Here is a 71,885-nt window from a genome sequence, read left to right as displayed (position 1 = left end):
GTGCTATTTCATGGAAAAGTAAGAAGCAAACTTGCACAGCTCTTTCAACCATGGAATGTGAATTTGTGGCTTGTGCGTCTGCAGTACAAAAAGCAGTTTGGTTAAAGAGATTCTTTGAGCATTTAAATATTGCAAAGAATTCTAAGGGTCCCATGATTCTAAATTGTGACAGTCAAGCGGCTATCGCGTACACGAAGCATCCTAAGTATCACAGCAAGACCAAACACATTGACATCAAGTATAACTTTGTGAGAGACGTAGTGGCAAATGGAGAAATAACTTTACAATACATTCCTACACGTGAAATGATAGTTGATCCTTTTATGAAGGCTATCTCTAGAGACTTGTTTGAAAAACAAGTTAAGGCTCTAGGTTTACGTAGGATTTTATGATATTTCAGTGTTGTAAAATGACTTGATTGTTATAATATTCTCTTCTATATAAAACTATTGAATTTATGTTCAAATGTAGTATGCATGTGATATTTTATAAAGTAATAAAGAGTGTTGAACAAGTCGCGAGATTGGCTCTCTTACACGAGCAATCACCTCTTACGTCGGGGAACGTGAAGAGATGAGTTTCACCACCATTTTATGACTTGTTTTGTGATCCAGACAAAAGTTTCTTCACGAAAATGAGTTTAAGGATCACCGAAGAGAGAAACTAGGGTTAAACATCTGGAGATGTTTAGACCAAGGTCTGTACGATGTTGAATAATCGAAAGAATGAGACACATACACCAATCGAAGGTGTAAACATCGTAGCACGTGTTTCATACCACGTGTGTCAAGCGATCAATGGGTCAATGAAAGAATATTCTCTGCTTCTTCATTGTGTGAGACCCAGAAAAGTTAAAATGACTTTTTCAATGAAATACCCTTTGACCTTTTGTTGTTTCTTGAAGTTTCAAATCGGTGTTGCTACTTTAGCATGTTACTAATAGCCATGAGTGATTCGGCAATGCAGTATATGTCTAAGAAAGCAGTTGATATGGAACAGATATATTCGAGTAGAAAGGGAAGATGAATAAATGAATAATTCAATTTGTATACATAAGCCGGCTATTACACTCGAGTGTAATTGTGTGTATAAAGCTAAATATGAACTCGATTTAATATCCTTGAGAGGATGAGGGATCAAATAAGTAACTACTGAAGTAGTGAATGAAGTCTGGGGTATTGTGAGTAATAGTGTCCTTAAAATAATAGTGAATTCTTTCCGCATGTGATTGAATTCTTATGTAGGGCTTGTAAAACCTTAAAGGTAAGCTCTTAATGCTCACAAGTCGCACGAACTATTTTTCGTATGAATTGTGTGTCTGATTGATATAATGTTGACTTGGGTCTTGTCCACCATGTGCGAAGTGGGAGATGTAAGTTTTGGGTCGTGTATCGCCCATGTGGACCGTCCTGACCCGACCCAATATGTTTCATGTCTTATCCAAATTAATTAATTAATAATTAATTGGATAAACCTTTTAAAGGATAAGGCAGAACAGTTACAAATTAACTGTTCAACCTCTCTTTTAAAAGACTCCTAATGGGAGTGTTTTAGGGAGAACGTGAAAAGGTGTAAGTAAAGAGAGGAATACGTGTGAAACAGAAAACCAAAAATAAGCGTTTAGTAAGAAACAAAGAATTGAGTTTCTGAGACAAATTAATTAGTACACAGAAGAAGACTTCTAGTTTGTGAATAGATCTTTGTTTTCCAGTGATTCAAAGATGGACTTGAGTGCAATCCTGTCAATGAAGCAAATCAACGACTTCTGCTGTGAATTACAAGGTACATAACTCGTTGTTGAATACCTTAATATTCCTTCAATCACCACGGCAAATCCTCACGATAAATATGATGAGAAAATTAAATACAGTAAAAATTCATCCAACGAACCCTGGCTTTTTCCATGAGCTTTTTTTTATTAGGAAGAAAAGAAATTCTAAAGTGTAGAATCAATCTTTTTAGGGACAAAATGAAAATTTATATAACCAACTAATTAGGTTAGGGTGATGATGTATCCACATTTGAATCTTGGTCAAACTCTTTCTTGAAATAAAATAAAAAAATAAAAAATTGTCGTAATTACGTGCAAAATAATATGAAATCCTTGTATGTGGACATAATATAACCAAATTAGGTATTGCAAATATAAAATTTAACCTATGATCAAACTCGCATATGCACTACAGCTACACATGTTTACATCTTTTCCATTTTCAAGTGTAATTATTATAAGTTTTACAGATTTAAAGAAACTGCAAGTCAACTAATTATAATCATAATAACGCATCAAAAGATCTTGATCTTCCATCATTTTCATATATATTTAATGGACCATATATATATATATTCGATTTTCGTATTAGCACTCATGCCGTAAAAATTTAAAGAAAGAAGCATTCTTTATAAAGATTTTTTCATATTTGAGGCTTTTTATTGAAACTGAAAAAAATCGTGATTTTATCATATTTTTTGTTTTTCATTCGGCAATTATATTAAAACCTAAATAATTTTAATTCGCACAACAAAGCTTGTAAAGGAAAAAAAAAATAAAAATTAGCAGGAATTTTTTTATCCAACATATCTAATTAAAAATAAAAAATTTATACTCATTATAATATCACAATTCTTGAAATGATATATATCATTAGGGGAGCAATTTCAGCCCAGTTTAATGAAATGAGTCCATTTTATCCATATTTAATGACTTGGATCACTCATATTTTAAATGGGTAAAATATGAGTATCCATATAGACCCATAATAGATCACTCCCTTCTCACTTCTACTCAAAATTCTAAATTGTGCTAAAAAAATAAAAATTCTTATATTAATTTTAAATTTTCAAAAATATTAATTTATTTTTCAAAAAAATTGGAGGGTGGGTGGGGCTGAGGAGGAAGGGGGACAGAGGTGGAATTTTTATCTTTTTTTAAAAAAAAAATTAAAAAAAAATTGGGGTAGGTTGGGTGGAGGGTGGGGGTGGCGGAGGGGTAAATTGTTTTTTTTTTAAAAAAAACAAAAAATTTTAGGAGTAGGTTGGGTGGAAGGTGGGGGGGGAGGCGCCCGGGTTGGGGGTAGGGGACTAGGGGTTGCCAATTATTTTTAAAAAAAAAAAATTCAAAAAAAGTCTTTTTAATTTTTTTTCCGGGGGTGGGGAGGTGGGGGAGTAGGGTTGGCAAAAAAAATTAAAAATTTTATTTTTCCGAAAAAAAAGTTTTTTTAAAATTTTTTTTGGGGTAGGGATTGTCAAATTTTTTTTTGTCAAAAAAAATTCAAGAAAAAAGTCTTTTTAATTTTTTTTGGGGGGTGTGGTGGTATGGTAGGGTGGGATGGTAGGGGTTGAGATTAAAACAACTTAGTTTTGATTTAAAATTTTTGTGCTTTAAGAGATTAAAGTGGGTTACAACCATTTTATCCAAATCATATTTGACCAAATTCATATTTATCTATATTTTATATGGATGAATTGTGATCCAATCCATTTTAACTCAATCCATCCAAATCCGATCCAAACCACTCATTTGCCACCCCTATTAATATCATATAATTATGTGGTTCTCCTAAACTTTTCTTTCCAGCTGATACCTATAAATAGTTTAATTCACTTTAATTTCCTCTTCTTCTTTTTAACTTCTCTTTCTCAAAGAATGATATAAGTCCATATTGACCATTAATGAGATGGATGAATTTGATATACGGCTTAGATAATTATTCTTCCTTTAAATTAGCTTTCCAAGAATAAATTAGGCCTAAAATCTAATTTGTCGGTCTTCAATTTGTGTGTCTGTCACTTTATTAATGAACAACTTTCACATATAGAAAACACAAAAATCATATTTATATGTTATAACTATATTTTGCATAATTGTGCTTAATAGCAAATATAAATATGTATATTTCGCTATACATATACAAAAGAAAGCAGTTGTATTCAGAGGCGTATCCAGAGGGGGTGCCGTGGGTTCACGTGAACCCATGCTCCCCTCTCTAGATTATATATAGTAGTGTTATATTTTTTTTTAAATATTTAAATATAAATGTGTGAACTCATATTCAAAGTATCATATAATAATGCGATGATGATTGGGTGCACTTCTCTAAGTGAGAGATAAAAATTTAAATCTTATATCTATCTTGTCTCTTTGAGTAACATTTTTCCAAGTGATTATCGATCAGTTACACTTTTATCGTTTCAACTAATTTTTCTTTTTTTTTTCCTTTATTCTTTCAAAATTTTCAAGTGTGTTACATTGAGAATTCCTAAAAAATTTAGCATTGTAAATTTTTATATAATTAAATCAAATGTGTATATTAAAATTTAAAACTAGTAGTATTATATATTTTGGACCTATAATTTTTAAACTTTAATGGTTCATATTACGAACTAAATGTCAAATCGATCAAATTTTTATTTAAGATACATTTTTTCGTAATCGTGCACCCATCTAGGGGAAATTCTGGATACGCCTCTAGTTGTATAATTTCGCTATACATATACAAAATAAAGCAGTTGTATAATCTGCTTTGGTATGCATATACAAAATATCAATTGTATAATATATGTTTGTATAAAGTGAGAAAGAGAGAAAGACAAAAGAAAACTAGACAAGGGAAGATCGTATTTGTATAATCATAAGTGTATAAGACGAAAATATATGCATTTGTATTTGTATATACAATTTTCTCTCGCTTTATACAAACACAAACACAATGTATACATTTGTGTTTGTATAAAGAGAGAAAGGCGAATGAGCGAGCGAAATCTGGGAGAGTGGCGAGCGAGATCTGGGAATGAAAATATATGTATATAGACAATTTTCTCTCGCTTTATACAAATACAAACACATTTTATACATTTGTGTTTTTGTATAAAGTAAGAAAGGCGAGTGAGCGAGCGAGATATGGGAAAGGGGAGAGAGGGGAACGAAAATATATGTTTATATATAATTTTCTCTCGCTTTATACAAACACAAACGCATTTTATACATTTGTGTTTGTATAAAAAGTGAGAGAGGCGAGGGAGAGAACGAGAGTGGCGAGCGAGATTCACTAGGAGAGAGGCGAAATAGCAACAGTTTGCTATGAGGTACAATTAAATCAAACTATATTTATAGCATTTAATTTAAATTAATAATTTGCTATTATACAATTTTCCCTTTATTAATTGCCACCTAACAATTTTTTCTATACTTGGCAGATAGTGATAAAAACAACACTAAACACTCAGACTTTTAAAAATGGCCGTCTTCTCAAAATAGAAAAATTCCAAGACATCTTTTTGTTCAAGTTGCTTTTGTAATATTAGCAGTTTTCTTTATTTAATTAAAAAAAAATAAAGAGAATACCTCCACCTTCTTAATCAGTTTGATTTTTTTTCTTTTATTTATATATAAAACAATTTTTAATTCAAATGATAAAAATATATAGAATTAGGGGTGTGTTTTGCATGTTCGATTAAATTGAAATATATTTTTTCTGACAAATTAAATTCCTTAAAAATTAGCAAAATTAACTTTCCTGGTACTAAAAGTACTAGAGAAAATAAATTTTACAATTGACAGTATTTCCCAGATTGTGTCAATCCTATCCTTAACACACCTAACTTGGTGTACGTAGTTTTGAACTTTTGTTTTGCCCACCCTACAGTTGCATAGATGATGTAGTCCATTTTCTTTTTATCAAAAAGGGATCAAAATTACTCTTGAATTATATGAAATAAATCACTTATATCATCGGTTATGTTTTTGAATAAAAAAATACTCCCGTTGTTATTTTAAGAGATCAAGAATATCCTCAAGAATTAACAACACAAATTTTAGTTATGTGACTAGTCATGTGGGATTAATACCTCCACTTAAGCATTGCCTGATAGGATTCGTTATAATAAACTGAACCTTTGGCGACGACCACATCATCACAAAATTCCATAATATCGCCACTAAAGATTTTTCACTGATTTTTATGTGGCAACTAGAGGCTGCAATAGCCACTAATATTTAGTGGCGACTAAAAGTCGCCGGTATCGAGGATGACATAAAATAAGCCCTAAAGGGAGCAAACTATAACTACGAGGCAATAAAACACAACCTAAAGAATCTAATGTCCAGCCTAGTCTAAGGCCACCACGAATCAATCCTAACAAGGATAAGCAAGATCATCTACACCACAATTGAGGCCACAACCTAAACTAAGGATTTTAACACCCACAATAAGCCCAAGGCTCCTACTTAATCAAGAAAGAATGGAATAACAAGAGAAAAGCTAAATACCCGACAAATACCATACGAAATTACATGAAATCTATACTAGGCATTATCTAAGAAGCTCAATCAAGAAAGTAGACTGAAGCCTACCTCAAAGTTGAACATGAACGCTCCGAATCCACCACACTTGAGCTATCCGCATCCGAAATGCCTCCAAACACCGCCAAACTATCAAATTATCAATTACAACGTCATTACAGACGTTTTGACACTAAAATTGCAACAATCGAAATTGGACCCAAAATGGAGTCAAAATGGAATGTGAGACCCACAGTGAAAATTCCAAAATTGACTCCGTCAAAAGGTTCTAAATAGCCCAAGGAGCTTGTGCCTCAAAAAGGGGCACAATTTGAGCTCAAAAATAGGTTAAAACAGTCAATGCAAAATCTATTTTAAAAAATAATAATAATTAATTTTCAGTTACAACCTAATTTTCTAAAATCAATATACATCTAATATCAATACTAAAAACATTCAATATTATTACGAAAAGAACCAAAATTACTTTTTAACTCAAATCTCCTACTATACAATGTATTATTGTACATTTTATGCATTTATATATGATATAAAAATAAAAACCTATAGTGTCTTTAAAATTCTCCTTAATTACGTCATTTATGTTTTTTTTAAATAATGTCCCTGTTATAAAAAATAAAAAAAAATTGTTCTTATAATCTAATGTTAAAAAGCAGTGAAAAACCTTCGGTGACAATATTCTTAGATTTTGTGGTGATGTTTTCTTGTAGTGAATTCTAGTTGGCAATGCTTAGGTGGAGAGATCAATCTCACATAACTTGTCTTGTCACGTCACTAAAAATTGAGTTGTCAACTCTCGAGGATATTTGTGATCTCTTCAAATAATAGCGAGGAGATATTTTATCCCAAAGTATAATAAATGGTATAGGTGATCTATTTCGCATAGTTTATGAGAAATTTTGACCCATATCCATTTTTTTGTTAATTCCTCTGTGAAGGTTTGTAACTTTGTATTAACTAGCTACTCAGAATTATCAGCTATATATAATATTACTCATATATATTAATTGATAACAGAAATATTGAGATACTATCTGTGTAAACAATTAAATTAAGAATAATGTAAAAAGAAAAAAAAATATCAGTATATTTAAATTAAAACCAAATTTTAGTTTACATTCTATAAGCTTTTCAGTTCATAGATTTGGTTCAATGGCTACATAAGCAGGCCACAACTTACATTTACATAATTAATTACAAATTAATTTGGGCAATAAATTAAGGGAAACTTTCAAAAATAATCACTATAATAAATTTAATTATGCTCCATAACTATAGTTTGCATATTTACAGGCTGTAACTACAGTTTAAGTTGCATTGTTTGTATAATTCATGAGTTTGTATAAGTCGCGAGTTTGTATAATTCATGGGTGAGTTTGTATAATTATAATTAACAAATTCGTTTGTATAAACTCGAACTAACGAATTTATACAAACACAAACATTTGAACATTAAACAATTATACAAATTATATCATACAAAATTACATTATAAAAAGTTATACAAATTTCGAATTATACAAACGTGCGAATTATACAAAATTAAAAAATTGAATTGTGTAATTATAGCTAAAAGTATATCACGATTTATAATTAAGGCAAATTGTAACTATATTAACTAATCAACTAATCAACTAATATATGTTTGCTTGTCTGGCTAATTTTCCCATAAATTAACTACCCAAAAGAGCCATTGATTTGAACTCAAGACAAGTCCTTTTTTAGTTACGTTACCATCAAAGAGCGGTAATTATTTAATTATTAATTAATCAGAAGGAGCGAGTTCAAGCTAATCTAAATACATAATCACTAAATACCAAACATTGGATGGTTTTTTTTTTAACATCACCCCACATATGCACAATTCCACTTCTAATTGAAAAAAAATAAAAATCCTATGTATCTCGTGCTCAATGAGGACTTCAAGAACGGGTTAGCAAATTAATTAAGACTTAGTATGAATTGGCTTATTTTAAGTATTTTAAAGCTAAAATAACTTTTAAACAATTTTTATAGTAGGTAATTTAAAAGAAAATTTTATAAGCACTTAATTTTAAGCTAACTAACAAAAATAAGAAAAAAAGTCAAAAATTAAAATTTTGAACTTATAACTTTTCGCTTATAAGTCAAATTGAAAAGCCAAATCTAAACACTATAAATTATTTCTACCTATGTATTACATGCATACTCTCTAATATACAACAATATACATATATTCTTGTAGTATCATTGACTAATGAGTAATTTCTGAACAAGAAACCTTAGTGATACCAATATCGTATATATATATATATATATATATTGATTTAGTATCAGTTAAGCAAAATTATCAGCCTTAATGATATCAATACAGTATATAATACTGATTTAATATCAGTTAAGCGAAATTTATCAACCTTAATGAATGAGGGTATGGGCTGTAATTCTTTTTTTGAGAGAATGAGTATTTCTTTAATTACTTTGGATTGGGATATGAACATATAATTATTTTGAGTTTTATGGCTATTCATGTAGTTTACCTAATTCTTTTTTCAACTTAATTTTTAGGGTCCCTAAATTTTAAAAAAGATATGGGCCCCATTAATTTCATTTATTAGAATGGGTCAGAAATTGAAGTGTTCACATCTCAACCTATTAAATATACATTTGTTTGTTTTTCTTTACAAATCATTTATATGCTCGGAATATATTTTGATCCTTCAAAATTTGTATTATATCATTAATTATCATACAATAATTAAGATGCTAAAAGAATACAATAATTAAGACGTAATTTATGTAGAGAGTTCATGTATGTAATATCTTGTCACTACTTTAATTTATCCATTATCATCGTACAATTACCTTCAACACCAAAACTATGCACCTTCACCAGCAATCTCTACCACCATCAACCAATGACGGAGTCACGCACAATTATTTTTAAAAAATTTATTTTTAAAATTGGGGATAAATCATAAAGCGAACAAGAAAAAATGGAGAGAAGATTACAAGGTAGAAAACTAAACTCACACCAATAAGGTGAAAGTCAGAGTGTCAACTAACTGAGAGCTACAGAATGATGGATGGTCCATTGAATACCCTTCAGGCTTCGTCATAAAATTATATTTTATATATTGACGTTATATTGGTTAAAAATTACTTCTATATACATGTATATTGATATCTGAACACCCTTAAAGAAATTTCTAACTTAGCTATTGCCACCAACCACCTTCATCATCAACATCCACCAAACAAATGCCCCCTCCAACCATTACGACACCAATTACCACTATTGTCAATCACTATCACTATTATATCGCAGACACCCTAAGTACTTTTTTCATTTTGCGGGCGAGTCCAATTGAACACTTTGATATAATAATTGTGATAAATATAGAGAGCAAGTACGTGTGCGTCTGAACAAGGACATAATGAAAGGCAGGAAAAACCTTATCTTTTAACACAAAACAGTAAACTTTTATCCAAATTTTGAGAAACAGAGTAACCAAAAGACTGTAATCATATATCCATGGCGGTTTTAAGCTGCCAAACATACTTTATTAATTCTAAAAAAATTATAAAGACAAAGCCATTCATCTGTTGCTCATCATCATCATCTCAAAATAATGTGAAGGTAATCATAAATGGAGCTGCTAAGGAAATTGGCAGAGCTGCCGTTATTGCTGTCACTAAAGCTAGAGGAATGGAATTGGCTGGCGCTGTTGATTCTAATTTTGTTGGACAAGATATTGGACAGGTCAATTCAATTGCTTCATTCATTTCCATTATTCACTTATAAGAAAAAAATTGTGTTTGTGAAATTCATTTTATTAATTTCAGGTTTGTGGCATGGAAGAGCCTCTAGAAATACCAATAATTAACGACCTTACCATGGTCTTGGGTTCAATATCTCAGGTAACCTTTTTGCTTTCCTGGTGACTTGAACCTACAATCTCAGAGTTAGGAGGTGAAGGGTGTTTACCATCCGAGCATGTCAAAAAATTATGTTCTTGAATTGACCCAATATTGCTTTAATTCTGATCCAAATGATGGTTTCTGACATTGTGAAATTCAATTATTGCAGTTAAAAGCAACTGGAGTAGTCATTGATTTCACTGACCCTTCTACAGTTTATGACAATGTCAAACAGGTCTAATCTTCTTAATAGTATCACTTATTTAACAAAAAAAAAAAAAAGGAAAACAGAAGAAGGTGGAAACTTAAAATCATTTCAATTTTGTTTTGCAGGCAACAGCATTTGGGATGAATAGTGTAGTTTACGTGCCCAGAATTAAGCAAGAAACTGTCATGGCTTTATCTATGTTATGCGAGAAGGCCAGCACGGTGAGGGTGCAGGGTGAGATTTACAAATTTACACAACAATTTCATCATATGACCAATTACATTTTCAAACAATGGGTTTAGTACTTTAAGGTCAATTCAAAGGACGTTTATGTATTATGCCAAGAAATAATTCTGGTTCTACTTAATTAAAAAAGGCGCATGTTTTTGGCATTGATGTCAGGGTTGTTTGGTTGCACCAACTCTTTCAATTGGATCCATACTTCTCCAGCAAGCAGCAATTTCAGCTTCTTTTCACTATAACAATGTTGAAATTGTTGAGTCTAGAGCTAATCCTCTGGTAAGTACAACCCCGTGGCTGTTGACTTATTTTTATGCATATACACTAAAATGTTGAATCTTTAAATATTTATTTTGAGTACCATTAATGAAGATTGTGGTTCCGCCACTTGGATGGAAGAAGATATTTTCCCGCACTACACATAACTAATTGAGGGGAATTCTATTAATTTCAACACTAGAAGGGGGCCATGGCCAAGACCTAACACCATTTAATATGTTGTAATGCCATAAAAATCTTCTTTTCGAATAAAATAATAATGATGATAGTAAAGCTTAGTGCATGGGTCCATAACCTAGCTGGATACAGCCAATTAGGTAACTAACCTTTCTGTAGAATTTATTGTCATCTTAATCAAACAGCAAATGCTAACAGTGACCCGGTCGTCCTTTCTACAACTTTACACCCCGAATCTTCTTTATTCTTTTCCAATCGGTAAAATTCATAAACAATTGACTTTTCGATGTAGTCATTGTCATGGAGTTTTTATTTCGCCTGTGAAATTTGAACAATTACAAGGTCGAAAAGTGACCAGTTAGTGTTATTTCTACTTCTCCAACACATCTTTGGAAGAGCCTAAACAACATGAGCAGTCTCTTATAGATCAATAGTGTTCTCACCTACGAACGTGCTCAAGACCTCATTTGTTTCTCGTTTTTTGGTTCTCTAGATCAACAAAAGTTAATCTTCTTAATACAAAGAAAGCGACTAGAGATTGAACTGATGCATTCCAGAGTTAACTGTCAATAGTATAAATATTCTCGTACATCATGTCAGTGATTGTATATAGTAGGCTCTGACCATTTCAATCATACTAGTAGTTATTAGTATAAGAAAAAGAAACCTGTCATTCATTAAATGCTAGTACTTATTGAATTACCAAAATCAGTGGTCAAAAGTAATGAAATTATTGCTGTCTGCAGGATTTTCCAACCCAGGATGCAGTTCAAATTGCTAACAACCTTTCCAATTTGGGTCAGCTGTATAATAGAGATGACATTTCTAGTGATATTCCGGTAAGATGCAACAAATCTTACAGACACGGTGCTACATGCAATTCATAGTTTTCAAGCTTGTAGTTGAACATAAAGAAGAACTATGAACTGGTAAATCCTTCGAAATAAGCCAAATCAAATAACATGATAACATTTATAACCCAGCAGAACTTTGGAGTAATTGGGTCTACGGACAAGGCAATCTCTTGACTTCAGGAACATTCTGATATTTGGCTGCTTTTTCTTCTGTTCTTCAAGGCAAGGGGTCAAGTTCTTGGGGAAGACGGGGTGCGTGTTCACAGCTTGGTTCTACCAGGGCTCCCATCTAGTACATCAGTTTACTTCTCGAGGCCAGGAGAGGTATGTTTCTGAACCATACTCTCGGTTCACTACGGTAGACAGTGGCCATAGATTGTTGTAAATCTTATGGAAAATACCTTATTCACAAACACTCGTAGGAATTCTCCATAGCTTGAGGTGTGTCAATAGACGTTGTCCAATATTTCACCCGGTATAGGTGTGTCCCCCAAGATTCAACAAGCTCTTCTAGTATCAAACTAGGAGCCAAAATCTAATAAAGATTTAATAGAGAAGAAGAAGAAAACCCAGCAATAGAATCATAATCAGGATTATACTTTTGCCCATTTCATGAAAGTAAACGCAAAGAATCCTATATAGGCAACAAAAGAGACAAAAGGGCTCTAACGTTCTGAAACAACGTCCAAATATTAGAGCCCTTCTGTCTCTTTTGTTGCCTATATAAGATTTTTTGGGTTTACTTTCATGAAATGAGCAAAGTATAATCCTTCCTGATTATGGTTATATTGTTGGGTTTTCTTCTCTATTAAATCTTTGTTAGATTTTGGCTCCTAGTTTGATACTAGAAGAGCTTGTTGAATCCTGGGGATGCACCTATACTAGGTGAAATATCCTTAAGAACGGTGTCTTTCGACACACCTCAAGCTAAGGAGAATTCCTACAAGTGTTCGTGAAGAAGGTAGTAAGATTTACAACATAGATCCCCCTTGTATTTATGAGAATCTCATTTGTAACTGTTGTTGATCAGGTTTACACACTAAAGCATGATATCACAGATGTGCAATGTCTCATGCCAGGCCTGATTCTGGCCATTAGAAAAGTTGTTCGCCTCAAGGTACCATCGATTAACCATTTCTTAACATATTTCAGCATCGATTTTACAGACTACACAACACTCTTTGTTTTCCCTTGGCAGAACCTGGTCTATGGCTTGGAGAAGTTTTTATAAGAACAGATACTAAGAGGCTAAAGGGACCATAGGCAACACTGAGATATCTTGTAAAGAGTACATGAATGGAGAGATATGAAAGACAGATGCAGCCAAGAGAGAAATTCCCGATATACTGCTGTTAAAGGAATGTTACAAAAATGTCGGATCACAATAAGCAACTTATTAAACAGCTGATAAAATCTGAGAATATTTTTTTTCCATGTCAGCTAAAAGCCAGAATATAGAAATTGTACTCTCTAAAAGATGTCAAACTTAAACTGAATAATATCCCACCACCCCCACACCCCCAACACCCCAACACCCCACCTTTTTTTTCGAGACTCATACTTCCAATCTAAATTTGAGGCAGCTCTTCATTCTTATTGCAATTCTTCTTTCCACCCCCACCTCACACTTGGTTGACAGGTAGTAATTAGTAAATAGCATTTGTTTTACTTAAGGTTACACCGAGGGAAGCTCAAGTTGCATTTTGGTATCAAATCCACATCCATGCTTTAAACCTAGATTCCAGCCAATGGAGCCGCTAAATCATTGTTGTTATTTTTTTATTTTTTTTACCCTTTCCTCTTTAGATTCTTGCTCCTTGCATACTCTATAAAGATTCATCATTAGTTGTATATTCTTACACATTAAAGAACCAAATTCCAGCCATGGCATTTCGAAGACTTAAAAAGTAGTTGTAGTTCTAATCGCACAATTGAAAGAACTCCCTCAAATACAGATTCAATAGGGTACAAGGAGATTTCAAATTTTGCCTATAAAGGAACAAAGCAAATTGTCACAGAATGCTGTACACTTTAAATTGACATTTCACAAGATCAAGATAAATAGCCAAAGACTAGAAAAATAAGACACTATTCAATCCAAGTTTACATACGAACCAATGACTAACCTTAAAGCTAATAATTAAGACAGTTGGCTTCTAACTGTTTAAAGAAAATATATATATATATTGCACTAGGCCTAAAGAACAGAGGAATATTTTTATCTCTGAACTTCATAGAATGGATAGCAATTTCTCCTATTGCACAAACCATCCTTGTGATGGATCATTTGCAATATCCTGACATGCTCAAACAGAACCGAGTATAGTACTTTGCAGAAAATTAATAGAGAAAGGACAACTAAAGCCAATAAAAGCAGTAAAGAAAATATAATCAGATGGGGAGGTCCTAGAGACTAAAGGAAGCCATACCCTGGGTCATTAATTTGCTGAGCACCATTAAAAAATGTTTTGCTAGCTCCCATTAAAATCTGGGATATGGAATTAAAACTCTCACAAATTTTCATTAACCTCTTTTGGTAATTAAAGCATTTAATATTCTCCAACCATATGCTATCCAGATTTGCTGTTCTAAGAAAATCTTTAGTGTTGAGATGTACATATGGAGTATTATTTTTTGGGGACAAGCTAAAGTAAATAATTTACACAGCAAGACAGAAGAAATTTAATGGTTCGTCATAGTTTATGGTTTCGTTCAAGATTTTTGGAGCTATTACTCAATATTGCTTGAACCTACTGATGGTCAAAGGTCAATAACTGTGTCACCTACATGAATGCAACTATGCCAACACTTATGCACTGGGTCTCACTGGAACTCCGTAGTGAAGCACTTATTAGAAAGAGTGTTGCCACCTACATAACATGTCAAACAGAAGTTATTGTCACCTACATTACCCCCAGTTTGGTCTACCACAACATCATGACCCACCATTATCAATAAATAAGCACTCTTTTTTCTATTAGATCCTTATGCATGAAGATAACCAATTCGGTCATTATGGCCAGACTCTCTTATAGATTTCTACCCACATTCTAAATAGGGTCCTCTTATCTCTTTGTTGTTTTTTTTTACACCTATCTAGATTTAGCAACCTTCGGATTGAAGCAGACAGTAAATGTGGTTTAAGTCTTTAAGAAATGATTCTTTGTCCCAGAAACAGTTTTATCCCTAGAACATTTCAAACATTATTCAAATCAGAAACCAAACTAAGCTACTCGGTGCAAGCTCCGCTTAGAGAATTCAGACGTGAAAGATCCTAATCTTATTCAGCATCTTGATATCAAAAATCAGGAGGACCAATTGTCCTTGCAGGCCGTAACACTTTCACAAAATTGTGTTAATGTCCTTGCGTGGAATTTGTGGGCATGATTAGGTTCAGTATTGACCATTTTTCTTGAAACTTATGAGGGCCAATGATGTTTATTACAGGGGAAGTTCAGGTGCCATGCATTTCTTGACCATATTATTGCATCCCTACTTTATATGATGCTACATGCCCTAACGAGCTAGCAGAATGTAGCCTGATTTATGGAGAGAAATGAAATAATGAATAAGCTTATATTCAGGTGGGTTGAACCAAAAGAGGATCTACTACATACAAAAAATTGTGTCTATAGCCTTCTGGAGGGGAAAGACTTCAATTAATTTACAAATACCACGGCGTCTTGAATGATACTTGTAAGATCATAAGTTCTGGATACCAGCTGCTAATCTTGCTATGGTCAGAAACTAAGCTTTCACTTATTCTCTTTCCATTGTGGGCGAGGAAGGAAAGGGTGAACTAACACATAAAAGTTTAAATCAAAAAGACTAGCTATTAGATTTCAACAGCAGAAAACTGAAATATTAAATACATTCAGAATAAAATGTCATGGATAATCTCCATCGCAAGCTTATTAAGTACCATCTACCAAAATATAACTCTTCTTCACTATCTTTTTCACAATAGCGTGTCAAGCTGCAATTATACACCATGGGTGAAGCTTTTTCCAAAATAAACATTGAACACTTCCCTGATTTAAGTATATGGTAAAGAAATAAGACATCTAGCAGCAAAAAGGTTAACTTAAATATTTGCCTAGGGCAGCGAGTTGAACCAAGAGATGTCAACATAAAACGGAAACTCAACTAGTACACACCGTAGCATATCTGCAACCAAGTTTGCACCTAATCGCAGCTTTGAAGCTTTATGGATGTCATTAAATTAGCTCAATGAGCAAATTTTGAACAATTTTTTTAATATATGCAAGTTATTTTCAGCAGCATTTGTTTATAGCATACTTTGAAGAAATATTAGAGGCTCTATAGATCTGCATGGACACACTTACCTCCAAACTTCTTTGCGACAGCTCCAACCCACGATCTATCTCTATTGTTGTATGCGTAACTATTGCTGGAAGCCACAAGCACAAAACCATTATTCTTCCACTTCTGGCTGGAATCTGAGGTTTCAGATTGTATTAGAGGTTGCACGAGGAGAGAACGGGTTCCTTTTGGAAGCATCTCCCACACTTCAGAATCTAGATTATCACAAAAATGTGGAGAACCACATACCGTAACTTCGTTATAATACAACAGTGTAGTTTTCACCTTCATTCAAACTAGACAATGCGTAATTTACTATTTGAATGGACATCTCCTTCATAGAAACGCCATTAATAAATGAATACCTGAGACCTGTGGAAAATAAAGTGTCTCCTTCAAATCATGAAGACCACTTTGCTGGATCTGTTTCTCAAACCAGTCACATAAGTGAGCTTTCAATACATCTTTTGGTGTTCTCCAGTAGCCACGAGCACAAATTGTATCTTGAAGTGAGAAAAGCTACAAAATCAACGTAACCTTCACAGTTGTAAGTTTTGAAACTTAAAAATTGTATCCGTACTATCTTCTTGAATGATCCTCTGACTACTCCAAGTTGATATAATCTTGTCTATGGATACATACCACTGATATGCTGCTTGTGTTGCGCAACAAAACATAGGTTCCCCATGCCAAATCCTCCTTCAGAATATCTGATATGTTCTCTGAGATGACAAAGGCTTGCTCAGCATCTTCAGGAAGATTTCTTTCTTCTACTAGAACTGAACCCTGAATCCAATTTAGTCATTAACATATCTTTAGATTTATTTTTCAATAGCATATCTTCCAGTTTAAGAAGGATGATATAGACCTCGTCTCTTAAATATCTACATAAAATATGAATACAACAGGTTAAAGGAAATTAACCGTTGAAATGAATATCATATAAGCATGTTGCGAACCTCTCTGGTGCTAAAGATAGAACAATGAATGCAACATGAGTGACCAGATGTAGTTTCAAACTTATGTTAATATCATATAAGCATATCTTCTTCTTCTTTTTTTCTAAAACCTGGTTGATGCTTGGTCCATTCAATTGCTGACAAAAGCTAAACTGCTTTAACTGAACCGATAATAACGGCATTTGAGGGGCCGTACATTAAAAGTATTAAAGAAACCAATTGCTCGTAATGTAATACTTAACAAACCATAAAAATCTCTGTTGGGTGGAATTACATCTTGGACTACAAGATAGCTGTCCTATGCAGGCAGAGTCCATTTGATTAACAATGTATTGTTTTCTATATAAAGATTCTGGTCCCAAATATTTGTTCTGCCAAAGAGAATTATTCAATTGACTGAGGCCACCAGTAGAAGATTCTTATGGACAGGAGGAACTGATATATCGGAAAGAGCTTTGTTAGCTTGGAGAAGGTTTGCTATCCAAAATCATCTGGAGGGCTACATATCCTAGATATTTTCACATGAAATAGAGCTGCAGGAAAATTACTATGGAACCTATGCAAGAAGAAAGATACTCTACGGGTACAGTGTGTACATGTATACTATGGAATGGGTAGCGTAGGGGAGGCTGTACCTAGACAAACAACTTGAATGGTACAAAAGGTTTTCAAGGCAAAGAATATGACGAAGATGCTCGAGTCATGGTGTCTGAAATGCAGCAGAAGAAAACCTTTTCCATAAAAAGAATGTATCAAAAGATGAGGGGAATATTTCAAAAGGTTACATGGAGGAGGCTGGTATGTAATAACCATGGATTCCCCAAGTGGATCTTCATCCCAAATTTAGCAGCATGTGGTAATCATAGCACTAGACACAGATTGGCTCAATGGGGTATAACAAAAAACTAGGTTTGGATGTGGTTGTCGTAGCTAGAATTTGGATGAATTAGCTTCAGCAGAATCACATGGGAAAGGGAAGAATGCAGCTGCTGAGATCTGCCGAATGTCCTTTGCTGGCTGCATTTATTACGTATGCACATGAGCTAAGATTAGAGAAGCTAAATTTCTAACCTTAGAATAGTAGCTTGGATACATAGTTGCAGACACATGCAACTTCAGTTACTTGTTTGTTTCTGTACATATTTCCACTTGGTAATAAAATATATCCTGATTTTTGGTTTGATAATTTTATAAACTGATCAGCCTCAAGTAAATTGCTTGATTTGTTTTAGCAGCCGAGGATGTACTAGAACAAAATGGTGCAATTATCTCAACAGAAAATACATAGACAGAGAAATTACCTTAAGAAACTTCCCAAGGTAAGGAACTATAACAGAGAACACAGCCAGAAGAAGACCTAAAACTTCCGTTCTCTGTAGAAAACAGAATACACTGAATTAAAATTACATTTGCAGACAACAAATATGAATAGAGTTGAATACAATTGTTGACTCACTAGCTGCGCTGCGGTGATGGCGGATGAGTCTGAGCCGAGAAAGTGATTCAATACCAAAAGAAAACCAAATGCGTAGCCGATGTATCTCGGCAAATAAGATTCGTCCAATCCAGGTATTCCTTTGAAGGAATAGCCAACACAGGCACAAATTTTAGAGACTAGACAATACATGCGTATATACTGATTGAAATCGAGAGACAAATAGAAGATTTTTGGGTCTACCGAGAGTGAAACGAAGCACGGAAAGGTTAAGCTGTTGCTGTTGAGCATTGCTTTCGGTAGAATTCTCGAGACGACTATAGACTATCAATGATGATGCCTTTCTGGTTTTCCGGCACCGGAATTCTGACGGCCATATGGATTTGCCGTATCTTTTCACGGGAAACACTGACGGCGTTAATGAGTTCAACAATAGACAGGTATAGCTCATTTTCGGTAGCTTCTGTCTCCCTCCGTCAAATGGATAATGTTAGTGAAAACCTCGCCGTCGGCTATGAGTCGCCGGAATGTTGTTGTACCACGCTCCAGTAACGAGCGTGTTCTATTGAACTCTCAAAAGAAAATTAAAAGAAATTGGGAGTTTTCCTTTTTCTTTTTCCTTCTCTTTTTTACTGGATAAAAAGAATGCACGGAGTGAGGACGCATCCAATTATGGAGAAATTTTATTTTGCATGTCACACAAACAATTATATTACCCAAAGTTATGTCAGTGGAATTTGCAACCTAAATAGCTTGTTTGGAGTTGGTTTAAATACAATATCTATTTTGATAACTATTATTAAAACTTTGTTGCGTAGTAAAATTTATTATATTTTGTAATTGACAAAAGATTTTATTTTTATATAACGATCAAATTGATGAAAATTGATATTGTGTTGTAAAGTTTATTATATTTTGTAATGATAAAAGGTTATATTTTTATATAATGATCAAATTAATGTGATCATGTTGTTATCATTTATTTTTCTCATTTTACATTTATTTATTAATAATTATATTTAATTCTCTATCCTTTTTATATATTTAGTAGCGCTATTCCATATTATATATATATATATATATATAGGTTTATTCTTCAAATTGTTGATCTGTAGCGTTATGTAATTATGCTTTGATTGTATTAATACAATATATTATGAAATAATAGTTATTAATGTGTTATAATTTGTTAAATTAGTTAATGACAATTTGTTAGATTAGTCATCATCAATGTAATTAAATACTTAATTAGTTAAAAATTATTAATTAATTAACTAGTATGTGCCTTGATGTACACCAGAATCTATAGTAATAGATCAAAAAGTCTTGTATATACCAGGTTTAAAACTAATAGTTTATGTTCAATATTCATTTTGTTCGTGTTTTAGGTCTTTACGTTACAAGACCTAAATCGTAATTTCTTAGATGTTATATTTTTTTCAAGACCTAAACTCTAGTTTTATTAGTACGTATATTTTTTCAAGTTTATTTTATTTGTGTTTTAGATCTTGAAGATACAAGATCAAACCCTAATTCTTTTAAAGTTATATTTTTTTCAAAAATCTAAACTCTAGATTTTTTAGTATGTACATTGTTTTAAAGTTTATCTTGTTGGTATTTTAGATCTTAAAGACTTAAACCCTAATTCTATTTTTCATGTTTATCTTGTTTGTATTCATTTATCAAACATTTTTTTGCCAACTATTTCTTATTAGTATGATTTATACCTCTTTTTGGTAAGTTTGAAGTCTGTCGTCCGTTATCATATGATTTATAATATTTTTGGTAAGTTTGAAGTTTAATATTCGTGAATAATCTAATCAAACACTTAATTTGCGGAATCATTGAATATTGTTTCACCAGTTAGAAAGTGCAATCACATGTATATAAACACGAACTATATCATATAAAACCATAGTCTAAAATCGTACTTGTTACAATCGTTCGTTCCAACACTTTTTGGAGAAGAAACCTTCAAAGAATCTTTACACAAACTTTCTGGAATTGGAGAAGAAGAAGGAGAAGAAGCAGAAGAAGTGTATGTTCTTTTTGGAACAGTAGAGAATGAAAAGATTCTCTTCTTTCTTTCTTTTTCTCTTGTGAGAACCCTTAGTTCTAAAGGGACACATCTATTCAAATAGGTGTGCCTCTTCGGAAGGGATAAAAACTATTCAAATAGTTGTGTCTTTTCATTATATTAATTAATAATATAATACATAATTTTATATATATATATATATATATATATATATATATATATATGTTTTCTCACATGGATCCGGATTGACCCACATGATGATTGGCTCGAGTACCGCATCGATATAGGATACTAATGTTTGGCTCCAATACCACGCCTAATATGAAATATTAACACTGATTGGCTCGGTACTGCACCAGTATACTAACAGTTTGTGTGTGAGTTCTATGACAACACTGAATATGTGCATTTTGTGATCATATGGGATATGTTTCATGTAGGGGTGTAAAAAATGTGCTCAACCATAGATAACCTGCCCAGAATTTTAAGGGTTAGACTCAAGATAATTTGAATTGGGTTCAATCTCAACTTATTCAAGTCTTAACCCATTATAAGAGAATCATTAATTGAGCCCAATTTAACCTCCAATTTCAAACCGTTTTAAGACTCTTTATTTGCATTGATGTAATGTATGTTCCTATATTGAAGGTATGATTTACTATCAATTTTATATCTTTTAGGATTTATCTATCCAATTGTAACTTCTTTTTAAAAAAAATCTTGAGTTGAAACTCAAATTGTGGTTATAAAACATAAATAAAAATATATATAAAATTATTGAAATTAAAGGTTAAATTGGGTTGGTCAAGACTCAACCCGTTTTAAGCCCATTTGAGCCCAAAGTAAACTTGGGCAGGTCAGAACCCAACTCAATTTCTATTTCAACCTACTTTAATATCTCCAGTTTCAACACAGTCCGCTCATTTGACACCCCTAATTTCATGCATTGGTTAAGTTAAGGTGGTGATTGGGAATCTGCATTATGTTGTGACTGTTGGTGTGTGTGTTGGCCTATATTACTGCCATGTAGTTATTTGTTTACATACATGTTTTGGAACTTGCCTTATGATCCTACCGGTACATGATATTTGTGTATTAATATTGTACTTGCTCTTTCTTTGTGGAGTACATGGCATATTCAGGCGGTTGCTTCGAGACCTCAATTGTGAGAAACAAGACATCTAAACTCAAGGGTAAGCTACTTCTTTCGGGATGCCATGGATTCTTCTTTTTCTCGTTATCCATCTTTTTCAGATATAGACATTTTAGATTTTAGACTTAATGTTTTTTTTTGTGTTGGGTTTGCATCTTCTTATTCTAGATATTCTGAAGTTTTTCTACTATGACTTTCAGATTTTATGGAGTTATTTTCCGCAATGATTTTTGATACTAGGTTGAGTTTATGGAAACCCGCTTCATTATTGTTTTAAAACTGCGTTTATCATTCTATATTATGATTTTGATTCTTTTAAATGGTTGAGAGGTTAGTAAATGGTTCTCTCCCACTGGAGAGTTAATGTTGGTGTCTCTCACGACAATCTAAATCGTGATAAAAGGCTTAAACAATAGTGTTTAGGTAAATCTTGTTTTGTAATTATTGTCTATTTTATATGTAATTATTTGATTTATATATATATATATATATATATATATATATATATATATATATGTTTATGGTCATGCGCATGTTCCATTAGATAGATGGTTGTGTCTTACTAATTATATTACATCCAACGTGTTTATTCTTCTAGTTTCCTATCATTTATTAAAATGTTGTACTCTTTCAAAAAAATATGTCTATACGTTACACTACAAAATGTTAAAATTTCATTGGTGTATATACATTTTCTTTTTTTTTTAAAAAACATAGTGGTTAATAACGAAGCACCAAAACAAAATCAATTAATTATAATTTTTATAGAATTCGTAAAACAATGGTAATCACTAATTAAACTAGAAAATCAAGTCTATTGATCATTGTATTGCTTAATATTCAGTTCATTTCTATAAAATGTTTTAAAAATTGTTTGTTCTATTTATCAGGCTTTTAATTAGTACCTAATCATCGAGCCCAAATGAATAGGTATTTTTAATAAACAAACACAACTCAAATTATATTTTGTTTAAAAGTTGATTGTATTTTAAGTCTGCTTGTAGATTTGTTGTTTTTTTCTGAAATTGTATTTAAGAAGGCATGTTGATTATTTATTTAGTGACTTGCAAGCTTAAATATATTGACTAGTTTGATTTGCTTGCCAACAACGTTACTATCAATTTAAATGGGTGATGTGACAGTAAAAATCATTGAAATCTAAACTAACTGAAAATATTCTAAAATATTCTTATGATTTTTCTATGTGAAAATTATAAAAGTATACTATTTAAAACTTTAATTAACAATATATACACATATTTATATTTAATTACAAATGAAGTTTCTAAATTACAGACATAGCATATTTAATTAATTTTCGTTTTTAATTATTATTTATTTTCGATTTTAGTATATCATTTTTTGGGGATTCTGTGCATATTTTTGGGGAATGATTATTATGTATTAAATTTATCTCACCAATTAATGGTTATTACTAAGTTTTTTAAATATTTTTTTTTATCTTTCCACCTCTTCAGTTTTCCAAGAAATTATTACTTCCTACGCTGTTTTATTTTTTTGGAAAATAAAAAACTCCTCTCTTCCTTTTCTTCTTCATTCTTCTTTGTTCTTATTCTCTCTTTGAATTATGTTCATCTGGATTTCACAATTGTTATCTTTTACCTTTAATATTTTCAAACGTGAAAGCTGCTCAATAGATGCTGGAACAGTGCCAGAGATCACATAGACTAAGAATCAAAAGGTTTATGTAAAAAAGATTAAGATACTTCAAAGAATACAAATCGTAAACCAATTAAAATCTTTGATCCAATTTCTTTCAACAGTATCGTACTCTAAATCCAACCCACCTTTGGGCAGCTGATCGTTCCTTCCTTTTCTATTAGAGAGCAGTTCCTACCGTATTTTGACCTGTAAAAGATGATACAATCGACTTTCATCTCTCAAAAAGGACTCAACAAGCAAATGACACAAAGCAAGTTAACAATATTGTATTGACCAACTAATGATTTGTACTAACATCCATATGGAAGGTAGCAAGGGTAATGCAGTATGCATTAGATTCCGCAATTTTGATAGTATGTAACGTAAGGATAGGATTACGTACACACCAACCTTACAACGATAATTACACCAATATCATATTATAGATAATAACTCTTGAATACTACACCAATATTATAGAAATTAAATCATAGTTTTCTATTATTAAAATTTACAATTATTTCATAACCATTTACGTAAATAGATTTGTGCATAAAAAGATAAGTTAATATCAAAAACTCGCAAACATGAATGTTTATATCATTCCATACACCATTAATACGATTCATCCTACCAACATAAAACTAAAAGTTTCAACTACATAATGTTTCAAGTAAAAATAAAATAAAAACAACACACTACTGTTAAGCTTGATCTGTAAATTTGAGGCAAGTCTTCTTGTTATGCTTGGGTGTACCACATTTACTACAAGTGACTTTACTTCTCTTTGCATCTTCCTTCTTTGAATCCCTTCTTACGATCATTATTTGGTGCTCTGCCTGGTTGCTTTCTTGCAATTGGTGGTTACATTACCGCTTCCAAAACATGTGATGGAATATCCCAGTTTGGTACTCAATGGCTTCCATAGCGCTATCCACACATGTTACACATAAGAGATACAAAGAAATCAGAATTTCATCTCTTTTGATCTAAATAAACTTGGACACCCATATCTTTATGAATCTTCATTGGTGGAGATGGACCACTCACGACATATTTGAGTTCTAAATAAAAAATGGTTGTGTACACACCCAATTGAGAAGATATAGTATTAATTAAGTCTTCGTATTTGGTGTTTGCATCATTCATCACTTCTTCAATATTGTAATCCATGTAATTTCCTGTAAAATTGCAAATTATTAATCAATTTTCAAAATTAGCAGAATGGTGCTCCTAAAGTACGTAATTAATTACCATCACAACAATAAGTTTTATAACCAATTTAATAATTCTTCAATTTTGTTAGCTATACCAAATCAGGCAACTTATGACACCAATAAATGTACCAAAATATTTACTAATAATCATGCTGGTATTCAAAACGGCTGAAGAGACAAAAATTAGTGGTCTAGATAAACATTTTCACCAAATTAGTTATCAAAATATATATCATATTTGTTATCTATACCAAGTCAGACAATAAAATATACCAATAGATGTACCAAAATAATAACTTGCAGTTGGTGTTTCTACAAGGTCTACAAGATACTAATTATACCAAATCACATACCATAAGTAATTTGAGAATTATGAAATAAAATTTGTTATCTATACCAACTCAGACAACTAAATACGCCAATAGATGTACCATAATACTAACTTGAAGTTGTTCTTCGTATAAGGTCTAAAAAAATACCAATATCAACATATCCAAAATAAATTATTGATTTATGGTGTTTATATAAGGAATGCAACATATCAATTACATTTTCACCAAATCAGTTACCAAAAAACATACCATAATTTCGTTGTATTTAAACAACACAAAACAAATTTCGTAATACAGTTTGTTATAACCTATGGTGTTTATAAAATCACAATAAATAATATCTATTACACCAAACTATCTACACTATCAATATCACATAATAATCTACCATCACTTGCACACAAAAAAACGATGAATAATGGTGTTTCTAAAAACATACTACAAAATACCAATAAACCACATCATATCCATCATGTTCACTATCAATTAAACCTAATAACATACTAAAAACGATTAATAATTTTTATTGTTTATTAAAGAAATAAATCCAGCCAATCGTTGCACCAGACTATTATCAAAGCATATCAATTTTATACTAAACCACAATAACATAGAATTTAAACCAACGACTAAATACATATTGTGAGAAAAAACACCAAATCAATCGTAAGTTGTTCAAATACCTGATGCGTCCCATCGTCCGTTGTGTTGTATTAGAATTTGAAAAATTATTGGTATCCATCTTTGAACGGTAAATCAGAGTAGAAATAGAGTTTTATTTTTGTTAAAGACCTTTCTTCATGGGAGAGATTATATAACAAATCTGAGTAAATAAGGGATGATGAAATAATTGGAGAAAATCAAGGAGATAAGCGTGGCTGACTATTTCTATGTTTTTAAAAAAAAATATAAATTCTAGTTTTGAAATAAAACTATTGCTATATAAGTGGGAAAAAAAAGTATTGCTATATAGGAGTAATTAAGGTACTTAAATTGTATACTTAAGTTTTTTACCCTTTTTCCATCACAAATAAATTATATATGTCCTACTTCTATTTTCCTTGATAGATAGATCGTAGTAAATATTGTATAATGTTTTTTTACTAGTATTTGTTATGTCTTTTCTTTTGTACTTTTTAAAAAAAAAATGCTCTGATATGTGTTATTTAAATTTTTTGAAAATAATATCTCTACATTAGTGTGATAAACATAAGTTGTCCGTATATTTTATCATTTTCATACTTTATCTATAGAATTTTACTATTATAATAATATTATAATTTTATTCATTATTAGATGAATTACAATAAATAATTAATTAATTGAGCTATAGAGATTATTATTTTTAATTAGGTAGGTGTAATGGGGGTGGGGTATTTTTTTTTAAAAATATACGAGGAAGAAGAAGGAGAAATATAAAGTGAAAAAATAAGAAGGATAGTGAGTGGAGAATCTTTGACCAGTTTGCATTCTAAAGTTAAATAAATTAAAGCAAAGACTATATTTTATGCTTTGATTTTCTGTTGGAACTCATTGATAGAATTGAATATATATAAATATTGTAATATAACATGTTTAATGTGCATCGCCGGTGGAATTCGTTGTTGTTATTATTTCTTTTCTCCCTTTTCCCCTTCTCATTATCATTAGTATATTCACGGGATGCAAAGATGAGGCCAGCATATAAATTGTTTACAAATAAAATAATTGTACGTAACAATAAACACTTTTCATTTTGTTTTCTGATGTTATCCAAACTCTAGTACGACAAAAAACTTACATATTGGGTGCGTACATCAAAATCATATATATGTTAGGTATGAGTTTGGAATCTAAATGATGGATGAACGAAAAATAAAAAGTGATAAAAATAATGTGATTAAATAATATTGATGAAATTTACTTATATCATATTTATTTAATGTGCTACATAAATTTCAGATCCGGCTCCCCTCCATTATCCTTTCCCTCCATTTCGTCAAGTGCACGTCTAGATGAGAGACATGTGTCTTATTTAAAGTTTAAAGGTCAAGATTTTATTATATTAACAAATGTCACAACCATAGTTAAGTCAACTAATTTTAGAAAACTATTTTCCAAATATGATAAGAATTACAATATATTCCATACAAAATTTGATGATTATTAATATCATTAGTTTCATCTTATATTTTTATATTTAAATGTAAAAATATAAAAATCTTCTAATCATATTAATTAATAGCTTTTGAAAATCAGTTTTTGCTATTCCCGTATTTATTTTCCTCTCAGGATATAAATTACAAAGAAGAATTTTAATTACTCGGACACATTTGTAGTTTTTCTTTACCTTCTCTTTTCTATTTTTTCTTCTTTTAATTTGTTGGGCAGATTCTAGTAAGAATTGGATTTTACCTATGGGTGGGAAATGATATGACCAACGTTACCGTGCTTTATCATATATTCCATACAAAATTTGATATTTATTAATATCATTAATTTCATCTTATATTTTTATATTCAAATGTAAAAATATAAGATGAAATTAATGATATTAATAAATATCAAATTGTAAAAATATAAGATGAAATTAATGATATTAATAAATATCAAATTGTAAAAATATAAGATGAAATTAATGATATTAATAAATATCAAATTTTGTTTGGAATATATTATAATTCTTATTAAATTTAGAGAGATATTTTCTAAAATTAGTTGATTTAATCATGGTTATGATATTTAATTTGTTAATATAATATAATTTTAACCTTTAAATTTTAAATAAGACACATGTCTCTTATCTAAACGTGCACTTGACGAAATAGAGGAAAGGAGTAATGGAGGGGAGCTGGATCCATAAATTTCATCAACATATCAAATTTAGCGAATGTTATGATTAATAGAACGTACCTTTTAATACACTTTTTTTTTGTTGGTAGTTTGAACTTTGAATTTATATCTATCTTGTTTTCTTAAATATTAATTATTTATTGTCTGTTAATTGTATTATTTATATTTTTGTTTAATAATTATTTTCAAAACATGCATCATGCATGCTAGTTAAGCTAATTTCTTTGTTAATGTGGTAATTAGTTAGTTGGTTTAATTATCGATGTGTTATTTAGCTATTTAATATTTATATTACTTTGTTAGGTTAGTTATTATCAATATAGTTAAATATTTAATTAGTTTTAAAAGACTATTAATTAGTTAATTAATTTAGGGTGGAAATTATTATTTAATTGTTTTGCATATGATACGTATACTTGTGATTTTTTTTAAAAAATTAATTAGTTAATCGTTAACTAGTTTAATTGAAATTGGCAATTAATGAATTGAAGGAAATTGGATCGGATCACCCACAAACATCATGCGCAACCACAATTACAATGAACAACCAACTTGAAATCACAAGTAAATAATTAGGTTCATTCTATGAGATTATCACATGAAGTCACTCCACATTAACCTTCTTGTTTCCTCCACATGCATTGAACAAATAATACTACAACACAGTTTACATGCACATATTACATATTTTGAAAAACAAACAAACCTTCGTCTACCTCGAATCAAGCGTTGGAAACTCTAAGAGCCTGAACTTTCCATTTTTGTAATGCCTCAACGTTTTTTTGTCAAAACAACTATAAATCAAATAATAATCAATCAATAATAACCTAAGGATACCCGGATTATGATCAAATTCTAAACCCCATGTCATTCTCATGATCATTCTATCTAACAAGCTAAGGGTTCTTTCCACCATTAATGCAAATTAAAACTCTTTCTCAAGATTATCAACCTCAATTCTAAGGCTCGAGAATCAAAATACAAGTTGGGGAAGTAATTAACTTACCTTTATGGAAGAGATTGTGGAAAAATTGAAAAATTGTCCTTTCCAATTTCAAGAACAAAGTTGCAGAAAATAAGAGGTTTTGGGAACTTTTCTGCACAAAATCCCGACTGACCCTGCTTGAGGTGCCCTACTCGCTATAGCGGCCCAATCAACTATAGCGGGAATTTATTCATCCCGCAATAGCGGTGGACCCCCGCTATAGCGATGTGACACCTGCTATAGCAACTTGCACGGAATAGAAACTCGGAATTCTCTCCAAAAGTGCCCCATTTGAAACGCACCTTCGAACCCTGATATTTTAAACCAACATCTTTACGCCAATTCGATATCGAGAGTTTTACTAATCCGAATTCGATTCTGAATGGCCCTATGAATTCTGTAATGTCTTAGTACTAGAAAACGTGACCCAACCCTTTCCCGAATTATCCTAGACCTCAGGTGACTCAAATTTCATTTGAAACTTACTTAGCCTAAGATTTTTCAAGTCACTATCTAATTTTTTTTTACCCAAATCTTTCACCAATAATCTACCCATAACTATCATAAAGGATTGTTACACTTTTGCACAATTCGTCAATGCCGTAATCATCTAATTTGTGATCCTTTGCTATGTATTCTAATTAACATCAGATCAGAGAACCATATTTTAGGATATAAAATCATAGTCCAAAATAAGTAGGGTTTTTTTTCTTAAAGACAACACACATTTTTTTGTGTGTAGATAAACTCAATCCAAAGCGTATACAATTTTGCCTTTTAGAAAATTAATTATTTATTTATTCCAAGTTCATAAATTAATTAGGCATATCATAGGCTATATATTTAATTAGCGAGGTTATCAATTGCATTAATTCGTAATATGAATAAATTAACCCTCCAAAGAAAATTATAAAATATTTACCTGGAAAAGAATATAATTCCACTCCTCAATTATCTTCTCGTGTTAAATTTACTGATATCAATTAGTAAATTAAATTTCTGGTAATTTAATTCATTTATTAATTTAATCATTTACACTCATGCTTAACTCGTTTTATGCGATGGAGTAATATTTATGCTTAACTCATTTCATGTGATAGAGTGATATTTAGTCATTTTTATAAAATAAGGTAGTTAGTTTGTTTCATATAGGGTATACATGACCGGATTGGTTTGTATTTTTCAAATATCAAATCAAATTATTTGTGTAAAAATTATAAATTTATAAACCAAATCAAACTAATAAAATTCAGATTTTTTTTGAGTTTTTCAACCTTGGGTTGGTTCGGGTTTTTCAAATACCAAACCAAATCATTGTGTCGAATTTTTAAATTTATAAATCAAACCAAAATAATAAACCTCGGATTTTTTTTCCAGATTTTTGGATTTTTTCGGTAAAGTTTGCATACAAACATATAATTAACTTGTGCTCCAAAATATTTCTTTCGTCCAACCAAAATACAATTATCTAAGATGTTTCTTAAAAAAATAACACAAAATATGAGATGAGTACTGATGACACAAAAATATTCAATAAAAAATAATAATGAAATCATTATATAAAATAAATATTGCAAAGTCATAATGAAAATGATCATAATTTATAAGTACTAAATCATGCTAAAATTATAAGTTTAATAAGTATTAGTTACATCACTAAATATTTAAGGAAAATTAAAATTAGATTATGTATTTTAATTGTCTAAACCAACGTAAAACTAAAGAACAAATATTCATTATTATTGTCATTCTTAGTGTTGAATTGATTTTCTTTTTGCATTAGTATTAATTTGATTTTGATTTAAGTTTTATTATAATTATCAACATTTATGAACTATAATCCTTATTGGACCATTCCGAATTCTAAGTTTTAAACTTGAAATAATATATTAAAAGATAAAAACTATGAAATAGTATAAAAAATATTTTAAAATTATATCAAAGTAAATATTTTTATGTATAAAATAAAATTTTAAAATTACATATATAATGTCGGATTGGTTTGGTCTCGGGTTGTTTTTTTTAGTTAAAACCAACCCATCACAACCCAAATATAGTCAGTTTTTTTTTTTTCAATACCAAACCAAGTCAAACCAAATAACTAGTCGAGTTTTTTTTTCCGGTTTGACTCAATTTGCGGTTTGATTCGATTTTCGATTCGATTTTGTACACCCCTAGTTTCATAGGTAATAGTCGATTTGGTTTAACCCTTATGCTGTTTTTAGTATTCACAACTTCTCCCAGACAATAACGACTTTCTTAGAGGTTTTACAACTTCCAATTCAAAGAACGTGCAATAAATATTAGTAAATAATTTAGTGATTTTCCTTGGTAGCAAAAAAACCTCAGACCAATATGTGTCCATTCGAATATGTACCATATATTAACTCCTTAATTAATTTTAAATATTATTAAGATAATTAAATAATAATTTAAGAAGTATAGTAAATGACAATTTTGTCTATTATGAAGTTTTTAATAAAAGGTAAAAACTCTAATCAACATCTCTAAGGACCTTCATGCTTTTAAAGTAACTAATAATGTGTTTTAATTATAAAATAAAAACTAAAAATAAAATTGTGATTATATATATCTGGATCAATAAAAAAAATCATGTCATACAAAACTCCTCAAACACATAATGCTAATACGGATGAGATGAAAATCCAAAGTAAAATATTGAAGCACTTTCTAGTCTTCAAAAAGATAAAATTCACTCTAAATTATAATTAAAATTATTTGTGTACGATTTGAGATTGAGCTCGCTTGAAAATCACATGCAGCAAACCTACTCTTCCAAAATAACATAAAACCAAACATCATAAATGTTTGATATTGATTATATTAAACCACAACTTCTTTCTCTAGGTCTTACCAGAATGATATGTATAATTTATTTAAATACCAACATACATATATCCATCCATCGATGATTGATCAAAAATTTAAGTTGGCCTCCTCAAAACTTAACTAGGCAAGTTATTATCCTCCTTCATTTTTTTTCTAAAACTAAAATAAAATCTGAAATAGTAAAATTATAAAAATTATCTTACTATAGTTCTACAATAAAAATAAAGACTCCTAAACCTTAAAAAAGTATGCATGTTATGCAGCATGTGTTACACGAATAACAAACTTTGCTTATAAAATAGCAAAATTGGTATAGATCTTGGATCGTTTTAAATTTAATGATACAATAATCTTAAACCTAAAAGGTGTACAAAGTGTAACAATGAATAATCTCATTTTGTGTAAAGATTAGTTTAAGATGATCAGGTCGCTATTTTTATACATTTCTTTAAAAAAATGTATAAACATTATATATATGCACTTCTAATTTAAACCTTCATAGAATTTTATTTCCCATCAAAATTTAAAGAAAAAAAGGTAAAAATAATAATTTTATTTCTTAAAACAATTAACTATATAAGGAAATTTCTATATACATGTACCAAATTTTAATATTTCTAAGAATCATCAAAAATATTACGATCAAACGGTGGGGATGGTTCCACCTTTAGCTGGCATGACCGTAGAGAATCACTGCCTTAAACGAGACCTACATTGTTAAATCCTCCGTTATAAGATCAACCAACAAAATGACGCCACGCGTCTAATCAACCCTACGGTCTCGTATCACCCACCGTACGATCTAAGCACCGCCTACGTGATCTTATTACAATTGCAACGTGTCCATTATCAACCGGCTACAACCGGTTTTGTAGGGTTAAGTACTGGTCAAGCCGGTCATTTACCTGGACAATTCCCGCTAGGTATAAAATTCGTCATCGAAGTTTTTTCCGATTAATTAGTCCCTAAAATCTATCGCTCTCTCTTTTCTCTCTCTGGTTTTTGCTCTTTCAAGGTTCGTAGCTCTTCCCTTACACTCTAGTTTTTTTTTTGTTTCTTCTCTTTTTTCATTTTAATTTATGTTGCTTTAAACTTTTATTTTTATTTTTTATGTTGGTTGTAATTGTTATTAGCATGATTTTGATGAGCTGCAGAATGAGAAATTCTGTGTTGTTTGTTGTGTTGTTTATCTTATGATGTTAATTTCCAGTGGGGTGAATCTGATGCTGCTAATCAGAAGATGAATTAATGTTATAGCGATGTTTCTTGTGTTGAATTTGTACAAGATGCGAATAATTTTTACTGTTGTACCAAATTTTGGGGGTTGGGTTGATGCTAAAAATGTTTGATTTTTGAGTGTCTGTTTGATTTCACATTTTCCACTGGAGTTTCTAATTAAAGAGTATCTGTGTTTAAGCCAGGAAAAAAAAGAATCTGATTTTTCCTATTTATTTTTAGTTGTTTGTAAGATTAGGGTTTTGATGGATTTTTCTTCCTTTTTTGTCTGTATGACTACAATGACGATGTAGGGTTTCGATTTTGGCTCTCTTATACATGCACTTAAACACTTTTTATGTCGTGTTCTTCACCTGGTTGATACATGGTCTTTGTAGTGGCTCTAGGATTTTCACTTGGGAGGTCCAAAAATTAAAATGTAGTACCATTTCAAGTTTTGAACATGGAATCTCAAGGTAAATTTTGAACCCTCTAAACCAATTAGCCTACCTCTTGTCTTGTGTTCAGGGATTCAAAATCTATATATATATATATATATACCCAAAAAAAGTAAAAAATTACTTTTATATATACAATGTAATTTTTTGCAAAGGGGGTTTGGGTGAAACCCTCCGGACCCCTTAATCTGCCCCTGGTAGCTGCTAGGATAGGAAGTTTTTACTTTTATTCAATGCTTGGTATGTCAAATTGGGTTCTTCATATGTATTATTGTTGTTACTTTTTTCTAAAAAAATGATATGTATGTAGATTTTGTCACTACACAGAACAAAAAGATCTCGTGCTTCATTTGGTTGGCAAGGATAGTAATAAAATTGGATGATTTGATGTTTCCAGATTGCTTGATGAAATTTTGAAGGTTATATACAAAGGCTTAAATTTAGTTCTGCACTCTAGAGCCTGAAATAACATAAGGGCTAAGCACTGGAGAGGTACTTGGATTCCAGCCACCAGGGGATTGTGCCTCCAATGGCGCCTTCTCGTGTGGCTGGAGGGATGGCACATTCTTCTTCAAGTTCTGGTATCTTTTTCCAAGGAGATGGTCAGTCTCAAGTTGCGGGAAATTCTCACTTGACTTCATCTTTTGGGAATTCATCAAATTCACTACCTGGAAATGCACGGTCAAGCTTGGGTCCTCTTTCTGGGGATGTCAGTAATACAGTTTTGAATAGTGTAGCAAGCTCAGGTCCTAGTGTTGGGGCAAGTTCATTGGTTACGGATGCCAATTCAGGACTTTCAGGGGGTCCCAATCTTCAGAGAAGTGCCAGCATTAATACGGAGTCCTACATGCGGCTGCCTGCATCACCGTTGTCATTTTCTTCTAATAACATAAGTGTGTCTGGTTCATCAGTCATGGATGGATCCTCAGTGGCTCAGCAAAGCTCTAACCAAGATCCCAACTCTCAACAACCTCAACATAATCAGCAGCGTCACGGAACTTCTAGTGCCACCTCTTTGCCAACATCTCGAGTTGGGCAGGTTCAGCTGGGTAGCGGTCAAGGTCTTAGGGTTCCAGGATCATTCATCCAGGATCCAGCTGCTTTGTCACAGATGCAAAAGAAACCGCGGCTAGACATCAAGCAAGATGATGTTATGCAGCAGCAAGTTCTGCAACAGTTGTTGCAAAGACAAGATCCCGTGAACATGCAGAACCCCAGTCCTCAGTTACAAGCCTTGGTTCAGCAGCAGAGGCTGAGGCAACAGCAGCAACAACAGCATCAGTTGTTGCAGTATCTTCCACCATTGCAGAGAGCGCAGTTACTGCAGCAACAGCAGCAACTGCAGCTAAGGCAACAAATGCAACAACAAAGCGTGCAGCCTGTATCAGGAATGAAGCGTCCCTCTGATGGTGTCTTGTGTTCTAGACGGTTAATGCAATACTTATATCATCAGCGGCAACGACCTTCTGTGAGTGACTTTGTTTCTCGTTGTGAAGACCCATACAGAACACGTTCATGCATCTCATTTCTGTTTGATTTATCATGTCTTTTAGGATAACTCCATTGCTTACTGGAGAAAGTTTGTCTCTGAGTATTATTCCCCACGGGCAAAGAAGAGATGGTGCTTGTCATTATACGAGAATGTTGGGCATCATTCACTTGGCGTGTTTCCACAGTCAACTATGGTAATGTTTACCATCATGGATATTTTCTTTGATTTAGTTCTTCGTTTCTAGAAGTTAGAAATTGGTCTATCACCACTGCTATTGGTTTGTGCTCTTTTTGTTCAATGTTATGTGCTATGCTGAATGCTTGGTTGAGAGAGAGTAATGTATTATCATATGGTTGGGGTTATAACTTATATCTGTTTATGATTTTGTTCTTGTGATATTGTCCTGCTTGCTTGATATAATATGATGTCTGGTTTTCCATTACTTTAATTCATTTTTTCCTTAAACTTATTCCATAAGCAACATATTCTAATTATTTTTCTTACTCTTCCTTTTTTTTGCGGGGCACCAGGATGCATGGCATTGTGATATTTGTGGCTCAAAATCAGGCAGAGGATTTGGTAAGTGGAAACAGTTGTCAATTAATAGTCTATGATTTGAAGCTGACACATCACTAGGTTATGTCATGTTATAGATACCATCAATTCTATTGCTTGTGTTCTATCAGCTAGTAGCCATTCTTGACATAAGAGTTAAATCACTGTTTATGTAGGAAATACAATTGCTTTACTTTGAACTTGAGAACATTTCCTTAGGGCTGGAGGATGTATGGGGTAGGATTGGTGAATATAACTTGGTCTGCATGGAAGTTAAATTTCAATTTGTATCAGACACTCTATCTACATAATTACACTATATATTGTCTAGTTTCACCTCAGTGGGGGGGCCATAATGATAGTTGATGTGGTCTTTCTTGGATCAAAAGGAACTGTTATGAAACAAAGCTTCACTTTACCCTTTGAAGAAGAAGGGTAGAATTCTTGGAGGAATTGACACTTGGAAACTGCATTAGATGGAACTGTGTAAATATGGCATTAAAGAATGCATATCCCTTGCTAAACCTGAATGTTGCTAGTAGAATATGTAACAGTGCATGTCCCAATTAGAATTTCAATAAATTCCTAACATGGAACTTTAGTGTCAATGTCTCTTGAGCACCAAAAGAAGAAAAAAAAAGGAAGAAAGGTGTAAACCTATATTTGAAATCTTAAGATGCTCATTTATACAGTATGGTCTTGGTGGATTAGTATAAGTGCTAGAAATGTTGGTGGATAGTGCTCTTGAAGTGTTGCTTTAGAATTGTAAATATCGAATATACGAGACGTAATATCTTATATACATTTAAAAATAAAATAAAAGGTCACGGGTGGGTCTCAGTGACTATTTTATTCAAATTGAAAAGGTCTTGAAATAAAGCTAAAACACTAAAATTGAAAAGCAGATTGGTAAAGTGACTTTGCCGACTCTTATCTTATATAATACATTGATCCTTGGCCCATGGGATTGTCCTGTGAATATGCATTGTTGGTCTCTCATCCTTCCTTTGTACCTTTAGTTGTCAGAATATGTGGAAACCGATAATTGTAAAGCCTCTTAAGGCATCTGACTCGGCAACCATGGGACTATGCGGTGAAGAGGAGGAACTAAACAATGAACATAGATGGAAAAACTGATTTATAATTGATAGAAACATTACAGGGGAATTGTGTTACTGATCAGGAGAAGAGAATTAGATATTAGTACACGGTGAAATCAGCGACTAAATCTGATTCTGCAACTTAATTGACATGGTTTCTTACTTCATTTTTGAAAAAAAAAAAAAGACATGTTTTTTACTTGATATATTTCTCTTAATTGCATTTTTTCATCGCTTCTTCATTTAGCTGTTATTTGTGTTTATAGTTACCTTTTCTTGCATTACTTGAGTGTTATCTTTCTTTATCAGCTTTTTTCAATTGCTTTAGTTGCTTGGTGCTTAAAGTCCCCGCAGACATTGATTTTTTTATGCTATCTATTCTTTTTGCTTTGGCTGCTGCCTGTAAACATTATTGGAAGATAGAAGTATGAGCTTCTTAAAGTTTGTGAGAACAACATAGTTATTGTTTATTTAGCTACAGGTGGCAGAACTTTAAAAGAGTGGCAAGCTTGTGTTTGGACATGCATATGAAGGCATGATTTCAAATGATGATTCCAACTGCGATTTGGAATCATGATTTCAAATCCCAAAATTTTCCCAAAAAAAAACATGATTTGAGGTATGATTGCATAGTTATTAAAAACTGATATCTGACTTGCTTCTTTTTTGGTGGTCTTTAACAGAGGCAACTTTCGAAGTTCTTCCCAGGCTGAATGAAATCAAATTTAGCAGTGGTGTCATCGATGAACTCTTGTTTTTGGATTTTCCGCGCGAATGCAGATTTCCCTCAGGGTTAATGATGCTGGAATATGCAAAAGCAGTTCAGGAAAGTGTATATGAACAACTTCGTGTGGTTCGGGAAGGTCGACTCCGAATCATTTTTACCTCTGATTTGAAGGTACCGTAAAAAGTGTCCAGCTGTGACCCATGAGTGCCTAGTTTACTTAATTCATTTATAGCTTTGCTTTTCTGCTTTTCCTCAGATATTGTCGTGGGAATTTTGTGCTCGGCGTCATGAAGAGCTTCTTCCGAGGAGATTAGTTGCACCACAGGTAATGAACTGAATTAAATTTCACTGGTTCTAGCTCTTCTAAGCTTTTTTTTGGTTCTTTCAGTGAACTTTTTGGATCATCCTCAATATGAAGTTGCATTTTAGGGTTTTTAACATTTAATACGTTCACTCATTAAGATAGCCAAGGGTCTATATCTTTTTTTTTCTTTGCCCAGTGTATCCCACGTGCAGGTGTTTGTTTCTCATGTTGAATGTGTATGCGGTTTTGTGGCTTTTTGGAGTAATCAATGTTTAGAGGATTTCTAAATTTTGTTTATATGGCCACCTCCGATTGTTTCTTGAATGGAATCATGCAACTAATATATTGGATATGTGTAATCTGTTCTACTGTTCTGTATCCTGGTGATTTGATTTGACTGGGACAAGCCTGAGTAAAACCCTCTTTGCTGTGGAGGTCCTGGAGATTTTCACTTTGGAATAGAATGAGATGATTCTAATTGACCCGATCCACCAGATGTGCAACGATCCCTTTCAACTTAGTCTTTATGACTCAGCTGACAGCGAATGAAAAGCAATTTCAGTGTTTAGAACTTGCTCTCATAACTTTGTTCTTTGTAGGTAAATCAATTGCTGCAGGTTGCTCAGAAATGCCAAAGTACATTAACAGAAACTGGACCTGATGGAGTTTCTCAGGAGGATTTACAAGCAAACAGCAACATGTGAGTGAAAAGCTACCCATCCCTTCCCCCCTCCTCCCAAACACCCACCCACACCCACAAAAAAGGCTACTTGTCTGATTTTGTTTCACTTTCTCAGTATGTAATTCATTTTGTTTCTCCTATTGTTTTAGCTTGATATCTAGTTCCTGTCTGTCTACTAATTTGTGTATATGATTCCAATTTCTACTGTGAGTGGTGTCTGTTACTGTATTTTGGGCTGTCTCACTTAGATGTACCTCATCCTAAATGATGAACCCATATTAGTATATGCTTTCCAGTGTACGCTTGTAAGGACTTTCTGTTACTGCTAACAACTAAGATAGGCCCCTAAAAAGGAGTTTGTTTGATTTTCAAGTTATAGAGAACCACCTGATGAGGACTTCTTTTGAACTACAAGCTTCCATTATGTCTGTTTTTGTAATACCAGGTGTTCATAGTGGTAAACACATTTCAAACCAGAGAGAATAAACTTCTCGTTAATTTCAGGAGATGTATTGTCTCTTATATCTGACAATTGGTTTGAACTATAATCTCATGTCACATTTTTTATGTTGTGCGTTAGGGTCGTCACGACTGGACGTCAACTTGCCAAGAGTTTGGAGTTACAGTCACTTAATGATTTGGGATTTTCCAAAAGATATGTGAGATGCTTACAGGTATGTTTGGATGAGTATGGGATGGAAAGATAGACTTTTTGGGGAAGAAAACATGAGGACTATAATTTTTCTCGGTCCATGTATAATTAAGTGTTAAGTCTTCGCTTATCTGGCTTTCTAATGTTTTAGTACTTGATTCTTTGACATATGATGTTCAGATCGCTGAGGTCGTGAATAGCATGAAGGATTTGATGGATTTTTGCAGTGAGCATAAAGCTGGTTCCATTGGTAAATAGATTTGTTCCTTTTTATAATTTCGATTGTAGATAAAACTAAAAATATCCGTCCTTCCCCATTATTATCTGTACCATGATAGTGTTTAACTTTTAGCATGTTGAATTCTAAATAAAGGATTACTGTTCTGCTTGTTTTGCAGAGGGCTTAAAGAGTTTCCCGCGACATGATAACACAGCCAAATTTCAGATGCAGAATATCCAGGAAACAGAGCAGCAGGTGGGTAATATTCAGGGTCTGCCAACCGATCGCAGTGCGTTGAACAAGCTTATGGCACTGCACCCTGGGCTTAATAACCAAATCAGCAATAACCAGCACATGGGTGGTCGGGGAGCTTTAAGTGGCTCTGGACAAGCTGCTCTTTCGCTGTCAAACTTCCAAAATTCGCTTATGCGGCAGAATTCAATGAATTCAAATACAAATCCAACCCAACAAGATGCGTCTTCTTCTTTCAATAATTCAAACCACTCTCAATCTTCACTGTTGCAAGGGCCCAATGGTATGCTGCCAGGGACAGTGCAGAACTTACCTGTCAGTGGGTTGTCAAGTACCAATCTGCAGCAACAACAGCAGCAATTACTGAGTAGCGGTTTGCTCTCGCAAAATCAATCTCAATCCTCGCAAGGAAGCCAGGCCCTGCAGCAGCAAATGATCCAGCAGCTCCTCCAGGATATGAACACCAACAACGGTGGGTCTGGAGTTCAACAGCAGTGCCTTTCTGGACAGAGTGGAGGTGGTAGTGCTTCGAGGGAAGGGCTTGCATTTGGCAACAATGGGTCTGGAGTTCAACAGCAGTGCCTTTCAGGACAGAGTGGTAGTGCTTCGAGGGAAGGGCTTGCATTTGGCAACAATGGTTCTATAGCTGCTGCAACATCTTCACATGGGCCGGGGAGCAGTTTAGGACCCACACCGGGTAGAATCTACAGTTTTAAATCAGCATCCAACTGTGAACCCTCTGCATTGGCTGGCAACAGTGTTTTCAGTCAAAAAGCTCCAGATTTGCCCCGAAGTTACAGTTTCAAATCAGCATCCAACTGTGAACCCTCTTCATCGGCTGGCAACAGTGGTTTCAGTCGAAAAGGTCCAGATTTGCCCCCAAGTATGCATGTATCAGATGATGATATTCTTACCCCTGAGATGGTACAAGAATTTGCTGAAAATGGTTTTCTTAGCAGTGATCTTGACAACAATATGAGTTATCCTGGATGGAAGGGTTGACTTGCTTGCTCCTTGGGGGGGTTGGGGGGAGGGGGTTGATGAGAGATAAAAGTACTGCTAATATACCTTTGTACAGGTTGCTTGTGTTAGATTTTTGTTTCCTTATGATTCTCCCCTATTTTCTAGTTTTGAGGCTGTTGTGGTGTTAATCACTTGCACTCTTTAGGTATTCAGCCCTTGTTTCTTTGCTTGTTTACACCTTGAAAGTCATACACAAGTGTAATCTATGGAAAATGTACTGGACAACAACATTATCAACTGCTTACTGATCTTCTGTTCAGTTCATTGTTTGCTCTTTGGTCTGTTGATGTGGGTGTGAACTTCGTAGGGATACCTAAAAACTTCCTTTCAGGCAAATTGATGGAGCGCATGGAAATTGAAAGATTTCTTCAGGAGCCTTGTCTTTTGGCTCTCTCTCTTTCCATTTGCTGTCGCGATTCGCGTGGTATATACCTTTTAACTTAACTGTCTCTACCATCACACATATAAGGATCGATCCAACTCAACTTATGTAAAAATGAAACTATTCGTCATATGAATGTTTCTACTAGATGACCCAAACTATTTTATGCTCATAGGATACTCCTAAACTTCAAAGAAAGAGCTCGTATATAAATTTGATGCACGCATATATCAAAAGTTTTTGTAAAGCTATAGTAATAATGGTATACATGGTCGAGGGGGAGAAGCATGGGTTCACCTGAGTTCACACTCCTCCATCTAAATACGCGCTGATAAGGACAAAATGGCAGGACTTGAGTACATATAGATGAACTCAATAATTTTTTTAATAGATTCAAGTATCTTGGGCCTACAATTTAGGAGAGTAGGGATATCGATGGTGATATCACACATTTATTAATGCGGCGTGGATAAAGTGGATGTGTGACCATACTAAGAGTGATAAGATTAGGAATGAGGATATTCGGGATAAGGTAGAAATGTCCTTTGTGGTGGATAAAATGAGAATAACGCAATTGAGATGGTTTGAACATGTGAATAGGAGATGCGTAGATGCATTAGTAAGGAGGTGGGAGAGGTTGGTTATAGAATGTACGAGGAGAGCTAGATGTAGGCCAAAGAAGTAAGGGGAGAGGTGATAAGACAAGATATGACACAACTTCAAGTTACCGATGACATGACCTTAGATAGAATTGTGTGGAGGACACGTATTAGGATAATAAGTTAGTAGGTAGTGTAGGGTTGTCTTGCTTAGGGTGGTTGGTGGTTACCATTGTACTAGTTGTTTTAGTGTAGTTCTAGTTTTTGATATATAGTATTGTTTGTTCTTGCTTTCAATAATCTGTCTAATATGTTGTTTCTTAATTATCTCACTATTCTATTTTTGTCTTTGCTCCCTTATGGTAGACGTTTCACCTTTTCCTTGTTGCTTACTATCATTTTCTCACTAACTCCTTTTTCACTTGAGACGAGTGTCTTTCGGAAACTATCTCTATATCTCCACGAGGTAATGATAAGGTCATCGTACATTTTACGGCCTCACCAAATCCCACTTGTACATTTTACTAGCCACTAGGTATATTGTTGTTGACAAATTTATTAAATATATTTATAAATTCAAATTATCATTACTATAGCAAAGGAACATAGGAATAGGGCCAAATATCCACAAAAAATAAAATGCAGGCAGTCCAAGTGATGAGAAATACCTGTCTCTATTAACCGTCACACAATGCTTCGAAGAATCCAATTTCTTGATGAGTACGGCAGGAGCGCAGGATGAACTCACGCTCGAGAAATCAGGTATCTTGCATACGTGGACGAGTTGCTCGATATCCGATCGACTGCACATTAAACACAAACACCACCATAAAACATACCAATATGGACAACAACTTACACGGATATGGTTATTATCTGTTGTTTCATAATGTACATATTGTACCGTATTGAGTTATATTATCATAGAGAGTCAAATTCGTATTGAGGAGACTGAAAAGTATCACAACAATCGTATGGTGGATTTGTTCTCGATCTTGAATCATTATGAACTTGTTTTTGATTTGTATTTCAATTCAAGATCCTTTGAGATTGATGTTGAATCTTCGTCTTGATCCCTAGAACTTGTAGGGAAATGCTTGAGTATTTGAGTGCTTCTAGAGAAATCTGCGAGGTTTGATCCATGAGCACTTTGTGGATTCTTGTTAGAATTTCGGTGAGTTTTATGAGTTATGTACACCTCTATTTATAGTTGTAGAATTGAAAAGTTGTGATAAAGACAAACTTCTTTAATGTAATCAGATTCTAGTGATATGGAGATATTTGATTGGTTGAAACATGTGACATATTTTTATTATCCTTTGATTTGGGTACACATGCTATGTCATTTTGACATGTGGCATGATTTTATTGCTTCTTCATTTGACTTAAATATGTCATGTCATTTGACAGGTGACCTCAAATTAGGGCATCTAGAATGAGATGACATACTGAGCTTAGCAATATCAACTCATTATTTGTAGCCCAATTTGACAAACTAACCTAATAAAATTGAGCTTCAATTAAATTCATATTTATTAAACTTAAATAATCAATTTAATTATATTAATCTAAAATATTTATTTGAATTAATATATTCGCATTATTTTTGACATTTCTATCCAATAAATTTTAAATAATTACAAATTATGTATCTTACCTACCGTAAAGAAAATAAGAAGTAATGAGTTACCTTAAAAATTGAGTAACAATATACAAATATTGTATTAGATGTAAAAAGTGTTTACGCCATTATATTGTTCCTTACTGAGATGAACAATTGAGAGAACTGAGCATATCTCTTACATGGGATGTAGTTAACTCTAATCATGAAAAAAAAGGCTTATACTAATCATGGAACAATTTATAATAAAATAGTGAGATCCAACTTATTTACTCTCTGAGTTCAAAATAATTGATATTTTAGGTTTGAGCACTTAAGAAATTCAACTGCTCTTAAAAAAATTAAGTTGTATTTTAACTATAATGCTCTTGATTATGACTTTTTTTTTCCTTTTATGGTTGACATAATTATCATGGGAATATAAGAATGTGTGAAGGACAAATTTGAGAAAAATAATAATCAAATATTTTCTTAATTTTGTAAAGTATCAATTAATTTGAATAAAGCAAAGTAGATCTTTTAAAGGCTAAAATATCAATTATTTTGAATAAAGCAAAGTAGATCTTTTGGTAGCGATTGTTGCAAATGCTACACTCCCCCCCCCCCCTTTTGGGGGGTGGGGGACATGATAACGACATTGATACTTTAGTTCAATAATTTCAATTTTTAAACATATTATACTATAATATTATCATATCAAATCAATTTGGTATATTTCAATAATTTTAGGTTTGATTTCGATAGGTTATGATACAACAAGATGATAATCATAATTTATTCGATTTGATTTATACATATTTTATATAATAAACAATTATGATTTCAACTTTTCAAAAAATGTCGATTAATGGTATCAAACTTAACACTTTACAACAAGTAGAAATATTCAAAAAAAAAAAAACGTAAGCAATTCTCCTGGTTAATCAATTATAAAAAAAAAACATTTCAATTAAAACAGAATAATTAAAATTCCAAAGTCTTTAACGATATTAACGAATCCTCAATTAGATACAAAATGACATTAAATGAGATGTGATATATAATATTGTACTAATGTTATTTTAAATATCTACTAGTAAAAATATAATATATATGAATCATATATATAACTAAATATTTCAATATTTCATATCCTATCTTTCTTTCAATATGTAATTCGATTATTGAAATTCGATCCCTACCGAAACATGTCCTCCCCTACTCCCTATTACTGAGGCACTTCAGGAATAGGAGAGTATTACAAGAATTTATCATTGGCACGAGGCATAGCACTATTATGTTTGTAAGCAACTAAATTACTGTAACTAATTTCTTGAGAGACGTGCAAAGTTCAAAGTGGACGAGTAAAAATGAACGGAGAGAATAGTAATAAAGAAGACAGTAGTTTAGCATTTGGAATGGCAATAGAAAACGAAACTATAGATTATTGAACATGTTTATGACGATATGTGCCTTCCATATGAAACTACAACAGTGATGCCCAAAAGCAAGTCTAGTGATATTATATTTTAACACAGAAACAACTGTTACGGCCTTGAAAGGGACGAAAGCTAGACGTCGTTGTCATCTGAATCATCATCACCCACGCCAGCTCCGGGTCCAAGTAGTGTACTCAGGATCATTTGCTCCCATCCCCTTAAGCTTGCCCTGAACCTATGAAACCGAGGAGGACTACTCGACCCTCCTTCAGTAGATTTGTTACTTGACTCGCACAACAACCTTTCTTTTGGGCAGTACTTCAGACTGCACTTCCCAGATTCATCGAGTATCTCAACATCAAATGCTGACAAGAGTGGTCTTCCAACAACTTGGACGTGCGACACACTATAAAAAGGCAAATTAATAAAAAGTTATCTTACAAACCTCTCAAGTCCTGAGCACCAATAATGGTAGCCGTTTCAGTATCTTAAGGATACATATGTATTCACGATTGAAAATTAATTGATAGTACTATATACCCTGTCTCGTATAGAGTATCTGAAAGTAAACAAATGCAAACATGCCTTGACTCATGATCTTTAAAACCAATGTGACTCATATAGATATACAACAACCTTACGGTAGACTATGGCTGTTGTACTTGATAGCAGGAATTAGAAGTCAATTAGAATTTTGAGGCCGACAAATCATAAGAAGGGGAACTGACCATATATAGTATAGACTATCCAGTTGTTGTTTTTGAACTCTGCCTAAGAGCTCGACTTGTAGGATTCCGCCAATGCAAAGAACAGGTTCTGGCAGCTTAAACTTCTGCAAGATGTTCTCCTGTACCCATAAGAAGCCAAACTTGGCTATTACAAAGTCGAGACACATAAAAGTAGAAATTTTAACCAAAACTTAGCTGCAGCTGAAGTCAGTTTTAAATTGGTTGCTTTCGTCAGCAAATGAAGAAGATTAGTTCATTCATGAGTTGAACACCTACTAGTTTTTTAAAATGGGTGATATACTTCCGACAAAGACATGCTCCGACACAAGTAAGACCAGGAATAATCTTAGTTAGGGAAAATCGTGCAGTACTATGACTTGGGAACTGATTATTATCCCAAAGACAGATGTCAGCCTAGAGTATCCTTTGACCATTTCAGGGGTAAGAACTAATCAGAATAAAGGAAACTGAAATACCGCTACTGTTTATTACCTGAACCAAGGGAAATTCTGGTGAGGTATATGTCCATACAATCTTGTCACAGAAAGATTGGGCTTGAGCAGCTACAGATTCATGTCCGTTGTCACTTTCTACATCTATTTTAACATTAGGATGTCCCACCCGGAATCTCACAGCTTTTGCTGAATAAATGGGAAAGCCAAACTGGAAATACGCTGTCACAAAATCATAATGTTTCTGGTTAATGAAACCATAAACAAATAAGCAGAAGGAACAAATCCAAATCATCATAGAAGATTAGAGTTTTGAGGTGCAACCTTGAAATGGTTGTACATGAATTTCTGAAATCAGGCACAGCTTTGAGATTAATTTATATGTTAGTGTCTCGGGAACTGTAGGATCACTTTGTCCTCCACTTGACCAGTACGAAGCTCTGCGCTCAACACGATCACCTGGTTTTAATGTATTCAGAATGCTTTCTTCAGGATAGTTGTCAGTGCTTGATGCATGAATTGCACCTATTAAGCAGTCTTCCGTCATACAATTGGAAAGGCCGCGTGACAAAAATGCATAAACTCTATGATTCCTCTCCAAGCATAACCACTCTGTAGACTTTTCAGGCAGAGATACCACTGGTACAACCGTGTTTTCAACTTCAATCATATTTCCAACACTTGATATTTCAGGAAATCTCTTTAAACAGAGATGCTTACACAAGTCATTTCCAATCACTGCAAAAGAATTGAATATTTGATATAAAAGGCAGTCAATAAGAAAACACAGAGTCGCATACTATTCCTAAATGAATGATTTAAGAGATCAAAGTAAAAGCAACCCGAATACAAGAATGTCTTGGTCTGAGTAAACATGAGGAACTCTAAGTTCTGACAAAATCCAAAAGAACCAGACAGGTGGAAAATGCACTTAAGAAAAAGAACACAGCCTGGTGCACTAAAGCTCCCGCTATGCACAGGGTCCGGTGAAGGGCCCGACCACAAGGGCCTATTGAAGGCAGCCTCACCTAGTATTTCTGCCAGAGGCTGTTTCCAAGGCTTGAACCCGTGACCTCCTGGTCACATGGCAGCAACTTTACCGGTTACTCCAAGGATTTTAAAAGGGGTTAGAGACTGTTCATATTCCATTGTGATTTCAACATTGTGTACTCTGAACTAATGTGACATTGGAAAGAGAGAAAAAGGAGATAAGGATAGGGAAACCTCGATTTTCTCATTCCATCAAAGAAACTCTTGCATCATATTCTGATCCAAATCTTTTAACAGCACAAGACTAGCAATAAAAATTGACAATGCCACTAAATAAATACCAAAAGAATTAAAATCTCATCAATAGAAATAAGGACATCTCCATCAGGCTATCCATATAGAATAGAAGTAATGGAATGTGAAGAGATGGAAGGAATGGTACTGCGTTTCATATTATAGACAACAACATACCCAATGTAGTCCTACAAAGTAGGTTTTGGGGAGGGTAGAGTGTTACACAAACCTAACCCCTATCTCAGAGGTAGAGGGCTCAAGAAGAAAACAGTCCAAAAAAAGAATAATGGAAGTACAAGAAACAACAGATAGAAACAAAACAGTACTACAACAAATTAATACGATAGTCGAAGTACAAGAAACAACCAATAGTAATAATCAAAGAACAAGAGACTGCATTTCATATTATCATAGCCATTTTCAAGAAGCCCTCTCATGGTCATGTCGTATGTAATATCAAGTGATCGACAGATATAGGAGGATCCAGCGTCCAACAAGTAAAATTAAAGAGAATCGGGAAATCACCAATCCTTCAAATTTATTCAATTTGATCCAAGCTGAAACTAATAAAACTACAGCTAGCACAAATAAGCTAATGAAACAGCAAAGTAGTAGTAAAATGAAGAGCATAAATAGAATAGTTTACCGAATTGACGCCAAGAACTAGACACAGCAGAAACCCGGATAAGATCAGCCGGGTCATCCAAACAACTTAGGATCTTTATAGACATATCAGGTAAAAGGCATTGCACAAAATCCCCACAACCCTCCATTTCTTTTGTTACAAACTTTTTACTTTATTCCCCTAAAACGAAACCTTGTAAAGCTTCAATCTTTATCACTTTCAACGATCAACACGTTCAGTCACCTATCAAAAACCCAACAAGACAAACTTCAAAACCAAATAATTTGAATTAAGAAAAAACACAAATAAGCAAATTTAAGTGTAGAATATAAATCAGTCAAAACATAGTACTCCAGAACATCTTTAAAGTTGAATTCACAATTCCAAACCAAATACGAAAATACAGAAATTTCATCCCTCCTTTTTGTCTAAACTCAGGGTTGATTTAATCTATTTAATTAATTTACCCCTAATGTGGTATCTAAAAGACAGAAATTTCATGTTCTTAAGACAATTGGGTTCAAACAAATACTTCAGACAGCAACAAAAAAGATACTAATAAAGACCCATAATTAAATTAGATGGCATAATCAAAAAAATAAAATGGAATCTGGTGAAACCCAAGTACAATAAAAAGGGTAGTGAAGAAAGGAATAAAAAAACAAACCCCAGGTGAGAGAAAACTTCAATGAGAAAGAGAAAGGAGTTTTTATACAAATTCAAGAATCAAATGTGGTTATTGGATACACAGAACAGCAATTTCAAGATTATTTATATCATACTTTTTTATTTTAAATTTTATTTTTAGGTACAAAAAGAAGGATAAGTAGTAGTTACCTGCTAAATTTGGAGTTTTTCTGAAGCAAAGTGCAGAGTGAGGGAGAAAGAGAGGGCCTAAGAAGATAAACATATGAGGAAAAGGACAAAGATGGGTTTTTATGACATTTCACTCTCACATTTTGTCCTGCACGTGTACACTCAACGCCTTCAACATTACTCCCTCCGTTTCTATTTATATATCATCATTTTTAATTTCACGTACATTAATTAATGCAGTAAGTTTGTTATTCTATCATTATTTAATTTTTTCAAAGTCAACTTTTTAATTAATGAATATAAATTAATTTATTTTGATTAATTACTTTGACCAATTAACATGAAGTATTCATTTAATTTTTCTATATTAATCAAATGTATATTTTCAAGGCTAATAACTCAAAAAAGTAAAATATGAAGAATATTGTAATTTATGCATTGTTTTATGAAATGATAAATATTACTGTATGAACTAACTATTTATAATAAAGATAACATATAAAAAGGAACGGAGGAGGAAGTAATTTACTTTTACTTTATATATACTAATATATACTTACACTACGATATATTATTACTACTATGCATAATATTAGAGTTTACCAGCAGGCTTCTGTTAGTCAACATGTCTACATGTATGACAATGATATTTTTGTTACTTTCGTATTTTTTGCTGCTGAAGTCTTTTGTATTTTGTTGTTGTATAAGAGCCCGTTTGGATTGACTTATTTTAGGTGTTTTTAAGTCAAAATAACTTTTAAGCAGTTTTGAAGTGTTTGGATAAAATTAAAAATGCTTATAAGCATTTATTTAAAAATCAAAATAACAAAAATAAGCCAAAAATCATAAGTTAGAAATCCTAACTTATGACTTTTGGCTTATAAGTCATAAGCCAAAAGCCAAAAGCCAAGGGCCTAAATGTACCTTTTCTAATTAGACAAAAAAGGCAACTACTATAACATTTAAATAATTACCCATATGTCCTATAAAAAAATTGCTTTAATTTAAGGAAAAACTACAGAAAACATATATTGACCCATATCGGCTGAGAATTAATTACTACATATATTGTTTAGGAAAACATGATCCCATTTACTGACCATTACTATTATATACTATTTTGTATTATTTCTATTTCAATTTATGTCTCATTTTTGTTTTAGTTGATTATATATTTAAGAATTTAGATAAGCAATAGTACAATATAAAAATAATTAACTTTTAAAATAAATTATATTTATAAATTATATAAAAAATATTATATATCATGATCATTAACAATTGTTTGACTCTTCAAATTCTATGAATATCACATAAATTAGAACAGAAAAAATAACATACGAATATTATTTAAAAATATATGCACAAAGTATGATAAATAACATTAATTAATAACTTGAAAATATTTTTAGGATTGTTGTACCAAATGAATAATAATATTATACCTTTTCATTGCTAGACTAAAACAACAGCTAACATTTGTTTAATTGTTGATGTATCCTTAAAAAAGATACTACTATATACTATCCCAGACTTGGTGGCCCCATTTGCAGCTTTTCTATGCAATTGCATTTGCATCTTTTCTAATTACATGTGAATATGTTTTGATATAGTGTATTTGGAATAAATTATACCTAATTTAATTATATGTGTCTGAGATGTATATATTCAAGTGTGTCAGATACATGTATCTAGCGAAGTAAATATGGTACGAAATATAATTTCAAAAAATTAAAATGAATATAAGTAATTAAACTCTAAACTAGTGAAATTTGTATTGTTCGATCAATATTGTATTTATGATAGTTATATAATTGTAATAAATACTAGAAGTAATTATTATTGTAGTCCTATTTTGATAGAAAAGCCAAATCTAGACTATAAAATGTAGAAGAAAGAAAGAAATTTCTCTCAAAAGTGTTTGTTTTTGTTCATCGTTTCTAATATTTGTTATTTTAGCATGAAATGTAAAATTATAATGAAATGAGATAATAGAAAATTAAATCACCAGAGATAATGAAAAAATGGTTTGTTGCCGAAGAGGATAAGTATCAAAGGGAGATTTTTTGACCATATTATCTCACAACAAACAACAACCCAAGGATTGTGTTAAAATTATGAGGAATTATTTTAAATTGTAGTTGGATTGAGTAATTATAGTAGGTATATTTGTTTAATTATAAATTGATTTGCTCAAATTTAGTCATACTCACCCATTTGACATTCTTATTATAGTTTGCCGTATTCAATTTGTTTATATAAGGTTTACTAATTGTCTACAATCATCTTGACTTTAGGAGTGAACAAAATTTAATATATTTTGTCAAATTACCACTTCAATTATATCTATATTTTTTAACAAGTAGTATTTCACAAATTATTAATTTCGTATTTTATTACAACTTTTTGTTTGTTTTTCTACTTATTTTTGGAATTCAGATCATGATCATCAAAGATAAGTATAATCTCACACAATGAATCAAAAAAGCCTTATATTGGTTCGTTGAATTTGACTTACAAAAAGTATTTATAATAACTAACAACTCACAACCGTTTGTATATAGTAATACAAGAATTCTTATTTAGCGTCCACATGACTACACGGCATATTGCTACAACACCATGACCTAATCTAATTTATGGATTACAAAGTCATTCTAGATAGTAAGACAACTAATTATCTCCATTTGGAACATGGTGGTAGTTGTCTAGTAGGATAGTAAGCAAGCCATATAATTACTTTTTTGTTTTATATTGCGGTTAGCATACACATATCTTAAATAAATATTAATTACATATCAAAGACGGATATAGACTTTTGATTACAAATTCATTTGAATCCATAATATTCGACATGAAAATGTAAATATATGATCAGAGGCATATCCGGGGCTCACCGGATTCACGTGAACTCATGCTCCCCTCCCGAGATCATGTATATTAGTGTTATATTTTTTAAAAATATTGAAATATAGATGTGTCAATCCACACTAGGAGTATCATATAATGTGATAATGATTGGGTGCATCTCTCTACGTGAGGTTAGAGATTTAAATTTTATATTTATCTTGTTTTATTTTTCCTTCTAAAATTAGATAACACTTCTCTAAGTGGTAATTGTAGCACTTTTTGCAGTTTAATTAATATTATTATTATATATATAAGCATTAATTTTGGACCTATAGGATTAAAATTTTAACGGTTTTCAGTAGTAAAAACCTAAATGTCGAATCGATTAAATTTATATCTTAGATCAACCTTTTTTTAATATTGCACCCATCATCTCAAAATTATAACTAATATTTACTATTTTAGTGGGGATGGCAAATTCTTGGTCTCCAAGATCGGCTTGTCCATTTATTTCCTTTTTTGGGCTATCTGGCATTTTGCTAGATTGGGCTGATAGACTTATTGGATCTCAGCCTATTTTGTGTATGATGATTTTTATGAGAAATAAACGGACCAATGGTCCAATAAAGCAATTTAAGAAAACAAAAAAAAACTAAGATTTACTAAAATATTAATAAATATTTGATCTGAACACATAATTTTTTGCATTATAGAAAATTCAGTTTAATGTTGAACGGAACTCATAAAAATTCAATAGACTAAATTAAATTCAGAATTTAACTTTGCTTGCTACAATTACTAATAAATATGTCCACTAAAGTTTAACCATTAGGAAGAAATTACCAAGCAATTTTCAATAATGTTGTGGAAAAAGTAATGCATCATGATCTAGTTGAAAAATGATGTATATGATACAATAATGTTGTGAAAAAAGTAATATATAAAATGAAATAAAGTGTAGATTCGAGATGATGAAAACTTCAAAAAAAATAATCGAAGAACAATAGAACGGAGAAGATGAAAACTGCCTATTCAGTTATTTGAAATTGATTGACTAGAAAATTCAAATTGGGATGAAGGATGTAACTGATTAGATTATGAGACTAAAATAAGGGAGAGATTGAAGGAGTGAAAATAGGAGTGTGAAACGTGGGTTTGTTATGTTTGAGTAATGTATCCGCTGACTTGAAAATTTAGGAAAAATAAGGAATTTTGAAAATATTTTAAAATTGTAGGGAATAATGGAAATTATGAAAAATTTAGGTGTGTATATAGGTAATTTTTCCTTTAAAAAAACAAAAAAGACTAAGATTTACTAAAATATAAATATTTGATCTGAACACATAATTTTTTAACATTATAGAGAATTCAGTTTAATGTTGAACGAAACTCATAAAATTCAACAGATTAATTTAAATTCATAATTTATCTTTGCTTGCTACAATTAGGAAGAAATTACCAAGCAATTTTCAACATTATAGATTCAATGTTGAAAATAATAAAAATTGAACACATTAGTTTATATTCTGAATCTATCTTTACTAATAGGTATGTCCACTAAAGTTTAACCAACAATCTTTGCCCTACTTAAACTTAAATCCTTATGTACATTTCATTAATCACTTATAAGTCAAACTCCGCTATGTACAATTTTAAAAGTTAACATACTTTGGTCCAATGTGAGCAGGGATAATGAGCACAGAGTCTAAGCAAAGACCACCTTTAGTATGAGTGCAATCAATTTGAGTCATTGAGAACTTTAACTTTGTTGGCATGCTGTCCACAACAAAATCTCCAACATAATAGTTTATCCACTTTCCTGCCTCATTCAAGTAATATTGTGCACTTGCCTGCTGGCCGTTTGATGTTGATAGTTGAAATTGGACGGGTTTGATATTCCACCCGTGCACTTGATCAACCGTGCAGATTCGTCGCCCTAGTCTTCTCGACGTTTTTCCCAGCTGAAGACGAAAGAACACGCTGTAGTTCCCTGCTGGGAATTCGAATTCTAAGTTCCCTTCCACTTCCACCCACCATATTTGTTTGAGAAATGCGAATGTGTTGAACCTGTTAAAGATATTTGTGACACAATATTAGCTACGTTAACAAGATTTTTCTAAATAATTAACGGAGAAGAGTGAAAAAATACCCTTATCGTTATCTTTTGTCTAAAATATACTCTTGAGCAGTTAAAAGGTTCAAATATGCCCTTATGTGACTTTCACCGTTAGTAATGGTTCAAAAGTATTTTTGAGAAAAATGATAATATGAAACCAATCACAAACGTTAAAAAGACATTTTTTTCACTCTCATCATAAAATATGGCTACAAAAGTAAGGTGCTAGCTGGAACACTCATAATACATAAAGTCAGTCCAACATTGTGTTTGGTTGGTGGCAGAAAAACCTACTTAATTGAGAATTATATATATACCACGTTTTTTACGTTGGATGAGACTATAGTCTATAATCTTGAAAGTGCTTATCAAAAGAATATCTGGAAATTGATTATTTTTTTTCTCAACCATATGATTAGTGACTTCTTTACAGCATCGTCGTTAAATGTGGGATTAATTGCCAGCTACATATATTTGCTAGATCTAATATAGAAAGGTATCTTATATATAGTACATATATATTCACATGTAAAAGATTTTCACTCATTCAATCATGCCTATTAACCTGTTGTTTCATGTAAGATATCTTATTATAAATTATATTTATAATGATATGAACGTACTAATAATCGGATTTGGCTCCCTTCCATTACACTTTCCCTCCATTTCATCAAGTACACTTCTAGATGAGAGACACGTGTCCTATTTAATTTTTAAAGGTCAAGATTATAGTATATTAATAAGCGTTATAACCATAGTTAAGTTAACAAATTTTGATAAACTATTCTCCAAATTTAGTAAGAACAAAATATTCCACATAAATTTTAATATCCATTAATATCATTATTTTCATCTTATATTTTTTTTATTTAAATATTAAACTATGCGATATTTAAGATGAGAATCGACCAAAAAAAATTGTGTGCCAATAAAATTTATTTTTGAAATATTATGTTGAGAAACAAAAAAAAGGTGAAAAATTATCAATGTTGACAAAAATTATAAAATAAAAGAACGGGAAATAAAAATAATAATAAAAAAGTTGAGATGTTATCAAGATTACAAATGTGAAATATCAAAATTCTAAAGTTTAGGAGAAAGTGTTGCTGCTGTGTTTGAAGAAAGAAAAAAAAAGAAATATATATGTTTTTAGAAAATATTCTTTTATCTTCTTCGTTATTTTTTGTGAATTTTGAAAACACATTTTATCACGCTAAATAAAAATATTGTTAGATTCATGTTCTACTTTTTAATTTTTGAATATAAAAATATAAGATGAAACTAATGATATTAATAAATATTAAATTTGTGGGCAATATTTTATTTTTGTCAAATTTGGAAAATAGTTTTTCAAAAGAATTGTTGACTTAACTATGGTTATAATACTTATTAATATACTGTAATCTTAACCTTTAAAAATTAAATCGGACACATATCTCTCATCTAGAAGTGTACTTGACGAAGAAGGAAAAGTGTAATAAAGGGGAGCCAAATCCCTAATAATCGGTTGACAACCGACACTTAAATCATTTATATAAAAAATTAACTATAGTAACTCACTGGAACAAGAAACATTTTTTTCCTCTCTCGAAATTTTCCCAATCTTTTAAGTAAAAGCAATCCCACTATGCAATTCATTTAATTTGTTCAAATGTCAAATTTCGACCTCCCACGTTTTCTCCAATATCAAAGAAACCAGTAGAGTGTATTTAGTGTTAAAATATACACTAAAGTCAAAACAAGCCATTAAATTAAATATAAGAAGTTAAAAAAAAAAATACTACTTTCTCCGTTCCAATTTATGTGACACATTTCTATTTTCGAGATTTAAACTAGTTTATTTTTTACCGTAAATTTTTCATACATCTTTTAAATATTTTGAATTGTCAATTATTGTTACTTATAATACTTTTTAAGTAGTTTATAAATATATAAATTTCATTTCAAAAAATTTAAAAATTGCATCATAAATTCCAATCTAACTTAAACGTTTGACACTCAAAAAATAAAAAATGTCACGTAAATTGAAACAGAGGTACGTAGCTAGAATGGTAGCCGTGGAATATAATGTTTATGTGGTAGGACTTAATTTTTTCTGACAGCTAGATATGCATCATTTTTTTAAAGAAAAATTGTCTCTAAGTTTTTTAAAATCCGCACCGTGTAAAGCCGATTATTTCAAAGATTTTGTGATTAAAAATGAATGGATCCTTCTTTCATAATTTGGTTACATTTATTTCTTTTCTTTTAAATGACTCCAACTCCCTATTCATATTCTAAAAGTAATTAAAAATCTTTTAATAAGTTTATTGATCAAAACAATCTCTTTCTTGATACACCCAACACGCCAAAGTATTTTCTTTATTGGCACAACAAACATCTTTTACATTGTTCAACATTCATGTCCCATAATCAAAGACATTTCTAATTTCTCCATTTACTATGTATAACGAAAATGTAATGCATGATTACTACGTTAAAATGAAACGTACTACTCTTTCGGTGTCCCGTTTAAATAGAGATAATAAACTATAGTAAAATAAAAAGTTAAAGCGACAATTAAAATGATACGAAAGAAACCTTGATTCATCAGATGAAACATGAGTCCAATATCTGCGGTCTTCTATGCCTGTTATCTTCATTTCCTTCCACGATATACAAACACATATTCCTCTATTTTTTTCCATCCAAAATGCCTGCCATAACAAGATAACACCCAAACATTAATATCTCCATCAAATAAATAAATAAATAAATATATTTATATAAAAATATAAATAAAATAAAAAATTTTAAAAAAGGAAAAAATGCAGTCTGGAGAACCATTGTAAATTTTGTTCTCTTGTTCTTTATTTTCCCTTGACCAAATACTGAAGGATTTTGAAAAGAAAATTATACTTGTAAAACGATAATAACATATTCAGTATAATATCACACAACGTGAGAGACGAAAAAAAGGTCATATGCGCACACCTTGTAATTGCTACTCCCAAAGTGATTCGGACGACGCAATCTGACAAATATCTCTTTCTTTGTCAAACTACCCGAGTCTACGCTAACGTTTGACCATAGATTTTTGTAATTTTTGAGAAGAATTTGATAATTTTGAGGCAATTTTGACTCCCAGACTAGGTCAGTCAATGAAGCTTGATGGAATGTTCTACTGACTCGACTAATTTTACAGATCTCAATTGGGTCGAGATGTGTAAGGACCAAAGCTATGCAGCTTTCTGGCAAGTCTCCAAGTCCAGTCTCTAAAGGACCAATATTACTACTTGTTAATTTTTCATGATCCACCAAGCCAGAAATAGTAGCCCCCATATATGAAAATAAAAACTCCTAGCTAGAATAATATGTGATCATAACAAAGGAAAATAATGATAATTGTGGAATGGTATAAATGAATGAATGTTGAGTAAAGAGGAAGGGAGGACTTTCTCCAAAAGAGAGGAAAAATAATTGAATTAAGGAAGAAGAAAGAAACAAAGTATGGTTTTGGAATTGAAGACTTTTTCAACTTTATAGAATAGAGAGATGCTACCCAAAAAAATAAAAAATACCCCACTCCGCGAGCAAATTTCAAGATTCAAATAAATTTATTTTTAATTATATATTTTTTATATAATTTTAAATTATAAATTATTGTGACTTACAATACTTTTACGTAATAATTTATAAATATATAAATTTTATTTAAAATGAAATATGTATGATAAATTAGGACAGAGAAGTAATAACTAAAACAAAGTTGTAATATGAGCATTTGTCACGGTAATAAGTATGCAGGTCATCGTGGGAACATCTGTCAAAGGGTCTTGTGTCCCTTTGTCTAGCAATTTTTGTGATTTAGCGGCAGAACTTGATCGACTGCCTTCTTCTCAACCATGGTTAAGTTACAAGTAATATAGCTCATCAGAATCGGTATAATGAATGAGGTTGCTTCTTGTTTAATCAAATATATTGAGTTTGTGTTCTAGATATAAAAAAAAATTGATAGTGAGAGTGCTTTCCTCCGATCCGAAATAGTCAGATTCTAATGCATGTACCAGACACAGAGGGAGAAATTGAAAAGGAATCATCAGTGTTTACTAAGTTTATAAAGTGATCAAATTAGTTTGTAAGTATTTTTTGACTTATCTACTCTCTTCTTCTTTTTGCAAGAGTCAAACAATATGAACACTAATTAATATTTTAAGATATATTCTTTATTATATAAATAAGAAAAAAATTAAAATTTATAGTATTTTTCGCATTGATTTTAAAATTTTAAATTTTTATTATAAAATGTCAAATTAATGTAATCTAATTTAGCTTTAAAAGTTAATTAAACTGACTTTAAAAAAAGTACAACATGACAACTAAAAAACGATGAGAGTATTTGATGAATAATACAATGCTTATAAGTCGAAATCAACCAAAAGTAATAATTATTTAGGCGTGTAAGTACTTTTAATTTGACTAAATTATTTACTACTTACCTTCTTAATTTTTTTTAGTTCTCACAATACCTTTCTCAAAATAAAATTTAGAACTTCCTCTTCACCCTAGATTATAATTCCTTCTTTTCTTTAGAAGATCTTTAAAATTTATATTTTTAATGAAAATTTTAAGGATATGCTAGTCTATCTTAACATAAAACAATTTATGATTTTTTTTTATCAAATACATAAACTGTTTATTGTCAGTTTCAACATTTTTATTTAAATTCATAACTGTTTGTTTATAAAAATTGATTTTAACACTTACAATTTATCGACTATTTATCATAAGCTAATCCAAATAGGCTTTTAATAGTTTATTTGATGACACACTCTTCAGTTTTTTTTTATTGATTGATTTGTTCAAAAAATAATGACTCGTTCATATTTTAAAAAACTATTTAATTTTAAAATTTGTATTTTTTTTAATGATATAATTTATTATAACTTCATCGCTACTTATTTAAAATAAGAAAAACTTATAAAACTCTTACGACATTACTTCAAAAGTGTCGATACATTTTTTTTTCTTCAAAAAGATTCATCTAACTGATGAAGAAGTTTAAGGCAAAATTCCTAACCTGTATATTTATCAAATAATAATTACATGGACGAAGACATAGATCTTAAATTCATTAACAATGTGTGGTTGGTAAAATCAAAGAACATTGAGCTTGATAATGCAAAAATCATATCTACTGAAAAATTCAACTTTCGTTGGGTAATACTTTACTTTATTCTTATAATAATATATAGTCTAATAAATAAATATAAGAGGTTAGATTTTGCTTTCCTTTCGTAAATGGGTGGTTAAATTTAACAATTTTTTTTTTTACTTACATTGTTACCTTTAAGGTTTAAGACGAAAATAAGAACAATTTTTTTCATGAACTAAGTCTATTTCGATTATATGATATATGGTATATATAAACGACCAAAATGATTATTTTTTATACATCAAAAACTATTTCGACTATGTGGTATATATGAAAAACAATTCCCACTCCCGTACATTCAAGGATCATTATAATTTGATCACATCCTCACCAACAGACACGAAAATATTATCTCAATAGTAACACAGTTTTGTTTTCCACATTAGTTTTGACAGATTCCATTGGATTTTATAATCTTGAATCTTGATGATCAGTTTCATTTGTTAAGTCATCTTTGGATAAATTAAACATGTAGTATAAACTAGTCCTTCCGTCTATTTTTAATTGTCATGGTTTCTTCTTTAGAGTCAAACTATCAGAATTTATTTGACTAAAATTTTACGATGTATTTTTTTATCATATTGATATGCAAAAATTGTAATCTATAGTACTTTTTGTATAGTTTTTGAATATCTAATTTATTTTGTTTAAAATATCGAATTAATGAGATCTAATTTAACTTTAAAAATTAATCAAATAAATTTTTAAAAAGCGTAACATGACAATTAAAAATGTGGACGGGAGAGTAACAACTCTATGTATTTCATACCATGTATTCTAGAAGAGAAAAATGTCCCACTTTCATAATTAGATAATGGCTTTGTGGAGATAAGCAACGACATACGATTTTTTTTAAATAATTATTAGTATAAATTATAGGAACCACATATTATAAGTACTAAATAACATCCTATCCCTTTTAGTTTTCTATTTATCAAAAATTCCTTAAAAATGATGTTTGCGGGATATATAGCGTTGTGCACGGGATACATTAGGTTTGATACATTCCACATAGCGAGATGCATAGCGTTGTGTACGGGATACATTAGGTTTGATACATTTCACATAGCGGGATACATAGCATTGTGCACAGGATACATGCAGGATACATAGCATTCTGCACGAGATACATAGCGTTTGATACATTCCGCATAGCGGGATACATAGCGTTATGCACGGAATACATGCGAGATACATGGGTAAATTAGGAATTTTTGAAATAAATAGAGATAAATGAATATTAAAATAAGTAAAGGAGTGTAGTTAATTACATATTATTATCCAACAACTTGTGTCAAATCAACTAAATATTTTTGAGCCCACATTCATGAGAGCTATTTGCATCGTGTCTAAATTTGGTTCACTCTGCTATATTGATTACCGTCCATTTGATTTTGTTTTAGTTGCATTTTTATAGAAATTGCTCTTTTCATTTCACTTTACCTAACGATACTTATTGAATTTTTTATTTATGCGACTAACTAAAAATGTAATAAAGAGTACGACTCCATTCGATTGATTTATGAGATGATCATTTAATTAATAATTATTATTTGAGAAATCAATTCCACTCTTTATTATCTTATAAATTGAGTGGAATATAATCTTATAAATTATCAAACCAAATCCACTCTTCATTATCTGTCAAAAAAGATAGTTTACTTGTATTATCATCTATTAATCTTGGTTGTCATGAGGAATAGCATTCAACTTTGTCTTCACATTTAGGGTCCTATCCTATTATGTAACCTTTTAAGCTACTCTTATAGCAGTCTATTTGTACTATATGTTGCTTGTGTAAATGAGACAAGCTGGCCATGTTACCACTATTAATAACTATAATTGCAACTTTGAAATTAAAATTACTATTCATAACACGTGAGTCACGACTCACGTCGTTTACCTAGCTTTCTCCTATTTGCCTTCATCATTTGAAAAGACTTTGGATATTATATTAAATAGACAAAACTAATATATTGGCCATGTTATAATTATAAATATAATATAAGAATTACAACTTAGAAACGAAAATTATTAATATATAACACGTGAACCACTTCGTTCACGGTCTTCTTAATTCTGCCCTTTTTAATTTCTCCGTCCATTGGAAGAAAAAAATGAATGTATCTTATTAAAATAAATTAGACAACTTCCCCAATCATATGAATATAAATCATATTTACTTCCAACACGTAATTGAAATTAGGGATAATGTTCTAGATATGCTAACATACGGTCCTAGTTATTATAACCAATACGTAGTAATTATATTGCGCTATTTCATTTTCAAAACATATAGAAATAGTTTTCTTTATAAAATATTACACTTCAACGAAATCTTATAAAATTGGAGATTATATATGTTTTCTTTTTGGGCTAGTTTCAAATATATATAGCAAGAGAACTTTTACATATTGCCACTCAAAAATAGCTTAATTACGCTCCATAGCTATAGTTTGCTAATTATGATTCGTAGCTACATATTATAGGGAGGAGAGTGGCGAGCGAGATTGGGAGAGGGATGAGAGAGGCGAGCCAGAGAGGGCAGAGAGTGGGAGAGAGATGAATTGGTTATGTATATCGTTTAGATAATTGTATATATGCAACTGGTAAACATATGCATTTGTATATCTGGCGAGCGAGATTGGGAGAGGGAGGAGAGAGGCGAGCGAGAGAGGTCAATAATTTGTATAATTCGCGGCTACGTTTGTATACTTCGCGTGTTTTTGTATAATTGAGTAATATAAAGTCTAGAATTATACAAATATGATAAAAACTCGAAATAACAAATTGATACAAACATAAGGAGTTAGACAAATTATATTATACAAATTACATTATATAAATTATATTATACAAAATCCGAAAACTACACGTTTATACAAACTTTAAAAAGTTATAAACAAAAAGATTGAATGTATATGGTGATAAAACTGAAAAACCAAAGGAAATCATCGTCATATACAAATATAAACCATCGTATACAAATACAATTCAAACGAATAATTGTTAGTTTCAAATTATACAAATGTGGCGAATTATACAAACGTGGCTAATCATACAAACTCGAAGTCAGCCCACACAATTAATGGTTAATGTTAGTCACGAGTGGTAATTATAGCAAACTATAGCTATGATGACTAATTAAGTAGTATAAGTTTGCTTAACCACGTAATTTTCTCTAAATAAAGATAAAGTGATCAATTTACGACAAATATAACCATGTTTTATTTACATAAAAAAATAGGTAAAAGTCGTTGAAAATATACATTGACTATACACTATAGCTTGCCAAAAGTCATACAAAGTATACACTGACTATACATAGCGTATATGTACATGAGCTATACACTGATTATATATATATTATGATACACTCAAAAAAACTATATATAGTTTAACTATACATGAAATATACATTAACTATTCAATTTCGGTCAACTCAAAATCACCTCTAAACAATCCCAAAATTTAGATATGAAATTTTCTTGACTCTTTTGATATATAATTCGCCCAAAACAATTCACGTTTACAGTATGCAACTTTTTTTAAAAAGCAGAAGAAAAAACAACGAATAAGAAGACGACGACCCATAAGAGAAAAAATGATGCAGAAGAATAAGGAGGAGGGAGGAAGAAGGAAAAGAAGCCATTGTATATTAATGGCGAAATGAGAAGGAAGAGGAAGAACATTAGAAGCCATTAATAACAAACTGAGAACACAGGGTCGACTCGACAACATTAGGGGCCTAAAGTAAAATTTAAGAGAGGACCCTAATATTTTTTTTTATCATATATATTTTTATTTAAAATCTACTTTTCTAGCTATTTTAAATGTGAAGTCATCAAATACTATTTTATAATCAATTTATTTTAACAATTTCTTTTCAAATGATAATATAGTTAATTCATTCAATCTCTCTTGAGACATTGTTGATCTTAAAGAAGATTTAATCAATTATAATTTAAGAAAAAAACTTCTTTTAGCTGAGGCAACGGTTGTAGGAACTGTTAATATTATTCTATAAGTAATATGTGTATTTGGAAAAGAATCAACTCTTTTTATTTGATTGAGTATTTTCATTAGATCACTATCTTCTACATGTATTATTTCTCTTAACACTTTTAATTCAAAAAATAAATCTAAATCATCAATATCAAAATCACTATTACGTGTTAAAGAAAGTTCAAGGTTAAGCCAGTTTTTTTTTAAAATTTTCATTATCTAGTGACTTCAAATATTTTACCACTAAATAAGAAATCAAAAATATTTTTATATGCTTCAATTGGTTCAAATCTATTTTGAAGTGAAAAAATAGTTTGATCTACTCTACATATATAAAGTAATCAACTCCAAAAGATTCTTCAAGGAACTTTGTGATTTCGTTATTCATATTTTCATCAAATTGTTTCTTACGAAATTCAAGTTTATATTCATCTCATATGCAATTTCCTTAGTAGAAATCATAGCACTCATAGTAAAAATAATTTTCTTTTAAAAATAACATATATAAGTAATTTTTTTTTTAAAATGAGGGTCCCAAGCGATGATTTTAGTGACCTAGAGATTAAGACAACCGTGTGAGTAGGAAGAAGAAGAAATTTTGGCTAATTTTGAAAACTTGGCTAAAATTTTGGTAATTGAAATCGCCGAATGGCTATTTCTTATAATTTGCCTTTTTTTTTTTCACACGAACCTTAATAGTCGTTGCAACGCACCAAACACTGCTTAGTTAATTGTGTGTATTTTTGGATAGGATGATCATACATTTTAATTATTGATCAGAAGCTACAATAACTCAAGAATGATTAACCAAACACCCTTCACAAAAAAATTACATTAAGTTTTATTATTAGCGCACGCGCGCACACACATAAAATGTTAGACACCCATGACACAAGCAAATCCTAGGTGCAACGGTAAACAACGTTCAAATTATCAAACACCCTTAACCAGAAAATTACACTACATATATAAATCATAATTTGTTATTAACACATATATATCTAAGATATTGATTGAACATCTACGACACAAGCAAATCCTGCGTCGCAACTGTAAAGGATGTTCGAATTCACCCGTAACATTATTTTGACAGATTTGAAAGTCATACACACTATACTCCCTCGTCCCTAATTACTTGTCCATTTTGACAAATCAAGAAAAAACAATTTTTTTAACCTATTATATCCTCAATTAATTACTTTGAAAAAGGTAGAACTTGAAAATCTTAAATTTTTAATTCATCCAATTCATAATTAATAGAAGTAAAATGGTAAACTCACTATGTCAATCATTGTTTTCTTAATATGTGTGTCAATTCAAAAGTATACAAGTAATTAAGGACATAGGGAGTATTAAGCACGTTAAAGTGAATTAATGATGATTCAAATGGACACCAAATGATTTTTGTTTAAGGTGTATCTAGCTTTGCTAAACTAATACAGTAAGTAGTTTATTTCATCCTATTAGGCTGATCAACTTCAAATAATTTTTTATGTAATTTTATTGCTTCCTGCCATTAGGGAGAATCAATCCATCTTCTTCCTCTTTTTTTTAGAAGCAGGGGAAGGGGAAATGCGGGATAGGATTACAAAATGAGAATCGAACCCTCAACAACAACGTGAAAGTTCAGGAAGCCAACCAACGAAGCTACTAAGATTCTCAAGATGAATTCATTCATTTTCTTTATGTAATAAAAGCAAGAGCTTCATATGTGCTGGTTGCAGTCCGGACATTTGCAAATATACATACATTGTTAAAGAAGGGCATATCTACTCAATTTCACATACTTTAAGGAGATATTGGACCCCTTCTCACTTATTAATTAGGCTAATTTGACTAGTGCGTTTAAAATAAGGGCAAATTTGAACTAAGTATTACCACTACGGACATATCCACTTAAATTCACATAGTTTAGGGGCATAATGTTGTGCTTGCAAATAATTGGCATATCGAAGTCAATGTCTAGCAAGATATGCTGATACCAAGAGCAGGACTAGACAGTTTAGTTTGCTTAACGGTCTCATTCATATGTCCAGATAGTGAAATATGGGGAATCAAACCAGAAGGCTATTTACAAACCAAATATAAGTCTTTAAAGGAGGCTGATACTCTATTACATGAACGAAAAGTGATATTTGAAGGCAGATCAGTTGAGCAACAAGGCATTGGATCTGCAAAGTCATTCATCTTTCACCTCTTCAGAACAGAGGGGGCAGTTCTGTGACAGCAACACATGCACAAAAAAGAAAACAAACACAGATGGTGGTCAGTTTTGCTGCAGTGGGAAAAAAAGCAGTGTTTCTCCTGTAAAAGTGTACTATTGAACAACAACAATCAACATATCCAGTGTAATCCCACAAGTGGGGTCTGGGGAGGATAGGATGTATGCAGACCATACCCCTACCTTTTGGGGGTAGAGAGCCTGTAAAAGTGGAGTATTGAGTTCAAATGAATAACAAGTTGAAACTTCCAAGTGGTATTGTTTAGCACCGAGATGTGTTAATTGTCCATGAGCTGACTTTTGCACATTTATCCGATTCAATTCAATCCCAAACTAGTCATCCTTTTCCTATTTAGAGAGGTTATTCTAGAACTTCTTGCGTGATTAAAAGATGAAAATACTATTTGTTTGTGAAGCTCTGCAAGTGTGCTTTAGAAGGAAAGCCTAAACGGGAGATTAAGAACTACTATAAGTAGATGAGAATTTGACCGGTCTTAGAGACGAGAAAGAACTCCATACAGCTACTGCATCAAAAAAAATGTTGGCACATTTCAATCAGAGTAGGATGCTATGATCCAAAATCTCATTTTCACACGAATAGTGAGAAGCAATGCCAAAACTTCTCTTTAAGCCTCTTTGATGTTTTTATCATATGTTCTTACTTGTGTACTGGAGGAAAAAAAATTAAAACAGGAAAATATCGAAGGGGACATGATCTTAAGTGTGAGGATATGATTTCTCACCTTTCTTTCTTTTAGCCAGCGGTTAATACATTCTGAATGAAACATGTGTGCACAAGGCAAAGTGGTCAACATATCTCCGCTTTTGTATGCAGCATAACATATAACACACCTGCATAAAATGAAATTGGAAGGACCAAGTTAGACGATCATATCTTTTTCTCAACTTGTTTGAAGGTGTTTGTTTCTACACTCTAATCAAAATGAAGTTATTGACTGGATCAACCTTTACAAACATCTTTTCCAGGAAACCTACTCAAAATATTGTCAAATGGGCTACTTAAAACACTAACTGACTGCTGTTTCAGCTGTTAGCAATGTATGAATGGTGAATGGTGGAAACAGGACTGAAGGGCAACTTATCTCGACAGACTTACTTTTTAATTAATAAAAAAATGGAGACAAAAAAATGAAAAAGACGATAATGTTAGGGAGGGCAGTGACAACAGTTAACCACAGAAAAATGCCAAAAAGATAAATTTAACATTTCCTCTTTTTCTTTGTCAAAAAAAAAACATTTCCTCTTTTTTCTTTCTCTTTTTCAGACACGGTGGCGTTCTTCAGATATGCTGAGGGGGTTCTAATTAAGACGCAGGGTTGGTCTTTAGAAGAGGAATCTCTCATTATGAATAGCATTTTCATTATGGGCCATTTCTCATCTAGACACTGGAACTAAGAGTCAGAAACACCAAAAAATAAAAATGCCAGCAATGCTTTATGCTGGTAAGAATGAGACACAAGTCATCAACAGAATGGGTTAATTATTGAACTAGCACATTTATCTGTAAACATTTGTATAAGGACCACTGCACTTCTTCTAAATGCTAACACAAAAGAGTTAGTCAGGATAGAAGAGATAATATCAGAAGGGAATTTATTCCTACTCTCCCATTTTCTTTTTCTTTGAGAAGAATCCAGTCTTGTATTTGAAAGTTGGTAAACGACTTAAGAGGTCTTGTGAAAGCCCTCTGCTCTGCTGGCCAACAGTTTCTCCTAAAAACTGCAATTCCTACCAAAAATGAAAGAAGACAATCGAAATGGAATATAAGAAAACTCACATGGTGGCAAAAGATAGAAGAGCAAGACTTATCTGTGTAAATAACCTGGTGCATAAATTACAGTTCTGGCACTCAATTTTTACTATTTCAAGCTTAATCAAAAAGAAGAAAAAGTGTTCCAGTCTAACCTCATAGGTCATACTATCTGGATCAATATCATCTTGTCTCCTCGTGTTCGGATTCTCAACCTGCACTTCTTAATAGAAGCTTGCATTAATTCTTGCATACATGATACAATTTATTAAGCATAAAAATCATTAGAGAACTAAAAGGTTGCAGCATACCCTGACCGGAGGTGATTCTCTAGGAGGGGATTCCCTGATGCCTGCAGATGATGTGGAGGTCACTTGGTTATGAGTAATGTGGACACTTAGTTCAATAATACTTGAACTGAATATTTCCAAAATAGAAACTATGTTTCAAACACCCGCAAAGTAAAACCTGTTTTATTTATTTACTCATACTTTTCTATTCACCCACAAAGTTGTTTAGATGTACAATCTAGCTTTTTGAGTAAACTGAACACGCACACACCTATCAAATGCTCTAAAGTATGAGTCACTTTTTGAAATGGTTTTAGAAAACTGAAGAACAATAATACACTATATAGTGTGATACAAATATTTTCCACACTCCTACTCCATATCACTTACTCCTATAAAGGTAAACACTATTTCCACTATTTGCAACTATTAATAATCACCAAACGCCAAATCCTCATGCTCCACTCCACTATTGACCAATGAAATTCTCATTTAATCACCACAAAATGATTTTCTAAGCTAAAACATCGGCAAAACACATAAACAGATCGAAGTTGGCAACAACTGCCAGTTAGCCATCAAAAGTAAGGTAGTGATCAGTTAGACACCTCACATGATCATACGTGTGCCTTGTGGACACCCGTGTCCACCAGATTTCACATGTGAGTTACAATCACCTATGATGTGTCAAACGGGCATACCAGTGAATAACACGTGTATTTTAAAATAATTGTTACTTTTTAAATAAAAACAAAATAACAAATACTTGATTCACGTGCACACTTTGCATCACAAAGTTAATCAACTGCATTCTTTGGTATAAACAGTTCATAACACTGGTATGCAGGGAAAAAACCATTCTTTCCAGCAATTACTAGAACACTTCATGTTCTTCACTATCTCAATATTAATGTTCATTTAGTGAAGTTCCTTGTCCTTGGTATTTAAGTTGTCAGATTACAAGCCACTAGCCTTTCGTCCATTCTACAGTTCAGTCATCAGTGTAAGAAAGACTTCATTTTGGCAAAGTTTTAACATCTTGGTATCTATATATCATTGTTCATGGCTATACTTATGAACCAGTCAGAATAAGATGACTAACATCTTCTTTAATCACAGAGAAGAATAGGTTAAAAAAAAAAAAGAAGGTAATATCATGCAAATTGTACCCTAAGACAAAGCAGAGATAAAAGCTGTACGACCAAGAAATTTTACTGAATAAATGAAGTTCTTATGCAATTACCAGCCACAGTAGAATTAAGCTCATCTCTACAGTAATCCTCAAAATCATCCCCCAACTGCAATGATCTAGCTATAGCTTCATCCAGAGCCAACTGTGATTCAGGGCTTTGAGAAGAATCACTCTTTTGTGCTGATAACTGATGCCCGTTACTGGTCTGACCGTATTCAGAGCTCATATTCTTGTTTTTCCCATTTGCTTGAAATGATAAGTAAACAGTTTCCTGCAAGACAACAATCCAACTGTCAACAGAAAATACTGTTAACTACTGAATAAGGAATAGAAAGATGGTCAACAAAAGGGCCGCCCCCTGTTGAACCTTGTGCAAAAACATCTATTTCATTCTGTGATACCTGTTGCAAAAGAACTTCTTCATAGCTCAAATCGCCATCCTCAGGAAACAAATCTTTTAGATTCTCAGCAATCTCTGATGGGATTCCACCACTCGAATAATGACTATGTAACAAGCTGTTACTCATTGTAAATGTTTCAGGTATGATTTCACACTATTCTTCTTCAGACTGCAGGGTCCTTTTACTGTCTGTAGAATTTAGAGTTGATCAGGTGAAGATGATAAAAGGACTTGAAAGAAGCTTATAAAGAAGATCAAGTTTTCACACACTGAATATCCAGTAACACCCGTTTCCAGAAATAGGTGTCATTTTTTTCACATTCACTTCATATACATGTATCTACCTCTTATATAGAATGGTGTACATTTGAGGATAAATGACAAAGACAAAGAAATGTACATCCATAGAGGGATTATAATGAACTATTCATGACTGCAAACCAAGTGCAAAAAAACTGTCGTTTAGTTTTGACCATCTCTCCCTTCTTCAAAATATTGTACATGATGCCATAGATTCAAAAGATATGAAAATAAGACTGCTTGAGAAGGGTTGAAAAGCTATCAGACACTGCATAGGACCAACAACACTCTGCAAATTAATTGAACAAATTCTGCAACTCCACAAAATGCCAATAATGACTGATTTTGACACCTTAGAAACTATGAAGACTCATAATAAACACGCCACAAGCACCAGACAAGAAAAGGTACCAATTCAGGTATAGGCAAGATAAAATGTCATTGAAAATAGACAGGAAAATGCCAAACACTTATCTACACAGTAATAGAAAGGCCTTTTTGTATAGGTAATAAATATACCAGGGCGAAGACTATTTGACTGGACATGTGGCAAGTGCAGAAGGAACTCATAGTCTTCCACAAGTCAGTCGATGACAGCCTGGTCAAAAACCGTAGAACCCTTAGCCACCTCAGAACTTGTCCCCGGGTCCGGTTCACCCATGTCAGACAACAGTTTTCCAGAAGGATACACCCGGAAAGTCCAAAGTACCCCAATCATTAACTTCTCTATGACAGCCAAACTTGAGATATCCGAAATTTCATTATATCACGTCTAATAGTCACGATCTTATCATTGAAATGTGCGAGATTCACGTTGTCGGTTATGATTAGATTATCCTATAGATACTCCCATCTTTCCACCATTGTAAGACATCTGATTACACAGATTATTATACCTACGGTTCAGCAACATTATTATGTATCTATTGTTGTTCATCGTTGTTCGCCATCAGTTGGCCTGGAAAATTCAATATGAATCACTCTCTCTATCTGTTTCTCTATTGCTTCAGTTTGACTATTCACTTTGCTACTGTTATCATGTTATTTTCATTAAAGTCATTATCAAATGATTAGTTAGATTTGGATTAATCGCACTGCTTGTGACCTCAATATTATAAATTTAACTGGTTGATATAGGTCAAACAGTTTTTCGCCCACAGTAGGACCCTAGTAATTGTGTGGTTGTTCCAAAACAATATTGATCCTTTATTGATTTTGTAATTGTTGTTTCTGTGGAGTATAATGGCAGGACAAAGCAGATCACAACTGCCACACACGACTCCAGGCCAATCTCCTGGGAACTCAGCAAAGCACGACTGTCAAAGGAGATGTCACCTCAAAGAGTTCCAAACAAAAGGAAAGAAAATGCACAACCCAGTTGGGAAGAAAAGGTGCAATGATTGGTCACACGAAAGAATAACTTCACAACCGAACAACAAGATTGGAACAGGCAGATCAGCAAGGTGTTGTTGGCCTTGACCGCGAATGTCAACACATGATCGCCTGCGCCACCAAGAGTGGAACCAGGGCAGGGACACTCCAAATTTCATACCAGGAAGCTGTCTTACCGAGGGACTTCCTGGCGACTTAGGAACTGAAGACTCAATAACTAGTAGAATAGGTCAAGGCACTGGTGCTCCCGAACTGCATGTCAATTTCTAAATACCATTTTTCACTTCGAAAACAAAAACTACTTTTTCAATTTCACATGGCCAAACGAACCCTTAGCTCTGCAGGAGACTCTTTTGAGACAGATTTAAGGAGCAAAACAAGTGTATTGATCAGAACTCGGAGGCTCCACCCATACTCAAGGTTATAGATGTGGAAAGATACTCTCAACAACCAAGGAAACTAAGTGCAGCCCCCTACCTATATCCAATAAGTTCAGAATGCCAGATCTCGATAAGTATAATGGAACCAAAAGGTGTCAGGGACCATGCCACAACCTATAAAACCAGAATCAAAGAGAATGACCTGACAAAGCCAGAGATACAATTGGTACTAGTTAAAAAGTTTGGAGAAACGCTCAGGAAGGTAGCATTAACCTGGTACTCACTCTTGCCTGAAAACTCAATAGGGTCATTCGCAGATGCCTTCATTAAGGCTTATACAGGGCCCCATGCCAGAAGGTAGAAAAGTGGATGGAAGACATCTTCAAGATACAACAAGGAGGTACCAAGTTACTCTCCCACACTATATTCATACTGAAAGAGAAATCAACAACAACGACATACCCAGTGTAATCCCACACGTGGGGGTGTGAGGAAGGTAGTGCGTACCAACCTTACCCCTACCTTTCTGTGAAGGTAGAGAGGCTGATTCCGATGGACCCTCCACCCAAGTAACATACTGAAATAGAAATCATGCTTAAAAAATAAAACTACCTTAATTTACCCCAAAATTCACAAATCTGGAAAATTCAAGATAACAAGAAAGGCAAAAAAGAGGAAATCATGATTTAATTGCACTATTACACCTTACATTGATTCCCTTTCCACAGTAAAATGACCAGGTCACAGGGTTCAACCAGGAAAATCTTGGTTTTACTCAATTATGACAGATGAATCATGAGTAAAATTGGCAAGATTCAAAGGTTGTCACTTTACATTTAGAATCTTGAAATACAAATCCAAAAAAGGTGGGTTATTGAATTTTGACTCAATTATTCATGAAAATGGCAGTAAAGGTGAAAAATTTACCTTTTTGAGGGAAGAAGACGAGATGGGGTTCTTGACTGTGAGTCTAAGCAGGTCATCTTTGTAACTGTGGACTGTAAAATAGTGAAGAAAAGGTCGAATGAAAGGAACTGATGAATATTATATCTAAGTAAGGAAGACATTAAGGGGTCCACTTTGCTTTATGAAAAATGCTACTGGTGCATGTATAATGGTGCAATTGATGGTAAGTTTCACAAGAAGCCAGAACAGTGAAAACCAGCCCTACCAATGACTTCTTTTACATCAACTTTCCCTTCTTCACTAACGACACAAATCCTTCTTACATTGCCTTTTTTCCCTTTTGTTTGATTTTTGGGGATAAAAGCTTCATCTTTTGCTAGGGGTGAGCTAAAATCTGCAATGTGTACTTCCATATATTTACTGTTGTTTGTTTGCAAAACACAGTAAAAGCTAAAAGCTGGTATAGACATAAAACAGAGATAAAAAAACATGAATATCAAATAGTGCGGTGGATGAGA

General features: G+C 32.1%; 6 protein-coding genes across 12 annotated transcripts; 2 read left to right on the top strand and 4 right to left on the bottom strand.

Moving 5' to 3' along the window:
* The first annotated feature begins 9,720 nt into the window (after positions 1-9,720).
* LOC125813232 (dihydrodipicolinate reductase-like protein CRR1, chloroplastic) lies at positions 9,721-13,393 on the top strand. Of its 3 annotated transcripts, XM_049492713.1 has the most exons (9): positions 9,727-10,043; positions 10,127-10,201; positions 10,371-10,436; positions 10,535-10,630; positions 10,812-10,928; positions 11,852-11,944; positions 12,182-12,283; positions 12,990-13,076; positions 13,158-13,393. In XM_049492713.1, the coding sequence occupies exons 1-9, from the start codon at positions 9,816-9,818 to the stop codon at positions 13,188-13,190; spliced, it is 897 nt and encodes a 298-aa protein (XP_049348670.1). In that variant the 5' UTR covers positions 9,727-9,815; the 3' UTR covers positions 13,191-13,393. The 3 variants fall into 3 exon arrangements, with proteins under 3 accessions (XP_049348671.1, XP_049348669.1, XP_049348670.1); XM_049492712.1 differs by having other exon boundaries at positions 9,724-10,043; positions 12,990-13,393; XM_049492714.1 differs by lacking the exons at positions 12,990-13,076; positions 13,158-13,393 and having other exon boundaries at positions 9,721-10,043; positions 11,852-12,034; positions 12,092-12,276.
* Positions 13,394-16,151: 2,758 nt separating this feature from the next.
* Positions 16,152-19,302, bottom strand: LOC125813240 (protein COFACTOR ASSEMBLY OF COMPLEX C SUBUNIT B CCB2, chloroplastic). The gene is made up of 6 exons (XM_049492722.1): positions 18,920-19,302; positions 18,698-18,816; positions 18,543-18,614; positions 16,925-17,068; positions 16,648-16,801; positions 16,152-16,497 (listed from the first exon to the last, which is right to left on the bottom strand). The coding sequence occupies exons 1-6, from the start codon at positions 19,125-19,127 to the stop codon at positions 16,280-16,282; spliced, it is 915 nt and encodes a 304-aa protein (XP_049348679.1). The 5' UTR covers positions 19,128-19,302; the 3' UTR covers positions 16,152-16,279.
* A 13,372-nt stretch (positions 19,303-32,674) lies between these two features.
* On the top strand, positions 32,675-40,684 carry LOC125813210 (probable transcriptional regulator SLK2). 2 transcript variants are annotated; one of them, XM_049492688.1, is made up of 10 exons: positions 32,675-32,760; positions 33,816-34,886; positions 34,972-35,103; positions 35,441-35,489; positions 37,249-37,463; positions 37,549-37,617; positions 38,196-38,296; positions 38,859-38,952; positions 39,111-39,180; positions 39,329-40,684. In XM_049492688.1, the coding sequence occupies exons 2-10, from the start codon at positions 33,948-33,950 to the stop codon at positions 40,402-40,404; spliced, it is 2,745 nt and encodes a 914-aa protein (XP_049348645.1). In that variant the 5' UTR covers positions 32,675-32,760; positions 33,816-33,947; the 3' UTR covers positions 40,405-40,684. The 2 variants fall into 2 exon arrangements, with proteins under 2 accessions (XP_049348645.1, XP_049348644.1); XM_049492687.1 differs by having other exon boundaries at positions 33,746-34,886.
* Positions 40,685-44,425: 3,741 nt separating this feature from the next.
* On the bottom strand, positions 44,426-48,442 carry LOC125813228 (F-box protein At4g00755-like). The gene is made up of 6 exons (XM_049492709.1): positions 48,372-48,442; positions 47,556-47,777; positions 45,950-46,363; positions 45,666-45,847; positions 45,174-45,292; positions 44,426-44,851 (listed from the first exon to the last, which is right to left on the bottom strand). The coding sequence occupies exons 2-6, from the start codon at positions 47,680-47,682 to the stop codon at positions 44,578-44,580; spliced, it is 1,116 nt and encodes a 371-aa protein (XP_049348666.1). The 5' UTR covers positions 47,683-47,777; positions 48,372-48,442; the 3' UTR covers positions 44,426-44,577.
* Positions 48,443-52,852: 4,410 nt separating this feature from the next.
* On the bottom strand, positions 52,853-56,637 carry LOC125813312 (F-box protein PP2-A11). Its single transcript, XM_049492806.1, has 3 exons — positions 56,290-56,637; positions 55,897-56,012; positions 52,853-53,267 (listed from the first exon to the last, which is right to left on the bottom strand). Exons 1-3 carry the CDS (start codon positions 56,635-56,637, stop codon positions 52,853-52,855), a joined length of 879 nt encoding a protein of 292 aa, XP_049348763.1.
* Positions 56,638-64,467: 7,830 nt separating this feature from the next.
* LOC125813243 (E3 ubiquitin-protein ligase BIG BROTHER-like) lies at positions 64,468-71,500 on the bottom strand. Of its 4 annotated transcripts, none has more exons than XM_049492730.1 (8): positions 71,389-71,500; positions 68,391-68,578; positions 68,041-68,260; positions 66,819-66,859; positions 66,663-66,722; positions 66,361-66,579; positions 65,480-65,588; positions 64,468-64,733 (listed from the first exon to the last, which is right to left on the bottom strand). In XM_049492730.1, the coding sequence occupies exons 2-7, from the start codon at positions 68,514-68,516 to the stop codon at positions 65,502-65,504; spliced, it is 753 nt and encodes a 250-aa protein (XP_049348687.1). In that variant the 5' UTR covers positions 68,517-68,578; positions 71,389-71,500; the 3' UTR covers positions 64,468-64,733; positions 65,480-65,501. The 4 variants fall into 4 exon arrangements, with proteins under 4 accessions (XP_049348687.1, XP_049348689.1, XP_049348688.1 ...); XM_049492732.1 differs by having other exon boundaries at positions 66,361-66,485; positions 71,389-71,495; XM_049492731.1 differs by having other exon boundaries at positions 66,825-66,859; positions 71,389-71,495.
* Between the last annotated feature and the right edge of the window lie 385 nt (positions 71,501-71,885).

Source organism: Solanum verrucosum, unplaced genomic scaffold (genome assembly GCF_900185275.1).
Source record: "Solanum verrucosum unplaced genomic scaffold, falcon-dt-bn FXZP01000189.1, whole genome shotgun sequence".
In the NCBI taxonomy this organism is placed as follows: domain Eukaryota; kingdom Viridiplantae; phylum Streptophyta; class Magnoliopsida; order Solanales; family Solanaceae; genus Solanum; species Solanum verrucosum.
The sequence above is the reverse complement of the archived record's forward strand: the minus strand, read 5'-3'. Positions and strand labels throughout refer to the sequence as shown.

Excerpts from the sequence above, each read along its gene's own strand:
- LOC125813232 (XM_049492712.1), top strand. The coding sequence starts at position 9,816 with ATGGCGGTTTTAAGCTGCCAAACATACTTTATTAATTCTAAAAAAATT. Across the intron at positions 10,202-10,370 it reads TCTTGGGTTCAATATCTCAG|TTAAAAGCAACTGGAGTAGT; the intron begins GTAACCTTTTTG and ends CAATTATTGCAG. Across the intron at positions 12,284-12,989 it reads ACTTCTCGAGGCCAGGAGAG|GTTTACACACTAAAGCATGA; the intron begins GTATGTTTCTGA and ends GTTGTTGATCAG.
- LOC125813240 (XM_049492722.1), bottom strand. The coding sequence starts at position 19,127 with ATGAGCTATACCTGTCTATTGTTGAACTCATTAACGCCGTCAGTGTTT. Across the intron at positions 18,817-18,919 it reads CGTGCTTCGTTTCACTCTCG|GAATACCTGGATTGGACGAA; the intron begins GTAGACCCAAAA and ends ATTCCTTCAAAG. Across the intron at positions 18,615-18,697 it reads CCATCACCGCAGCGCAGCTA|AGAACGGAAGTTTTAGGTCT; the intron begins GTGAGTCAACAA and ends TGTTTTCTACAG.
- LOC125813210 (XM_049492688.1), top strand. The coding sequence starts at position 33,948 with ATGGCGCCTTCTCGTGTGGCTGGAGGGATGGCACATTCTTCTTCAAGT. Across the intron at positions 34,887-34,971 it reads ATCAGCGGCAACGACCTTCT|GATAACTCCATTGCTTACTG; the intron begins GTGAGTGACTTT and ends CATGTCTTTTAG. Across the intron at positions 39,181-39,328 it reads GCATAAAGCTGGTTCCATTG|AGGGCTTAAAGAGTTTCCCG; the intron begins GTAAATAGATTT and ends CTTGTTTTGCAG.
- LOC125813228 (XM_049492709.1), bottom strand. The coding sequence starts at position 47,682 with ATGGAGGGTTGTGGGGATTTTGTGCAATGCCTTTTACCTGATATGTCT. Across the intron at positions 45,293-45,665 it reads CAGAATTTCCCTTGGTTCAG|GAGAACATCTTGCAGAAGTT; the intron begins GTAATAAACAGT and ends TTATGGGTACAG. Across the intron at positions 44,852-45,173 it reads GATAGTCTATACTATATATG|TGTGTCGCACGTCCAAGTTG; the intron begins GTCAGTTCCCCT and ends GCCTTTTTATAG.
- LOC125813312 (XM_049492806.1), bottom strand. The coding sequence starts at position 56,637 with ATGGGGGCTACTATTTCTGGCTTGGTGGATCATGAAAAATTAACAAGT. Across the intron at positions 56,013-56,289 it reads TTGGGAGTAGCAATTACAAG|GCATTTTGGATGGAAAAAAA; the intron begins GTGTGCGCATAT and ends TTGTTATGGCAG. Across the intron at positions 53,268-55,896 it reads GTTTCATCTGATGAATCAAG|GTTCAACACATTCGCATTTC; the intron begins GTTTCTTTCGTA and ends TATCTTTAACAG.
- LOC125813243 (XM_049492730.1), bottom strand. The coding sequence starts at position 68,516 with ATGAGTAACAGCTTGTTACATAGTCATTATTCGAGTGGTGGAATCCCA. Across the intron at positions 68,261-68,390 it reads AAGAAGTTCTTTTGCAACAG|GAAACTGTTTACTTATCATT; the intron begins GTATCACAGAAT and ends GTTGTCTTGCAG. Across the intron at positions 65,589-66,360 it reads AAGAAAAAGAAAATGGGAGA|GTGTGTTATATGTTATGCTG; the intron begins GTAGGAATAAAT and ends CATTTTATGCAG.